Here is a 72,089-nt window from a genome sequence, read left to right on the forward strand (position 1 = left end):
ATTTCACTGCATTCGTCTGCATTGTGCTCCTTGCAAACAACAAGCTGCAGTATGGTTCTCTCCACAGAGGGCTGAAAGGCTGCCGGAGGGATGGCAGACCCAGGCACCGACAGCACCAAGGGACACATGAACATTTGGCACAAGCCCTCACCCAAATGGGCCAGCCTTGGTTAGGGGCTGCTTCCCTCACATCCCCCCGAACTAAGCCAGAGGGCCCATCGGGAAACCCCTCCGCTAACAGCAGACCCCCAAACCTCAGTTGTTTTCACGGGTGCCCAAAAAGTGGCTAAAAAGAGGGGAAAGGAAGCACCCTGCTCAAACACACCAGAAAACCCCCATGCAAAGCACCGCCAAGGGGCGGAGGGACACAGGGCCCTGAGGCAGGCAACACTCACCCCCGCGCCGCCTAACCGCCGCCCGCGCGCCCCTCCCGCCGCCCGCTGAGGCGGGCGCGCGCCCCGCCCCGCGCGGCAGGGGGGGCGGGGTGGCGGCGGGGCGGGGTCCGCGGCCGGATGTTGTTGTTGTTGTTCCTGCCCCGCCCCTCGCCCCCTCCCCCCGCGGAGGGTGACGGGCGCTTCCTCGCCCGGAGCCGCCGCCGCCGCCGCTTCAGCTGCCGCCGCCTCGTCGCGGCTCCGCCGGCGCCTGCTTCGGCACCGGGGCGTCCTCGCCGGTCCCCTCCCGCCGGTCTCCGCGGCCGGCCCCGTCGCGTCGCCCCGTCTCCTCTCTCTCGGCGGACGCCTGGGCCCGGCCATGGCGGACTTTGACGAGATCTATGAGGAGGAGGAAGACGAGGAGCGGGCACTGGAGGAGCAGCTCCTCAAGTATTCCCCCGACCCGGTGGTGGTGCGCGGCTCCGGCCATGTCACCGTGTAAGGGCCGCGCCGGGGCCTGCGCGGCCGGGGCGGGCGGTGGAGGCCCGGGCGGCGGGACAGGGGTGGCTGCGTGCCGGGCCTGGGGGGCGGCCGGGGGCGCCGAGCCGGCGTTACAACTTGGGGCAAGTCGAGGAGGTGGGCGAGGGGAGCGCCGGGCCGGTACTGCGTCCCTCCCTCGCCCCCGACGTCCGTGGGACTGCGAGAGGGCTCTCCTCGGCCCCGCCGCCCAGCTGGGTGCCGCCTGAGACTGGCAAACGGGTGCGAACCTCTAACGAGGCGGTGAGGAAACGAGGCTGACTTGGCAGAGGAATGTAAAGTATTTGTCCAAAGTGATGAGCTGTCAGGAAGTAAGGTGCCCGTGTTCCTGTGTATAACAGGTATGTGCCACTACATGACCGGCTGGGCTGTTGCTTAGGGTTGTTTATGTATCTCATACCCATTCCCATTTAACATGTGGTCGCTAATATACCTCTGAAGACTTTTAAGAAAGAAAAGGCGCCCGTGAGTCAGATAGGTACATGTAAAATCATGTTAAGTTGTGATTGATAGGTGTTGTTTCACTGTGTTTAACATGGGAGTGACTGTGAGTTTTGTTTTGTGAATGTTTGGTATCTCTGACGATCTAGCAGCAAGTGACCATGATTCAGTGTAGTACTTCTCAGTAATGTAACAGAGGAGGGTATTTTTCCTTCAATCAGTTCTGTCAGGCACATTCTACTGAAATGTAGTGGTTGTCAATTATGATGTACAGTTTCAGAGGCTGAAATATCAACCTTGAGACAAAATGCAGCAGTGCAAGCTTTTTTTTTTTTTTTAGTATTCACTGTTCAACAGGACTAGGCTTGCAACAGAAGCTTAAAAGTTGAAGGTATTGTGGTCCGAGTCCTGTGAACTCTACTGATTGTCAGGTATGACCTGTCCAGAAATCCAGGGTTAAATTTAGAGTAGTTTGGTGGCACTGTGATATGTTACTACTTAAATATTTGGTTGACATTAAGTGATACTAGCAGCCAGGCAGTGCAGTTTGCTGTCTGGTTAAACATAGGAAGTAAGATGCGATAGACTGAGAGAGGTTTGGAGAGTTGGAAGGACATGGATGGGCAGGAGGCTGAGGAGGCCTTGTAAAGAAACAGAAGCATCTAGCCAAAACGTTCAGCGTATGACTCTGTTTTTTGTGAACAAAAGTTGCAACCAGCTAATGATTTCTCTGAAAATAAACTGGTAACCTTAGCCTGTTTCTGGTAAGCAGATGAAAAACATAATTAGATAGTTGTCACATTGGCAAATGCAAAAGTATAAAGAACTAAAATGGAGGCAAACACTTGTTTCTTCTCCGATACTGGAAGGCAAGTTGTGCGGGACAAGATCAAGGCCTGTTAGTGGAATTGTGAGGAAGCTTGCGTAGTGGATCTGTGACTAGTAAGGGCATTGTGGTTGAAGAAGGATGGTTGCCCCATTAATTGTTCATTAATGGTCAATAGCTCATTATTACTTTAAGATCTTCCTTAAAGTATTTGTTCTTTAGGTTTTGGATGAGCAGCGAAATACGAACATGTACCTTCAAAACTGGGCAATTGATCTTCATCTACTTTCTTTATGGTGCCATGTGTGAACAGTTTGTTAAACAGCATCGGCCACTTTTACCTTTGTACAGCCTATAACTTTTTCTGTCATTGATCGAGAAGCTTATTATTAAAACTTAGGTCACTGTCAGAACATTCACTTGGTGGATTTAAGGAATAGATCAAGTCATATGTATATAATTAGTTTTGCCTGGGATAAAAGCATGTATGCATTTTGAAGGTCTGACAAAAATTGTCAGTAGGTAAGCAAATACGGGATTGATCTGTCCCTGGTTCTGCAGTTTAAAGAGTTGCTGACTGCTTTTGCTGTGTGTGTATTTAAACAGAAGCTCTCTTTTCATAGCCTATTGTCATACCCTCCCTGATCTTACATACGAATCATAATGTTGAGTTTGAAATATGTAATTTCCTTGACTACAGGTTAATGTCAGAAAGGCGTTTACTATTATTTGATTTCATCCAACAGACAATGGAAGTGTGTGAGAGTCCTTTCTAAGCTGAATAGTTAAAAGCAATTAAACGAAAGCAGGTAAATATCCAAATAAAACGTATGAAGGCCTTGCCTTTCCAGGGTGTGGGGCTTTTGTTTAGCACTGAGTTATCTTCTTAAACTCACTGTTCAGAGCGTGCTACAGACAATTCTAAAACTCCTTTTTCTTTTTTTTTTTTTAACATTGTTTTTAAAATGTTCAGTTAAACTGTTTTCACAGCAGCAGCAGAGTTGGGTAGTCAGGAATAATATTTGACCTGGTCTCTCATTGCTTGAGGTGATCTCTTCTAATGGCAAGAAACTTGAAAGCTGAGAAAATGTAGAACTTTACACAACTGAATTGAAAGTCCAAGGTATTTCATACTAATTTGTAAAATCGTATTAGGGCGGAGAGGTACATGATGAGTTTGAAATCATGAAGAGGATATTTGTGATAGGTTGTCCAATTGTATTTTTTCAGTGACTCTTTTCCTGGGCTTCCCAGTTCCTTGACTAGTTGAGACATATGTGCCCTATATATACACCAGACTGTATTAGATAGTAATACTGGATTTATTAGTCTTTTGCAGTGCCCAAATGGTGGAGAGCTGTTGTGATGTGCTAGTGAATTTGTGTGCTGTTTGTCATCTTAGTGCATCATGTGTTGATGTAAGATAACTGCTTGGAAGGCGAAGGGGGGAAGCTCAAAATGTATTTTCACCCAAGTCAGTTTTTTTAATATTAACTTAAGTTTGCTTATGTGTTTTTGAACCTTCCTCTGTATCACGGACATGTGTGAAAACAGGGCTATGTAAGAATTATGGATGTGGAGTGTTAAAAGTAGTGGAATATATATTTATTTTATAAGGGTTGTGAACATGTGGAACTAAAGAATCTGGTTGAGAGCAATGAAAAAAATGGTTTATCCTTCCCCATAAGAGAGGACAAAGAGGGAGAGGATAGTGTGTGTCAGTTTTATGTTTTAGGAAGATCTGAGCTGCAGACTGAGAAGAGGTTGCAGGTTGGCTGTGTCCTATACTGTAAACTAATATACTTTGAAGTTTCCATCTCTCACCATTTCTTTCTTCACTGTACACAAGAGCAGGAACTCATCTGAACCTTTCAAGCAGAGACATGTTCAAGAAATATTTTTTCAGGTTCCAAGAAGGTTAAATGAAATATTCATGCATAAAGTGAGTGTGGATCTGTTGAAGACATGATGTAGAATGGGAAAGGCATAGAGGAAGCAGAGAAGAGTATGTGTCACTGAAGATGGAGTATTGTACAAAAGAAATCTAGAGCTCTATGAGAACAGCTGTCTGAGGAAATGTATCTCCAAAATATTCGTTTCCAGTGTTTGATCTGAAGATCCTTTTTGCTGCTTTTTTGTCAGAGCTGTTGTGTCTTTACAGTGAACATGTGGTAGTGTTCTGTGGGGTTTCTAATCTTTTAATTTCCAAATTGCAGCATGCAGTCAAGAGTGGTGATACTGAGATCACATAATTACTTACCAAAGCGTTCAAGTATGGACTCGCCCTTTTTTATAACTGCATATGGTGACAAAACTGCAATAAGGAAAGCTCAGAATGATGTCGGTAGCTGGTTGAGTTAGCTTTGATGTTTCAGTTTTGCTACCTCAACGTGTAGTAAACATTGCTACAAGCCTTGAGTACAGAGTTTCAGTCTCATTTGCTTATAACTTCACTGAAGTGTAACTGTTGGTTAGAAGTTTCTGTGCCTCACTCTGCCTTAGCATGTTTGTAAATTCAGATACCCCTAGAGCTTTGCCAGTAGGGTTGTCTTTGTCAGGCATGGCTTTTGTGATGTCCATGACTATTTGCTTGTGTTTGATGAAGCTGTAAACATTTGAATACTTCTAGATCATGCATTTGCAAAAAAAGCCTGATTTCTCTCCTCCTGATTTCCCAGCCAACCTTCAGCATGAGACTGAGCAGGGCTTTTCCTGCAATTACATCTTTTTGTGACTTAACTGAGAGCAGGGAGACCTCCTTCTGCCTTTGCCATTGCCTTGCCTGCTCATGCCTCAGAGTAAAGGACTTAGTATTCTGTGGAGAGGGACAGCTGAAATTCTGTCTCATCTCTTGGTCTGGGGTACAGCTTCATTTTAGTTCTTGCAGCACGAGCTGCTTTGGATGGAATTATCCTTGTAGTTGGCCACTCACGTATTGCTCAAATTTCTATTTAATTCCATTATTCATAGTGAATCTCTTCTGGATGTTGAAGCACCAAGTACATGAAGATCATTCTTTGAAGAGATGTCTCTTTTAGACATCTGTCTCTGGTGCCGATTTGATGAATTAATTATATAGTAAAGTGGTGTTACCTCTTATTTTTGAGACTTCTGGTGGCAGCTGTGTGTCTTGAGCTTGGAGTCTTCTCCAGCCTTGGCTTATGAAAAGTATATGGATCCAAGGGATTTTCTCAGGCTTCAGTTCCCCCTTCGGCCTACTGGCAATTTTAAGTAGCTTAACTGATAGGGCGTGACACTTCTTTCTGACATTTACATAACTTTTGCCTCAGCACATAGTTTCACTCAGGATTTTGGGGAAAGGGCGGATGGTCCTCCTGTCATGGAGTATTCAACAGGATTATCAATGGTGGAAGTATGTTTCCAGTAAGTATGGGTTTTCTTTGTTCTGTGTTGAAGTAGTAAACTTGCCATATAATTTCTCTGCTTAACAATTTTCATTGTTACTTCACCAGTTTTGGGGGATTGATAGGAGCTGCAGAGCTACTAGTCTAATTACAAATGCTCAAATACACTAGGTAACTCATGTGGAAGTAAGGTCTGTTAGGAGACTTTATTGCAGCCTTTCAGTATATAATGGAGGTTTATAAGAAATATGGCAAAAGACTTTACTGGGGCCTGTAGTAACAGGACAAGGGGAAGCGGGTAGATTTAAAGTGGGTATAAGGAACAAATTTTTTATGATGAGGGTGGTGAGACACTGGAACAAGTTGCCCAATAGAAGTTGTGGATGCCCAATTATTAGAAGCATGGTCTGGTTGGAAAGGGCGCTGAGCAACCTGATCTAGTGGAAGATGTCCCTGCCCGTGACAGGGGGCTTGGACTAGACGATCTTTGAAGTCCCTTCCAACCCAAATCATTCAGTGTTTCTGTGATTCTACTGCCTGCAGTCAATGATAAGGAGATGACTTGTCTACTTTTCCTTAAGACCATATGTAAAAATCACGTACAGCATCAAATTCATAAACTATCTAGCCCAGCGTGCTGTTGCAAACGGTGGCAACAGGCATTGCTACTTACGGGTTGCATGCAAGTCTAGCTGTTCCTGGCATCCATTCTTGTACTCTCTGGCATCTGCAGTTGTGTGAGGTGATGGATACTTCAACATCGTCTTTCCTTTAGTGTCTGTTTGTCAGGGAACTTGTGTAATCTCTCTTCAAATTTGTTGGCACAGTCTGTGCCACTAATCTCAAGTGGAAACAAACCCAGAAGTTTGCTACTTGCAGCTTAAAGAAGCACTTTCTTTTATCTATTTTAAACCGGTCTCCTCTTAGTTTCAGTGAGTGCCCTCTGTTGTGGGCTTTGGTGATTAGCAGTTAATCATTCACCTTGTCCACTGCCTTCCTGAATCTTTGCACTTTGATCATATGCCCCCCCTCAGCTGCCTTTTCCAGGTTAGTGTCAGCCTTGTTAATTTCCTAAGCCAGCTGCTTTATTCCGTTAATTATTTTAGTCTTCCTTTGCTCTGCTTTCCCTTAACTCCACCAAGTCCTCCATGAAATGGGGGTGCCAGAACTGCACCCAGTACTGAATATGTGCGTATATGAAGATTTTATGGAGAAAACGATGCCCTCTGTGTTTGTTCTTAATTACCCCCCTAGTGGTGCCCAGCATTTTATTGCTATTTCTGGTGGCTGCTGCTTGCATTGAGCTGATGTTTAGGAGAATCATGAGTGGTGATAAAAGATCTCTCTTGTGAGCTTGTAGCTGCCAAACTTTAGTTGAGTATCACGTAAACATAGTTTAGCTTTCCCAAGATTCAGCACCTTTTATTTATCTATACAGAAGCTCATCTGCCACCTTTTGTCCATTGGGTTTTGTGAGATCTTTCCACAGTAGCTTGCCATTGGTACGGCACTTAACTGCCTATTTGATTACTTGGACAAAGTCCTCCATTGGTGTGCAGATCATTCGGTTCGCTAAGAAAAAATAAACTAACCTGAGAAGTGCTTAGCTGCTCAATAAACATACTGTCAAAGCAAATTATGTCTTTAAATTCTTCAACAGTCAAGGGTCAGGTAAGCTTTTCTGCACACAGCTGAGCTGTGTGTCATAGATCTTGCCACCAATATTGCAGTCTTGAGCTCTTTAATTTCTGATTTGTGTTGTTTGTAGTATCTGATAGTATTTTGGTTTATATTCAGAAGGTTATTAATAAAACAAAAGAAATTTTACACTGACTGCTGTTTACCAAATTAGTAGCCAGTCATACAGTTTTATTAATGGCTTTGTTAGACTGCGTAGTCCCTATTAGAAGTTACTGCCCAGACTGGATGCCAGAAAATATGCAAATTTTCATTGAGGTTCATCCATTGCTGAACCCAACCAGCCATCTGTAAGATAGAAAACAATTTTTTTTTTATAGACAAGGTGAAACTTTTCTAATCTTTAGATCTTCTGAAACCTGAAATTGTCAGTAACTCCAGTGCATCTCAAACTCCTTCATAGCTTTGCATTTGCAATTGGTATGTTTCTTTCAAATTAGTTAGCATTTAAATTGTGTTTTGTTAGGTAACATTTTACGTTCTTAAACTTACTGGTGTACTTTTTTCTGAATAAACAAGCTGGTATTGCTTGAGCTTCAACCGTTATTTAGCATGGCCTGAATGGAATAGCACTGGATGAGCTTTTCTTCAAGATAGATCTGTATGGGTGGAGGAGAGGGGGTGGTGGTAATGCAATCTGTGGCATTAACTTACTTCTTCTCCGTCCTTAAGAACTTCTCTTCACTTTTCACATTTGCCACTATTGCTTATAAAGATTTTTCTGAGTTTGGGGAAGACTCAGTAGTATCAACAGAACTTGAAGAAGAGACTTCAAGCAAGGTGGATTTCAAACTGTGTACAGTGGTGTACTTTTGTCTGTTAGGATCATTTTAGGCATTACTTTTAACAGCAACTATTTTTTCATGAAATTAATGCTTTTCTGACATGAACTCTTAAAGTGTAATGAGGTGCTTGTAAGTTGTGGCATGGATTTGGGTTATGTATAATTTTGGTACGATCTTCGTTTTGTATTTGCAGGTTTGGACTAAGCAACAAATTTGAAGCAGAATTTCCTTCATCTTTAACTGGAAAGGTGAGTATCTGTGTACAGGAATTTGGAATTAGAGTTAAGATTTTATTACAAAAATAAGAGTTCCAGGTGTAGTCCATTGTAAGAGTAATAAATTGCACTGATGTGGTACTAGGTTCTGTGGGGTTTTTTTTCTTGTAGGTTGCACCTGAAGAATTTAAAGCCAGCATCAGTAGAGTTAACAGTTGTCTTAAGAAGAACCTTCCAGTTAATGTACGATGGCTACTTTGTGGATGCCTTTGCTGCTGCTGCACTTTAGGTTGTAGTATGTGGCCAGTTATCTGCCTCAGTAAAAGAGTAAGTTGAACTATTCTTAGATATAAATTTTTGACAGTTATAATTGTACTGTGTTTGTTCTCATTTTGGTTTCATCTCCCCCACCTTTAAAAACTGTGTGCTAGAACTTGTTTAAATCAGTTTGATTTCATATATTTTATATCAGTTGTCTGTCATGCTAGTTAAAGTTACAGCAGACATCAGTCAGAATTTTGAGCTTATAACTCAGTGAGTGGTAGCATAGCTGAATGTCTCTGCTAGAACCATGTGCTACTGTACAGCACTTATTATTACTGAAATGACTTTAAACGTACTTTTCTAATAGCTGCATCTTCTCCGTGATACACTGGTTGGGATTATCAGAATTTGGCAGTGACTGAGTGGCAGTTTGTTTTGAGGAGGTTCTGATTACACTGTGGCCCAAATAGCCACACATTTTTGTTTAAAAAGGCAAATAAAAAAAAAAAAATAATTGATTTTTCTTTTTGGATTTTCCTTCCACGCTGTAGATAAGTAAGTTTTTTTTTTTTACATTAAGAACTGGAAAGTAGTGTTTTGTCTGTGTACACTTGGCACTTAATGTATTGTTCACAACAGAAGCTCATTGTGTGTACCTGTTTTTCGCTTCCCTCCCCTCAGTGCAGTTAATTAGGCTACCCCCTATCTCTTCTGTTTTCGTGTGCGTAAAAATTGTCTTTGACCAGTCCTATTTCACTAGTTTGCAAGAAGTCTCTGTGCCTCCCTATTGTCTCCTCACTATTAGTACTGTTCATCTTTCCATTTGATGGCAAGGCTTGTGAATATTCTCTCTTGTGTAATACCTCTTAATGCTACAAACTGTGTACAATTCAGTACACTGAACATCATCGTCATGATTTTCTTTATGAAAGCCCTCATTTTACAGGGTCAGTAAATCAAGGCATTCTAAAAAAATATTCATAGGATGAACACTGATCGTAACAAAACCTGTATGCATTTTTGTATCATCTGGCTTTCTGTGTTAAGATCTTAATGCTTAGTCCCTTTGAGAGATTACTTAGGGCTAGTTTTAATTGTATACAAAATAAGGTAGAAAAGCCTCCTGGTAATGTTGGAAGTCCATGGAGGGGGGAAAAAAAAATGTGGGCATCAGTGGGAATTATGTCAAACCCTAGGTTGTCTGTCTAAGCTGTCACAAACTAGTAAGTCTACTGTAGGTTGATTGTATATCCATATCTTGAAAGTCTGTTACAGGAAATGAGAATTTGCGGATTGCTTCAACAGATAAGTTGGTGACTTAACTAGCTTTCAGAGAAGATTACCTTCACCATTCTAGGCCTAGCTCTGTTTGTCACAAACACAAGGAAAGCTAGCATTGCTACTATCCATGTTTAACTTTTAAAGGAGAAAGCTTCTGGTGCTCTTTAGTTGGACCCATTTTTCTCACATAATGTGCTGTTGTAGCAGGAAGCGACAGCAGGATGTAACATGGTAGGGGCTGATGCCACAAGCCCTCATCTTCTGAACTCTTAATCTATTACCAGACGTCATAAATCAACTTTTTATATGTTGTTAAGCAAAGTCAGAAAAAAGGTAAGGACTTTTAGCATCTGGGGCCAGAAACCAGAGTTTGAAGCTGAGGAAGGAGGTTGTGTGTGGGACCCTGGTGAAGCAATAGTTAGAGAAGTGCTTCTATTGAAGTTTGCATGGGATAGGAGTTAAGGTAAGCCCTCTTCCGAAAGGATAAATCTGGAAAAAAACCCAAAAACCCAAAAAACCAAACCTCTGTTCAGGGGAGGCTGGAAAGAGGTTAGTGGTATAATTGTTGCTGTAATATACAGACTGCATAAAGACAGGAGAGTCTCAGAATGAGAATGAAGAGCAGGAGCAAGGACAGAAACTTGGGGTTGAAGTTCCAGAAGTCATCCTAGAGGTATGGCCAGGCTGTCAGTGAATGTTGCATTTTTCTTGTTAAAGCTGGTACCAGGAGACATTTAAGGACCTTCACACCTTTTCCTGCATTTAAGATTGGGTGACTCGGGCTCAAGCTTGGATGCCAAGCATTAGTGAAATTGAGGTTAGGCCTCAGCTGCCTAAATGCAGTGTCTTGTGCCACTGTGGATGGCACAGTGGTGCTAGATGCTGATGGCACTGAATGCTTGTGTTTAGGCAGTTTGATTACTCCTCCAGAATGAAAATCATTTAAGTCAATTTGGAGACTTCAGATCTTGTGACAACATCATTTGTCCATGTCAGCAGCTCAGCAAATGGATGTCTGCTTAGAGGGTTGTCTGTCAGAACGAGAACTCAGAACTTTGTATTGGTTGGACATCTGGAGAGTGTAATGTGGAGAATTAGCTTATTCCTAAAGACAAACTGAAGGGGACAAGAATGCTTTCCCAAACTGTAACTCTTAATCCTGGACCTGGCTGGGAAGGACTTTTTTTCTGGTAGAGGAGGTAAGAAGGAGAGCTGTGGAATATTTTCAAGGACATATTTGCAAATTCTAATATAGGACACAAGTAGAAGAATTTGTAATGATTCCAGTCAGGGCTACTACTCACAGAAAAGCAGAATAAAGTTACTGCCACTTAAGTTGACTGAACAGGTATGGGTGGATTCAACTTTATTGCTTGGTAGACCCAGATCAGGAAAGTACAAAGTGATTTAACTCCTTTAAATCCTTCTTATCTGGAATTACAGGTTTTGTATCCTTTAAGATCTCAGTACTGAATTGCATCCACAAGCTTGTAAGATTTTTCTTTTTTGCAGGACTTTCCATCAGTTTATGTGAAAGTGCTATGACAAGTGCAGGAAACCAATCATATGTATTCTCCTAGAAGTGGGGAAAGTGAGAGACAGTGCATGATGTGAATTACCTGGAGCTGCTCAGCAAATTGACAGCAGTTGTAAATATAGCCTGGTTCATCTAGGTTCTGATCTGTAATTTACTCAGTAGATTCCAGCAGAACTGTGGCAAGAGGCAACTTCATTTTCTTCCACAAAAAAAAATTAAATCCATAGACTATTTTGGGTTGCTGCTAGTGCCACAGTTTTGCTGAGACATAGCAGACTAATGTCAGTATGAAGTAATTGCTTACATCTGAACTCTTGTACTGCTCATCTTTGACTTTACCATGTCTTGGAAGAGGATTGCGTTGATTGAATAATCTTCCATGCTTTGATGTCTTCAGCTCTTCTTTCACTGGCCAGACTCCAGCCATAGGTATAGTCACAACAGCCAGGATTCACTTCTTGAGGAAACAGGGATCCAGGATGACATGTGCCTGTTTCTTCCTTTCAACTTTTAGCTACAATGGATTCTCTTCCACTGATGCTCATAATGTAAAACATTATAACAAATAAAAATAAACAAAAGGTTACTTGTTTTACGGTACCTGCGCTTGTGTCAGAAGCATTGCCCAGAGCGCTTTGCTAATTCAGCCCTGTCCTAAGTGATTCCTAGTGAAAGGACAGTTACTCGGAACTGGCCTGCACTACATCCTTTGCTGCAGCAATTGCAAAAGATTCCCAGGACTGTATAATTATGGAGTTTGATTTCTGAAAGCAGGATGGGAATGTTCCCACGTAGAACTGAAATTTGCAGAAAATGTGTTTTAATCACACAATAAAAATATACCAGATTTCATTTTTGCCCTTTTCTACTGAAAAAGAAGACTAAAAAATTTATTTTGTTGAATTGGGTGTACAGTGGGCTCACAAATGGGAGTGTTTCTCAAGTTAAGGATTTGATTAAATGAAACAACAGTTTCAGCTATACTATTGCTTACTTTTAATACAGAAGAGTAATTTTTCTCAGAATGACCAATTAAGAAATGCCTGTTTTAATAAGTCTGAATCAGTCTACTGTGCTCTTCAATTGCTGGTATACTTTGCAGCTCTTTCAGAGAAACATTTTTTAAGGTTCATGTAGATAAAATGAAAGTGGAGCATCAGAGTTTGTGAAGTTACAACAATTCTTTTAATCTTTCTCTGTATTCTGTATTTTTACTGCCTTTCATCGACTTTTTTAATTATAATGTGGGAATGTTATCACAAATGTAAATATGTTTTTTGAAATTACAGACAATTATTGAAAATTTGTGTTTAATGGGAATATATGCTTAATAAGCATAAAAATAAAATAAAAATAATAAAATAAAAACCATGAAAAATAAGTTACAGGTTTGTCCCCTTAAATCAGCAGGTGCTTCAAACTAGGAATTTTTTAAATCAGACATTTGTAAGCTTAATTGTTAATTTATATCACTTCAGTGCATTTCCATGCAATGAAAGCTTTCCCTCACTGTATTTTTCTTTTCAGTGCTTTGTTCAGTGCTAGTTCTGGAAGTCTTCGTACAGTATTGTTTCCTTTCTTCTTTTGCATTGAGATATTTGAGAAAAAGCCTGCTACTCTTCACCAGTAGAATAAATGTTTAATTTGATTCAATAACTTATTGCCTCTCTCCTTTTATGTGGTCTTGATTTGATTTTAATGAATAAAAGCTGCAAGAAAATTACAGGAAATATGGTCCCTCATTTGCAGATCTAGATTGTCAATGATCTTCAGCGGTTTTACTCATAGGTTTTACCATCCAGTCTGGGACAAGTTCCAGATTGTACAAATGAACATTAAGTCTTTAAGTTACTGTTCTTCAAATAAAAAAAAGAATGACATAGTGAATTAGAATTCAAAAAGCACTACTGACTGAGGTGCCCATTTGAAGCCACTTTTTCAAATGAATTGACACTCATTTTCAGTATTAACTAAATGCTGTAGTTCCCAATGTGTAAATAGGATAAATAATTTCAACAGAAATGGTAACAATGAAAGCTGTGATAGAATTACAGTACTGCTAGATTTCTTTAAAAGCTAGTATTGTACATGTAAATTGCATGTTTCAAAAGATTCGTGGGCAATCTCTTAAAATGAATAGAATGAGATATTTAAGAGCAATCTGTACTGATACTTTCAAGAGCTACTTGTTTGTGTGTGAATTCACACAGTTGATGAATGCTGCTTAAGCTTCATCATTAGTTGTCACTTACATAGCAGTTTACATCTCCAGAGTGCTGTATAAACATAAGCTAATTACAACTTCCCAAGTATTGATTAAATTAAATGTGGTGGAGGAGCTGGCATGAATTTTCTTAAATACAGTAGTCTTGCTTGTCAGTGGATGATACTGATATTAAAATATATTAGCTGAGTTTATTGAAGCTATGAATCTGCCTGTCTGCCAGGGACTTGGCACTGGAGGTGCTCTAATACCATAATGCTTTTCCAAGCAGTTCCTCAAGGCAATCGCATAAGACTGAAGGTGCCTTGTTTTCAAAGTCTCTGTTGTGACAATTTAGACTGTAGTTCAGTGTGGAAGAATCTTTAAAACCGTAATGTATTTATGATGTTTATCCTAACCAGAACACATGTGATCTCTATATTGGCTCTAGTCAGCTTAGTAAAACTTTTTAAATGTAGAGCTTTTATGTTTCAAATATGCATTATTGACCATTGTCTTCAAATATATTCACAGGTCTTTAAAGTCACCTCTTTTTTAAATATTGGCTATGAAATGAAACCTTTAAAAGAATCAGAAGATTCAGACCTGGTGTATTTTTATTTAAAAGTTGTTCACTATAGTTTTGGTCAGAAGAGTCACCAGGTCTTCCACATACTGAACTTAGAACAAAGCTTGTAGAACACTATAAATGTGAAATCAACATGTGTATAGCTCTGTGATTATTACTATTTTTTTTCCTATCTTTGAAATAAAATTTATTTCCTTCAGAGCACCATGTAAAGATTTATCAGGTTTTCATGTGTTTTCCTAAAGGGTAGAGTAGGAGTTGGTGCATAACGAGGTATGGGAGCAGATAATTCTGCTGTGTCTTAATCTGCAAACCTGCTGGGGGGGGGGGGGGGGCGGGCGGGCAGGGCAATGCAATTGGCATGAAGAATACCAAGAATAAGTAAATCACAAAATATCAGTTTGTTTATTTATAGGTCAAATGCAAATCCTTTAGTATTTCAAAAATATATAAAGTTAAATTTGTAATTTCATGTATTCTTAATAATAGGTTTTGTATTACTCTTAAATGTAGTTCTATACTGAATATTCTAAATGCTATTTAAAGTTTAATTGCATTTGTAATTAGAATGATATCTCTGAACATTTTAATATTAATCAAAATACATGTAGGATTAATATTTCCATATTACAGCGCCTTTTACATTTTGATGGCTAAGGTATATAGAGGAAACCATAGATCATGCAGTGGTTTGGTTTTAATATTGCTTTTTGTATTGCTTTTCATGTCCAATTTGACATGTTTCTGAAAAAAAGAAATGTGAGCTACTTGAAATTCACATAGAGCTATTTTGAAAGAGCATGCTAAAAATGGTCTAGCTAGTTGTCAGATTTGGAAAGCGGGTTAGGGAGGGTCATTTTTAGCATTCTGTCTTTAGCAACTTGTAGATGATGCCAAATAGGGAGCATATGGTGAGGAAAGAATTAGAATGCAAAATTATCTGAAATTCATATTATAAAATTAATTAAAGTAGGTAGACAGCACTTCACTGAGCTGGAGTGTGTTACTGTAAAACAAAACATAAAACTAGAATGGGCTGCTGGCAACTGTGAGGTGGTGACACTTCTGTGCCTCTTCTCTTGCTTTTTCTCAAAGTAGTCCTGCTGTGGGATGTATTCAGTTTTTCACTTTATTAAACAAACCAGGATAAAAATGTTATATGCATAAGCGGAGCACTCTCAGTAACTCAAGCACTATGTGCAAATAAAGTAACTTCTTATTTAACAACAACAACAACAAAAAAAGTAGTTTGAGAAACATGACTGCTTACAAAACAGTTGGGAGGATGAGTGGGGCAGCTCTTGTACAAAAGAGAAGACTGAAGGAGTTGATGTCTTCTACCATACCAAACATACATGTAAAGTGGAAAGTGACTAGTTACTCTTCATTTTGTTGCCCATAAAAATAATTTTTGCTGACTTTTGGAATAAACTCCTGATGTTGGAACAATAATGAGGATGGAAAATATTTTTTTTAAGTAGCCAGATTTATTTTTTCTAAATTGCTTAACTAGCTACAAGATCAACCTACTTGGGGTTCTGTAATTTTCTGGTTGAATCCTCGATGGGCAAGGTGGTGTAGAAGCTGTCCCTTTCAGAGGGATCATTCTCTTCAGCGTGCACACTAGTGAAGTGTTGGATTTTACAGGGCCTTCTAGAGTTACTTTGTTAAGTTGGGCTGCCTATCAGTCTTTCTGGCCATGTAGCTTCTCTTCTGTTCTTGGCCCCTGCTCTTAGACACTTCAAACAGCAGGAGTCAAAAGCTTCCTACATACTAATAAATTAAACCTGGGAGTGTTCCTAGGAATTGGTGCTGTATAATTTGTACTTTCTTAGAGAGGTCCCTGGCAGGCTCTGGGTCTGTATTGTGTAACAATTCCTAGGCATTATCAGAATGCTTCAGGCACTATGAGTGATTCGGAGGCTATGAAAAGTTACTGGTATAGATGTAAGCTGTTCCCTGCCAGCTGGCTTCAAGTGAATGGGAATGTTTCTGGCTACAGTTTCATTTCCCAATAGAGATGTAACCTGAGATTCTTTAGTTTGTCCACCTGTACTGGCCTTGGACTATGTTCCATGGAATACTACTATATATTTTGGAAATAAAGGATGGAGACACAAATAAACATCTCTGTAACCTTAAAAGAGAAGATGGAGGTGCATGTGTTCAGTTTATAATTTTTCACAGTGGATGATACCAGATGAGTTATTTGGTGGAGCATCAATCCTATTTTCATCTGTGTTACAGTCAATTCCATTTTACATGTTCATTTTTTGTGGCCCTTTCTGCGAGAATGCCCTTTAACAGGAGGTGGATGCTTTAGATTGCCAAGGCCAGATTTGAATAATTTGTTTGCAGGGAATGGAGCTTCATGGGTTCTTGTTTCCTTATAATGACAGAGAATCAGAGCTAGAATTTAATCCTAGAATAAAAGAGTGAAAAATCTGTATTTACAAATTCAAGTAACAGCATTAGTTATGGTCCTGATGCTTTGTGGATCAGTTTGACATCCATCTGCCTGTGAGATGTGTTTTTTTCCCACATCTCAGTTTGGTCTTCTCAACAGATGTGTGTTAATTTTCGTAGAATCATAGAATCTTTAGGTTGCAAGGGACCTTTAAAGGTCATTTTGTCCAACCCCCCTGCAGTGAGCAGCGATGTCTTCAACTAGACCACGTTGCTCAGAGCCCTCTCCAGCCTGACCTTGAATAGGGCATCTACCACCTCTCGGGGCAACCTGGGCCAGTGTTTCACCACCCTCATTGGGAAAAATTTCTTTGTTATATGTAGTCAAATCTGCCCTCTTTTAGTTTAAAACCATTAGCCCTTGTCCTATCTCTACAGGCCCTGCTAAAAAGTCTGTCCCCATCTTTCTTATAAGCCCCCTTTAAGTACCAGAAGGCTGCAATAAGGTCTCCCCAGACCCTTCTCTTCTCCAGGCTGAACAACCCCAACTCTCTCAGCCTTCCTTCTTAGGAGAGGTGTTCCATCCCTCTGATCATTTCTGTGGCCCTCCTCTGGACCCGCTCCAACAGGTCCATGTCTTTCCTGTGCTGAGGGCTCCAGAGCTGGACACAGCACTGCAGGTGGGGTCTCACCAGAGTGGAGCAGAGGGGCAGAATCACCTCCCTCAACCTGCTGGCCACACTGCTGTGGATGCAGCCCAGGATACAGTTGGCCTTCTGGGCTGTGAGAGCACGTTGCCAGCTCATGTCCAGCTTTTCATCCACCAGTACCCCCAAGTCCTTCTCAGCAGGGCTGCTCTCAACCCCTTTATCCCCCAGCCTGTACTGCTACCGGGAATTGCCCTGACCCAGTTGCAGGACCTTGCATTTGGCCTTGTTGAACCTCATTTTGCCAAGGTCAAGACCATTTCTTCTACAAAGCTTCTTCATAGTATGAAGTTTCCACAACAGTTGGCTCTAGCTGCTGTCATCTCATTACAGAAAGTAGCTAGCTACACTTACTTGGTGACTTAGCTTCTATAGGACAGATAGAATATGCAGTGGCCTTAGCATCTTGAGTCTTCTGGATTGTCTGTATTTGAGAGGAAATTTATGTAAGAATTTTGTAATCAACTTTTAGGAACTTCCCTTGATAATTTCTCTCTGCCCCATGTTTCTACTGCAGACCAAAATTATCTTGGAAAGTACTTATCCAATATCTATCAGTTAATACACTGGTAATAATACTACAAGTTGTTCTCCATTGTACTTCTGGATAATGTACATGGGGTGTATGTACACCTTCTCCATTCTCCACATATTTCATGGCTTTAGCACTTTTTTTTTTAAAGAGTCCAGGAGTTTGAGAATCAAGGTAACCAGAGTCTCTGAGGAATCATCTTTGGCTTAGCTACTAAAAACTGTTGCATGCAGTAACGTGAAATAATGCTACTCTCTTTATATCAGCAGACAATGTGGTGGAAGAGACCTTTCCAGAAAGTAGTTGATCTGATTTGATTCGTTAAGCTTTAAATTCATCTCTCTGTGATGTACCGACGCAGGGGTGAGACCCATACAAATTAGGTCAGTTTATGGATCATGTGAGGATACAGGACAATATTCTCAGGGCTATCTTTTAGAATGGGAAGTTTCCTGAGGACAACTTGATGTTGTCAGTTTGTCTGCTCCAGAATTCTGCTGATTATATTTCTCTTTTCCTGATCAGGAGCTTTGGTCTGGGCTCACTTTCTGCCCAGAATCATCTGTAAGGTACGACAAGATGCAGCAATAGTAATTCTGTTGGACAAGGCAGTTATTTCAAGATCATACAAAAAGCACCAGAATGCTACATTTATTTTCAGGTATTCTTCAATCCATGTAATATGGTTTTTGGTCACTTTTTGCATGGATGCTGCAGTGACTTCTGGGGTGAGCACCCTTACAATAGTCTCTAGTAAGAAATACTGTAGCTACTAATAGGAAAGGTGATGCAAGATGCACCTATGTGGTCGAACAGACACCTTTTAAAACTTCTGTATGTGCTGAAGCAGGTATTCCAGGATGTCAAGATCTGAAATCAACTCGGGTTTCACCTTCCTCATCCTTTGCCCTTCACAAAATAGCAAATTCCTCAGAAAGATGGGAATTTTACCAAGTTACAGTTTCCAAAGGGTTTATCTGTGATACAGTGTTCAAGGTGGGGACTTTCTCAGCACAGATCAAGATATATGTAATTCAGGTATGCATGTTCTGAGTACAGCTTTGGCATTTTTGTGGCCCCAATACGGGCCTCAAAATTGACTTGGGGGATGTTCTGTCATGTTAAAAGTGAGCATATGGTTGTGTGACTCAGTTACTTTCTAACTTTATATTTCATTGTTTGTGCTGATAACTATATTACTTGGGTATAAATTTTGTAGTCAGATATATCTTTAGAGAATGAACAGAAATTCCTGCTTCCATCATTTCTTTCTCTGAGTGAGTAGAGATGGTATAGTTCAGAGTTCTGATAGGATCCTTCATCTTTCTTCCGTGGAGTATAATACAAATTCTGGCCATATGAGAATCAACAAAAATCTGCTTAAATTGGTTTCTTTCTATTTTGAAATTTGAGCATAAAGTGTATTTTTTTTTTTTAGGGCAATATTCAAAATTATTAATAGTTGATTGTGGTAAAGTTTTGTATGGAGGAATTTGAAAATCTCCACATAGTATTTATTGGACTAGTATTGCACTACATTTACATACATTTTGAGAAGTCAAGGATCAAATGCATGTAGCTGGAGATTCTTCAGTTTTTCCCAGAAAACTACGCATAAAATTGATAGTGGAAGATGGTGTTGTTACTGTCCATGTTGTTTCCCCACTTAAATAAAGACAAAGGGAGGTACTCAAATTAGCACCGTTTTGGGAGTCATGTAAGATCCTTTTGTTTAATATTGTACCAGTCATTCACTGATTTACAACAGGAGTTGAGGGGGCTTTGGCCCATTCACTAGTATGGTTTAGTGCAGCAGTGCATGTTCCAGGTCACGCACTGCAAGAGGGGGCCCTGTGGCTGCACAGCCTCCCAGTCCAGATCATAACTGCATCTGGAATTGTAAGCTAACTTCACTAGGCATTGCAAGGACATAACAGAAATATCTTGCAGTTGGTAATACAGGTAACACACTTATTTGTATTCAGTACTGCCTTGTTTCAGCATGAAAAGTTCATACTTAGTCTTCCTTTTTTTTTTTCTTCCATGTTCAAGGGCAAAACTTTACTTAATTGGGAGCAATAAGCATTGATGAAAGTGTATTCTGAGTTGGGCTTTTTTGGTAGTGTGTTTTTTCAGAAGCCACTATCAAACATGAATATCTATAAAGAATCTGTTATTTTATAGAAATGTTTCATGAAACATTGCATCTAGATAGTTGATTGAAGAGGTAGGTCTATTTCAGAGAATTCTGTGGGTAACATTAAAGACTATCTGCTTTTTTTCACAGAATATGTTACAAAGTATACTTTCTTATCATTAATATGCTAAGAAGTGTACTTGAATTGCAGTTTTAGCTTTACTCAAATATTAGATTGTTTTGGGTTTTTTTAAAATATTAAAAGCTGGGTAGTATTAAATCTTCCTAATAAGCAAGTCTCTCTTCCACTTAATTTGTGCTTTTGTTGTGGCTAACAAATAATTTGCTGTATGGGTTTGTCTGTACACCATTGATAGAATATATAAGCTTGTCATCCTAGTGTGCTGGAAATGCTACACTCAAATCAAGTGTTTCTTTCTGGTTTTGTATATCCTCACCTGCTCCTCACTGTAAATCATTGAGATGTCAAGAGCAGTGATTAATTAAGCTGCACGTGCAAGTGCTTTTTTTCACCTGTCAAGTAGGAAGAAAACTTACTATAGTGAATTGTGTGATGCTGTTTAATTCATTTCTTTTTATTCCAGGCTCTGAGGTTTGCAGAAATATTTTACAGTCTAATTTTCATTAACATTTCTGTATTGATAATACAGCATGATTTGGGAGCTATGACTATCCCAAATTATATTACCGGAAGGATTGTATTTAAGGCTCTGGGAACATAAATAATCATGGTCCCAAGGCTGCATGTTTTTTTATCTCAGGCTAGTCAAATGACTTTAAACTGGCTTCTTATTTAAATAAATCAATTAATACTACATAACTACCTATCAATTTCTTATTTATGTGTATGTATTGTAATATACATGTAATTTTATGGGAATTTGAAAAGCTTGGGTGTTTTTCACACTCTTTGGGACAAACAATGAAATTAAATTGTATAGTGATCTTAATCTATTATTAAAAGGTCCTGGAAAGGAAGATTACAAGGTAGACTCAGGTTTTGAATCAGTTTTGCCATTGGTTTAGCAGCGGGTGGGCAGGCAGATGCCTGCTCAGAGTAGAACCTATTGCCATTTTTCACCATTGATAGAGTAGCCTTTCAGAGTCAATGAGCTCTGTCAATGTGAGCTTGTCAAGGCTACAACTTCATAGACCTGAGAGGCGGTTTGAGAGGTCAGCCCTTTTCAGGTTTGCTGTGATGCAAATGAACTTTAATGCTTAAACAACTATTGGAATTTTTATGTCTGCTCCTTGTTCTTTTTTCTTCACAAAGTCATTGACGAGACATTCAGTGCTTTTTAAATTGGAAGTTGCATTGTGCTAAAGACCTAGTACAGATTTACGGAGGGCTGAAAGCAGTTAGATCATGTTCTTTTCATGGTGCGATTAGAATCAAATCGATTTCCCTACAGCCTTCAGCATTCAGATGGCAATTTTAACAAAGCTTGGGGGCTAGACAAGGGACAAAACGACTGAACTGAATGTTAATTACACTCTGCAGCCTTATTTTCTTTTGATTTGGAGCTGACTGGCAACTAAATTAACAAAAGTGTGACCATAACTGCTGCCCTATTTTCATTTAAAAGGAGAGCAGACTCTAAAAGGCTATCTTTACAAAGAAACAAGTGAGGTCTACTGATTATTGTTAAAGGGCACTGTCTTTAAAAACATAATAATAACAATAACCCCAAAAATACTCAATTCCCAACTGATGTGATAAATTAGTCACTGGCACATCCACCTTCTGATAATTCCTTGACTTGCGCTTTTTAAAATAAAATGTAACAAATTCAGCATAATGATTACTTATAGATGGCAATGGTCTAATTTTTAATCATGTGACCACAGTACTTGCTTAGTTGTGTTTCCCCACAGCCTCTTTGGTATTAAACTAGAGAGGAATTGATGTTTGAAAACCAAGATGTTAATATTTCATGGGAAATGAATAATTTATTGTCTAATTTTTATTTTGCTTAGGCATTCTTGATTCTCATGAAAGCATTTAGTTTGATAAGGTTCATTTACAGTACTTGTATTTTGTAGTAATAACAGCAAGATGCTTTCTCATCCCTTCCCCTCACCCCTCTCTGCCTTGTAAGGAAGCTGCAGCTGCACTAAGTTGTATTTGATCCTTGTCATTGCTCCATCCTTTTGCACCTGCAGCTCTGTTGGTCTCATCTTAACACCTGGCACCATGAATTATCCTCTTTTTATTCATAGTCAGTTGCAAATCCCATTTAGAGCTAAGCGGTATATATTCTGGCAGTCAAATGACCATAAATGTCAGAATGTATTTCTCAAATGTAAATATAACTGAATAATTATATTCAAAATGCTGTGAAACTTTGTGGCACAGAATGTCTTGTAATATTAGCATGCATAATCTTAAAAAGCTGTGAACAACAGCTTTCAGGATTCTCTATCTGAAGTGTGAATTGTGGACAACATAGGCAGTAAAACTTTGCTTTAGAATCCTAAATATTAGATTTACTCTTTATACAAATCACAGATTTAGTAATATTCATTTGTGCAATTTACTGTAACTTTCTGCATTTGGTTTTCAGTCTCTAATAACTGGATATTAAAAAAAAATTCTCTTTTGTTTAGAGCATTGTATATTTGTACTTGACCTACAGCATTGCGAAATTGTTGACAACATTTGTCAGTTTAGATGCCAGCCTCCTTGGAAGCAGTGCATTTAGACCACTGATACTGGGGGAGCAGTGTTCCTGTTTTTATACTTCAAATTTTCTGTGGTTTTAAAGTTATAACTGCTATAAGAACCAGAAAGCCTATAGGCAACCAGTTTTTGTTCCAAAATTGTTGAAGATGGTTATTTGGGTATCATAAAAGGTTGTTTCTGTTCTAGTTGTTAATTAATACCAGAGAAGTTTTGATAGTACTACAGACCACCCTGTACTCAGTCACTGTCCTGTACCTCTCTCCTTTTCACACAAAAGCAGCTGCAAAACAAAGTTTTTCTAAAACCAGTCAAGAGTAAAATTCTTTCTCATTTGTCTTCCAGACACGAAGATCGATTGAGAAGTTATTAGAATGGGAAAACAATAGGTTATACCACAAGGTGAGTGCCGCAGGGAGCAGCTTCGTACTGTTGGAGTTTGAATTGCACAGTATGGAAACAGATGCTTTTGTTGAACGAAAAATATGAAAGGTGGACAAATGGGCTAGTCTGTGTGCTGCAATAAAATACAGCTCATTTTTCTTCTTTTTCTTTCCTCCTTGTCTAGCTGTGCTTGCATTGGAGACTAAGCAAAAGGAAATGTGAAACGAATAACATGATGGAATATGTAAGTTAAAGGGCTGTTTTGTGAGTTTCTCTATTAAATGATCATTTATTTTGCTTCTGATCTTATTCTTTTCGTGATTATTAATCAGTAAAGGTGTCAGGAGCTTAATCGCCTGAGTGCAAGGATTTTCTACGGTTCACAGATGCATGGTTTCATGTGCAGGACTGATTTATAAAGTTATGAATGACTTGAAAACAAGGCTTCACTGTGTTCTGAAAAATAATAAATTAATTGCCAAGATAAAATAGCTTGAACATGTGCTGATGGAGTGTGAAATTTTAGATGCTGTATAAAGAATAACCACAACTTTGGTTACGCAGCAAGTCAGATATGGCTGTTTTATATAATGCTAATCAAGTCTAAAAGTATGGAAGAAGACCTTTCAACTAAGCTGTTGGAGCTTAAGAAACCTTTAGCCTTTTTAGATTTTAACTGCCCCATACCTCAACTGTCTTGAAAGTATCTTTATCTCCAATTGGTGTCACTAAAATATTTTTAAGTCAGTCTCTGGAGTTTTAACTTCAGTCTTTGGCTGACACTCCATAAGACCTTCTTCGAAATATACAGTGAGAAGTTATGCGTGATTTAAAATGGATGATGTCCAATGTAGGATTTCACTTTGTTTAGCTTGCAAGCTTCTTGCTCTTTTTTGATGCTGTTTTTATTTCCATTTTCACAATATCTTGGAGGTACATAGAATAGGATCAAATTAAGCTGCCAAAATGTAAGAAACGTTAGAGTTTGCTTAACTTCTTGTAATGCTCTAGGAAGTAGGAGATAGGAAGTGTTAACTTCTAAAAATAAAGATTAACCTTTGAGAAATATCTAGTGTATTAGTTCTAACTTATCTGTGATCTTTCAGTACATGGTGCTTTGTCTATTCTTTGAAACAACAATGCTATCATGCATATAAAAATTTTGAAAGTGATTAAATAGTTGAAAATTATATTAATATAATCCTTTTCTTTTAGTCTTCCCATTTTTCCTGTTTCTACATTTGATCTTATTTCTAGCCTGAAACATAAGATCTCTAAAATGCCTTTTTTTTACAGAATGGCCCTATTCAGTTCACTGAATAAGTAGACTTTTTGTAACATCTATTTTACAAAATCTTTTGGTTTAGACATATTAGATGTGACGGAAAATGGAATAAAGAAAATTTCAGAGAGTAGATTTGAGCTTTACCTAAATGAAAGGGGTTTTATTTCACTGAAAATTTTGGTTTTCTACAGGAAAATGTTGTCCAATGTTTTGCAGACTCAACTGAAAGAAACCCACATACAATGCTAGTTTGTAAATAGTATGGCCCAGCAATGTTTACAGATGAACATTCATTCTATTAAATACAATTTAAAATCAGTTGGCCTGTTTACGTTAATAATATGTAAGCATGGGCATATATTTTTACAGGATAAAAGTCAAAGATTTTATTTTCAATTTGTGAAACGTCTAAGTTTATCTTTCATAATTTTTTCCTAATAAAGTAAATGAATTACGTTAAAGAATAATTATGTAGTAGCTTATTTCAGTTTAGGTGTGTTAGGTATTGGTAAGCAAACTTTTCTGGTAGATAATAGCATTGCTGCTGTCTTCCGTTTAATATACATTTGTTTTCTTTTTATACAGGTCATCCTTATAGAATTTTTACCAAAGACACCGATTTTTCGACCGGATTAGCATTTGATTTATTTATAGAGACTTACTCAAGTATGTTGTCTTTCCAATGGTGCCTTGCTTGGTGCTCTCCTGGTGGTGACATAGCATTGGTTCTACAGAATCTTGTGGTGTTTTCATTATTTTTTTTGTTTTGTTTTGTTGTTTGTTTTTTTTTAAATAAGAGCATGTTCTAAGTGCATTTGGTCAAACTCTGCAAAGTCATTTCACGCAAATGTTAACTACTACTTAAGTTATTGTTACTTTTACTACTTCTGTTTATCAATGTATCTTGATTTTCAAAGAGTCTTTTATATGTGTGCGCGCGTGTGTGTACATATATATATATATTACTATAAATACACAGCTGAAAATGGTATACAAGTGAGCAGGTATTTTTTTATCCCAAAATGACACAACTGATTGACTGTACATTGTGTAAGTCGTTTTAATCATTAATTTACATGCTGAAGTACCTTCTAAGATCTTCCTAAACTTTTGTCAGTGACTAGTCAATTGTAAATATTTTTATTTCTTTTTGGGATATTGGCTAGCCTCTTCCAACAAAAGAAGGAGAAAAAGTTCTTTTTGAAACTGTGCTTTTTGGAACCCAAATCTCATTGCATTAGTAGAAACCTCTGTGCTTTTCATGAAGAAATCCTGTCAGCTGGTTCTGAAAAAGTTCTAATTTAGAAGTAAAAAAAAAAGGCGGCAGCAAAATAGAATTATTTTACTCAAACTAAAAGAATCACTGAGAAAATTGCATGCATCTGGTTAGTAGAACTCAAGATCACAAAAATATATTAGTGTTGCAGTTTATAATGTAGCTGTTTTAATTCCGGCTAATGCCATGTATCAGCTTTATTCCTACTGTTTACAGGATCCTATACACAGGGGTGCAGAAGGACTTGTTCTGCTAAAACGTGTTGTCTAAGAGGACCTTTCAGGGTGTTTTTTTGTTTTGTTTTAAAGCCACATAAGCAGAAAAAAGTTACTGAAGAAATCTTGAACTGTACAGCTCCAGATGCAAATGCAGGTGCTGTATATTAAAAATAATCAAAGCAGGGTACACTGGGCAACAGTGTAAGTTTAAATGTGTTAGATAATTATTTATTGCACCCTTGCTTCTGCTCATTTTGGTTTACAGAGCTTATTTTCTGCACAAGTATAAGACTTTTTTTAACTGGATATATAATGTATGCTTGGGTCAGGCCAGTTGTATTTTGTTTCTTCTACTTATATCTTAGTTGTACATATCTTCACACATTATAGTGTTGTTTTTTTTAATTGCAACTCAATCATTTTAAGTTTGCTTTAGGTATCTAAAATTACTGTACGTGAACATTAATGTAAGTTAAGAATATGTTCCTTGTACAGTTGTGGTAGCAAGCAATAATGTGAATATATGAAAAAACAGATATACTCTGCTTAATATTTGTATGAATGAAAAGTTGATACCACTACAAGAATAATCTTTTTAATCTTTTAAATACAAGTTTTATTTCAAGGTAATATATTGCAGGTACCTTGATGCTGTGAACTATTTTTCTATGTCTTCAAAATATTTATTCTCTGTAAAATATTCTCTAGTAAGTATTATATTCCTAAATTGTTGATAGTGGGAGTGGTCTAGAAAGTTTTAAGTTTTCTTAAATCTAAGCCTTCTGTATCTGTCCCCAAAACTCATCCTTTGCTCAGCTTTTGTCTGTGGATTCCTGCTGTTCACTTTGAAAACAGCTCAGCTATGCTTTTTATACAAGCCTACAAGTGTGTTTCTTTGACTTGACGGAATATAATTTTTAATTAACAAATACCAGTTTTGTGCTGCCTTAGCCTTCTGGGTCCCACAACGGTTTCTGTCCAAAGTAACTGATTAAATTATTTAAAAATCAATTTCAGCCTCTTCTTTAGTACAAATCTGGGTCTGCAGCACTCCCTCCTCTCACCCAGAAGTATTAGTTATAATCTTGGACCAGTGTTAGCCTGCGAAGCAGGCAGCTGAGGTTGTGGAGGTTGGAGGTGCAGGGTAGAGGTTGGAATTGAACAGAAATGATAACTGGTGATAAATACCGATGACCAGAAATATATGTTGGTTTCTTCAAGTGTCAGTTTTCAATAAAATGAATATTGAATCATACAAGGCCTAGATTTTATTGTCAAAATTCTCAGTTGACTGTATAGATGGGTTTGTGTCATGGATGCAGTTTTCCACTGGTAGTTCATTAGTGTGGAGGGATAGATTGGATGTGGCTTGTGATACGTTCATAGCAGCACCGCATTCAGCATGAGCTATTCACCTTAGTTTACTACCCAAACTTTCCATACTACATTCTGTGACACAGCTACCTTGCCAGCAGCACCCAAACCTACCTACAGTAAAGCTAATTTGAACATGATGTATGCTGAAACCAGAGCAGCGAATAAAGTGTGGCTTACAGGCTTACAAAGAGTATCTCATTAGTAAAGCTTCCACATAAGTGGTAGTGTGTTTAAGATCTTATCTACCCTTAGGTGCATCTGCAGTCATCTGCTTGGTTAGCAGACATTTCTGTATTTTAACTATGAGCTGCTCTCGTAAGAATTCTAGTATGAGGGTCCAAAGTAGAGCTCTGAGCAAATGAAGAGTTAAATCCCTTAGTAAGAAGGCCAGACTAATTGCCTCTTTAAGCATGTCTGGTATTTTATTAAAATAATGTCTCTGACTTAACATATAACCAGGAAACTTGAGAAACTGTTTATATAGATGAGTTTAGCTCAAAAGTGTTACTCTCCTGATGAGGTAGCACACTCACCTAGTAAAAATGTTCTAAAACATTCTCATACCATCCCTTTCAATTCATTAATTACAGTGATAGAAATTGAACATGGCAGGAACTTTAGTCAACTATTTAATGCCTGCAGCATTCATCAGGATTTTCCTTTGATGTTGTTTCTAAAATACTAAATCTATTTATTCTGTGGGTAGTGAGAAGACATATATTACCTTTTTTTTGTCCAGTTGGCAAAGGGTGAAGTTGCAACAGTTTGAGCAGGCCAGAACCTATAGTAGGACTTCCAGGACAAAGCCAACTGATTGCTAAAATAAATATTACATTGTACTAACTTGTTCAACTTCTTGCAACTCTGCAATTCCTACAAATAATCTTATCTATTTCCAGTTTCCTTGAATATTAAGAGTTAGGTACCCACTTTGATATTCATCATTTAACAAATGATGCTAATTATGTCTGTTTCACCTTTAGCCTGAAAAACTAATGGTAAAGGCATCAGTGACTCCCTGTGAAAGCTAATTATTATTTTTAGATATAGTGGCCTTTCACTAGCCAGTAGAGATTTCTTTCTTTCTGTAATATAATCAAAATAAACTATTTTTACTCTTTTAGTGATAGGGAGAAGTAAATCCTGAGGGAGAAAGGCTTTTTCTCTGACCCTACATGAAGAATTTTGTAGAGCTCATCTGTTGTTAAATAGCTATGATTTGAAATTTATACTGGGATTGGCAAACTTCACCAGAAATTAAAATGTTTATGGAGATAGGTCATTTACACGAAGTCAGTAATTTTTTTGTAATAGCTTAGTAAGAGTCATTTTAATAAACTATGTGTGCAAATCCAATATTTTCCATGATACTTAAAACCGAGTAGACTGTAAAAACTTTTTACAGTACTACAGATGTAATTTATGTTCTTTAAATCGATTTGTTAAATGATACTTTTTTGTAAATCTCAAGACCATGGTGTTTAAATGAAATATTCTGTCTCCGAGATACATGCTTACTTAAAAGTCAGTTTTCATTATTTTTTTGTCTAAAAGTTGTTATTTAGCCCTGAAGGTTGTAGGGAAGAGCTTTAAATGCAATCTGTAGCTCCTCAGAAGCCGGAAGGCAAAGAAAAAGAACTTGTCTTTATTCCCTCCCCTCCACCCCCCACCCCAAAGTCTTAATTTTAAATCTGTCCCCTTGTTTTGGGAGTCCTAGCTTATGGTTTTTGAGCAGCTGGCAATAATGCAAATTATCCATGAAAAAACCCCATTTGAATTCTGAACAATTTAAAGAGATCACTTTAATTGAGGAGGCAAAAGACTTGTTAAGCAAAGAAAATCCCTGGTTCTTTTAAGTTCTCCCAGCACTGCTGTTGAGTAATTAAAAGAAGGATCATGATGACCCTACATTAGGTCAAAATCCAGATGATTTTATGTAAAGGAAATGCTCAATTAGAGAGGTCGCAGAGCCCCAAATGTCTTGGATTCATAGTAGCAACTTATTAAGGGTAAGTGGTGCTGGCTAGCTTTGTATCTGTGACTGAAATCATTCATGTTGCTCTTCAGCAACCTTGCTTATGAAAAGAAAGCATTTTAGAAGTAAGGTCTGTATTCATCACCGCTAATTTGCTGTAATTTCTGTGCTGCTTCTCCCTAAAGCCAGGTTGCATTTCCATCACAAACAGCTAAGGTTATGATCATTATAATGCCTTTAATAGCCATATTGTAGGTAGAAATATTAACTTCTCAGGGACTAATAGGAAATATGAAAATGGAGTTAATGAGCTGAATGCCTATCTGCATGAAGGCTTACTTTGCAAACGGCACCCTAGAAAACTTCTGATTGTAATATGCATGACCATTATGAATGTTACCAGTATACAGCTATGAGAGCTCCCTTTACCTTGTATTATTAGGCTGCTGAATGTCAAAGTGTGTTGGATAAGGATAAATGAAGTTTTTTTGCTGATTTGGATAGAGTGATTATTTTTAATGGTGCTACCTTCTTAATTCCTGTGTTTATTCTTTGTAAAGTTCTCTCTGTAGGCTGGGTGAATCAGGGTCTACTGGTGTAATGAGAAAACAGTATCATTCTTCTTAAGGAAGTGGAAAAATTTCAAGAGGAGAAGTACTCTGGAAGCAAAAAAATTTTGCTGCTGAAAACATCATGCATTTATTCTTCGTTAGTTACAGATATCTATTTGGGTTGTTTTGTTGGTAATACTATTTTGCAGTTCATTAATTTTGGAATGTCATCTTTTTGCGCACTTTCAGCCAGCCTGGGCTGAATTAGAGACTATTTTTGAAAACTAAAAAACAAAAAAAGAAACCTTGCAAGAAACTTCCTATGTTGACACGTGCTGGTATGTGTATTTCCACTACATGACACCGGGGTAACACATCTTTTATAAACTACATTTTATCATTTTCATGGAAGATGTCCTTTTAAAAAGTTCTGCTGCTTTGTTTAGCTCATTAATATTTCATTAAGATTATTTTCTTGAAAAAAGATTCATAAATGCTTGACTTAGAATCCAACAGACCATTAGGAAAGATTTAGTGAGGCAAAAGATGAAACATAGGAATTAGGAGAAGCAACACCCAAAAGACTGAATTTGGGGATTAGGTTTGGAATTCTCTGAGTGCGATGGAAAATAGTTTTGATCTAAATGAAGTGGTATTGAATAATGAAAGTTAAGTAGAAGCTAGCAATCCATTTCAGTAATTATGTGGACTGTCTTAATTTCTATTACATTTTTTATTTTAACAAGTGTGTTACTAATTCATTTTGGTTATGCCCCAATTGATAGACTGTTCTGCTGTTATGCAGATTTTGAGGTAAGCTTCCTTCTAAAATCAACACCTCTTAGTTTAAAATATCCAGACTAAAGAAGAAATCAGAGCTGCGCAACGAGTACAGAACAGTCTTTTCCCAAGCTGGAGCCTGTGAGGCACGGCTAATTATTTCCAAAGAAAATTCTTGACTTGTCCAGACAGCTCCTGTCATGTGACAGTATATCTGAGGCCCAGGAGTAGGATACAGTTAGGATAATTTAAGTTCAGGTAAGTAAGTGAGACCTTTGTAGTTAGTTGTAGCTTTTATTGAGAAGGGAACCATTGACAAATGCTCACTTTTGGAGGGCAGATAGTAGATTTTATAATGTTTATTGAAACATGCTCCCCCCCCCCCATTTATAACTTCATCATTAAAAGTTACTTTGCCTTGTGTTGAAAATTAGACTTAGTATTTAGCTGAAGATTTTTTTTTTCTGTTACAGTTTTTTAGGTTTGTGAATCCATTTTTTAAATCACGTTTAGAAGTTTTTCAAAAAGTCAGGTATCCTGATACAATATAATATATTTTTAGTGACTCAGTGTTTAAACTGATTTCATTGTACCGATATAAATATCTCACTCATCCACTCTAAATGTTTATCTCTGATCCTTCTGTGCTTGCAACAGTCTTTCTAACTTGTTAGGATACGCAGTGTACCTACTTGTTCATGCTGTCGGTGAGCAATTTGGTTCAGTGAGACAACAAGGGATGCAGAGTAGTTCCTGATTTGAAAAGTGTAACTCAGGTTTTTGTTTCCGTAAAAGATTGAGTATGGCAATTAGAATACGAAAATAATTCCAAACATACATTTTAAAGAGAACAGTAAACTACAAAACAGTGTCCAAATGTTGTGTTCTCAGTTAGTCCTGTGTAATTCACGTTGCTTTAAAAGAATTTGCAGAGACTTGCATTGGATTGTATGTGCTTAGGAAAAACCTGTTAAGTGTACAAAGCAGAAATGGTAAATAAGTCACTGAAGGGATGTTCTCTTTCAAGAAGCCAAACTTGAAAAACAGTATTTTGGACTATGTTAAAAAAATCCATTTCAGGCAGAAAATGCATAAGCAATGATTTAACCTAGAACTGGGTATTAAGGAAGCTGCTATTTATAGAGACTTGATGGTAATTTTGACTGTTGAGTATCTCCTCTCATACAGAGTTTAGAAAAATAGGGTTGCTGCCATTGTAACATTCCTCTTCAAATATTTTAAGTCTGGGTGAGAGACTGAAAGCTCAGAGGCCAGTACTGTGTTCACAGGGTGCACGGCTTTGGGAGAAGACAGGAAGAAAAGGAATTTTTTTTAAGGCTGCACAATTGTATATATGCATATTTAAGAGTATTCACCCATGTTTGTTAAATTACTGAAGTTAATCTATTGTTGAATTATAGAATATTATTTAATACATCAGCATTGTTTTTTCCTGACCTGACCCAGAATTGAAATGGACTCCAATATAAATTTTTTTAAAGCATTTCTTAAGTTGTATGTATTATAAACTAATAAAATTATTGTTAACCTATCTGCTAAGTCTTAACCATTTTATATCTATCCAATATGTTGGGGGGGAGTAGGGAGAGGAAGGAAAAAAAAAAAAAAAAAGAGCCCAGAAACTTCTGCGTTACCATACAATGGTCTCGACTAATTTCCAGTTGATACTTTTAGTCTAAATTAGGAGACAGAAAAAAAAAAAAAGAAAAAGAAAATCGTTTTGGGTAATTTAGGTGACTCTAGGACTAGAGTTACCCAGTTTAGAGGCATTGGCCCCCTTTAGTGTTTCAAACTGGCTTTTCATTAAGTCCGCATTTGGAGTTCTTTAAGCTTTTCAAGCCCTGATGGTAGGAGGATTTATTATATGTATTACCCTTAGGGTTGAATAGTCGTGTTGAAGCTGTTCGTACGCTTTTTTTTTTTTTTTAAATACACTAGTGCTCTCAAACAAGATACACTTTCCATCTAGCAAGGGCAGACACCGTTTTTTTCGGAAAGGAATCATTCCCGTCTATAACTCACGTGTTTTTAGGATGGTCAGATATGAAGCGCTGGTTGACCTGAACCTTACCAACAAAAACTAATCCTGCGCTCTCCGGTGCGCCGAGGACCGTCCCGATTCTCTTCCGCCGGCTTTTTCCTTTGCGTGAAACCTTTCACAGCTCTTCGGTTACTCTAGTTACAGACGTCTTAACAGCCTCTTGGTAACGCGCGTGTGTATAACATACAGGGAGGGCACACGCGCGTGGGCGTTCGATACGCGCGCGCAGAGAAAGCGCGTGAGCGTGCGCGGGGAGGGGTGCTCCTGCGAGGCGCCGGGAAGTGTTCCGGGTGTTGTAATTTGGGCTGGCAAAGCGGTATGATACAATGTTGCTGAGCAGAAAAGCTGACGATAGATTTAATGTAGCCAATTGTGTACTTTTGAAAAAAAGAGTAACTGTTCGGTGTGAGTTAATTTTGGATTTTTTCAGCATCTCTCTTTTAGGCTTTGTGCTGCATTCTTCTAGACAAATGCGTATTCCATGTGGGCCACTGTTTTGCTAAATGCTCTCAGTTCTCCTTTTGCAATCAAGATTATGTTGCTAAGGAGATTTTGCTTTTATTGGTGCCATTGATTTGTGTTAATACGTTTTGAATACCTCTCGGTATTCTTCCGTAGACAAGGCCAAAAGAAAAACTTCCCTGAGTTTCCCGATTTACATTACAAATGGAGCGGTGGTGTAATGAAGCCGATATAAAGTGGGCAGTTGAAAGGGAACTAAAGAAGGGCACTCAAGTGAGAAATGAAGAAATGTGCCGAGAGCGGTCTGCGGGCCGCCTTCGGCCCAGCTGCGGGAGCGGGCTTGGGCCGGCGGCCGGGGCAGCGGGAGAGCCCGCACCGCCGTCCCCCGGACCACCCACTCTCTGCGGCCTGGCTCTGCGGATTACCCGGCCGCGGCCGGGGGTACGGCGGGGCCCCTCGGGGCTGCCGCCCTGGCAGCCGGACCCGCTCTCCTCCTCCGCGCCGGGCTGCCCCCTCCAGCCAAAGGCGTGGCAGGCCGAGGGGAAGCGGTGGGAAAGCTCTGTGGAGCTGCAGAAATGTGGCGGCGGCCGCTGCGGCCTCTGGGGTGCCCTGCTTTATCGGCGCGTGGCCGGGCTGTGCCGAGGGCCCGCTCTCGGCACCCTGGCTGCGTGGTGCCCTGGGCGAGGGGGTGGTGGGGCTGCCCGGGCGCTGCCTGACCCCGCCAAATCTGCCCGCACTTCAGAAAGGGGCAAACAAACAACTTCCCCCCAGACCCACCAAACAAAAAAAGAAAAAAACTCAACACTTTAAAATTAAAAAGTTAATTCAAGATCGCCCAAAGCCTTGTGTTCTTAGATGGCTGCATGGGAGGCAAGCCTCAGGAGGACATCAGGCCTCCTGCCCTCATGTACGTGGGCAAGGAGGGCTGCTTTCGCTCTTCCACCTTACATGGACGAGCTCCCGAAGGACTCAAAGAGCTGGTAGTTTTTTTGTATGAAACGATTATTCAGAGAATAGTCACACCAAAAAGCCAGAGAGCGTTCCCACCTTCCAGGATTCGCCGTCACAGAAATCTGCCCGTGGGGACCTAAACCCCCTGTCCCCTGCTTGATGTCGGGATGGCACGGAGAAGGCCTCCATCTACATCTGCAAACAAGGTAACGGCGCCTTTGCTGGGCCATGTCTGTACTTACAAAGCACCTTGGTGGTTGCACTGCAGATAGCCAGAGATGAGGACTTCTGTCTCGCGGCCCCCGGCGTCACAGGGAAGCGGCGCAAGCCCTGTGCCACCGGCCAGTGACCGAGCTGGGAAAGCGATTGGCTTCAGGCACCTCGTTTAGGTTTTGGTTTTCCCCTGACATGGGGAGGAGACCCAAAGTCACGGTATCGCCCGACTTCTGGCCCACAGGAGTGAGCGTGTTTGGAAAGAGAAAGGCTTGCGCTACCTTTTGCAGCGGGACCAGCAGCTGCTTTATGTTGTGTATTGCTTACTGTGAAAATGTCCCCTCTTGTTTACGTAGGCTCGACTTGCTGCGTCACGTTGCCCCACGCTGTTCCAGCCAGAGGTCTTCATTCTTAGGCTGTTGATCACCCTGTGTGCAGCATAAACTTTCCTTCTTGCACTTGCGCTCTGCATTAAGCCCCTGCCAGTAGGATGGGAACTCAGGCTTGCTGAATAGATGGGACGAATAGAAAAGCTCAGCCTCTTTACTCGTTCTCTACGCGACCTTTTGAGGGCTCCAGGTATTACGTGACTTGTTCCTATCTACGTGTCTTTGAAGATCTGGATCTTGAGCAGTTATTGAATAAAATAAGAGAGAAATGCGTAAGGATAGCTATTCTGTCCAAGTTATGCAAAGATCATTTTAGCAGCAGGTCTTACTCAGGACTTTGTGCTATTTGTATTAATTTCACAGTTCTAAGCAAAATCCTTCATCATGTTTCAAGAGCGTGTGCCCAAAAACATTATTCTTAATATGCTTTTTGATACCTTTTCCAACACACTCTACAGAAAGGGCCTGTTTTAATATGAGATAATGAGTTTTGAGGTTAATGACGATAGGGCCCAGAATTCCCACTGTATTGTGTGCCATTGAGTATACAGTAGAAATAAATTGAGAGGCAGACAGTGTTTTAAAATCCTCTTTCATTTAGGCATTTTGTTTAGCATTCAGAACACAGCCACTTTACATGATTAGCTGATTTTAATGAGTGTCCTCTAATCAGTAAATGAAAGTGTGTGGAAAACCTAAAAAGATTGTATTTGCAGAGACAGTCTGTTTACATTGTTATACCTCAGCTAAGAGGATATTTGGCATGTATGATGCATCTAAGAGAAAAATGTGGAAGGCCAAAGAAACCTTGAAGACAATTGGATCCAGCCCATTCTCCCTCTCCCCACAATGCAAGCTCTGATGACTTAGTATTTTAATTAATGTCAACCCTTACCATCAGCGCTCATGGGAACAATCATTAAACCAACACAAAAACATTTTAAATGGCTGGCAACCTACCAGATACTGAGCTAAGCATTCCCATGGTAGAGTGGATGGTTTCATAGACAATTCTGCACTGGGTTAAATACATTCTCTAATAGTACTGGCTTGAAAGGCTGTTATTTTCATACTAAACAATGCAGTATGGTTTCTAAGTTCTTCTATTTTAGACTGTTTTTATATTTACTTCCCAACACTAGTATCAATGTTATTTATATAGATGTGGTTGAATTTTATTCTTTGTTGTTACTAAAACTTGTTTTTCTTTTTCTTCTTTTCCCCCATTTTCTGGTTTCCTTGCTGCTAAACCAAAACCATATTTTTTTTTCTCTCAAATAATTCACATGATCAGTCACAACCTAAACCAACAATCGGTTTCCTATGTAGCTCTAAAAATTGCTGGCTGAGTGAATTTTAAAATTGAACAACTTCTATATTTTTTGGTTTCATATTATGTTACTTTTGCATGGTAGGAGCTGGGTCATGTCTCTAGCTACCTAATAGGTACTCCGCTGTCCTCACCGCTGCAATATTTGCTTGCCAAGTGTACTAAGCAGCCTGATCTTTCAAATTCCTCGAAGGCCCTTTTTTTCCCTCCTCCCATCTTCTGTGTTTGCTGTTTGCTCAAATTGTTTAAACATGGAGCTCAATGACAGGCTATTAGCGCTGACTGGAGCCACACATAATGTGGCCACATGTTGTGTAAGCTTCACAACTTGTCTGCTAATTCGCTTCAGGCCTGACCTGAAATACCCTTGCTATTCTTGCTCCTACCCCTTCCCCAGCGGAGACAGACACTCCTGTGAACTCGCAGGACACACCGGTGAGGTCTTTGATGTGGGACCAGATCCTGCCTCGCTTTCTGCCAGAGGTAACACCATGGCAGTTGGTGACTCTGCCTCGGAAGAAGAGGTCAGAGCCAGACGTGTTGTACGGATGGGGATGGGATGAGGGTGAGAGCTCTTCCCTCGTCTGGTGCGACCCGTCGCGAGTGAAAGCCAGCGGTTGCAGTGCATCTGGCAGGCAGCACGAGAGGCGCGGCTTTCCTCTGCCCGCGGCTGTGTGAATCCCACTGATGGCTCCCTAGGGAAAATGACAATTCCATAGAAAGTCCACGAGCTACGAGGAAGGAAGATGGCAAGGGAAGCCCAGGCTGGCAAGCGGGGAGAGCGTTCTCCATTTCATTGTTGTTATAGAGATCTCTGATGCCACTGTGATGGGTAAGGAAAAGAGGGAGATTTTGGTCACGTGGGCAAAGAAAGGGCAACCCATTTAGGAAGAAGATGAGGATAATGAAATACATAATGAGGAGCTCGGAGAATTTACTCATTAGAAGAGATGCTTATTGGACAAAAAATAAATTAACCCAGAAAGATCCAAGCGGCGGAAAGTCAAAAGATCAGTGCAGATGTGTAGCATTGGTATCCAAAGAAAGAAATTAGTTGGAAAAATGGATTTCAGATGATGAGGTAGATGAGAATTTACTCATTAGAAGAGATGCTTATTGAACAGAAAATAAATTAAGCTGGAAGGATCCAAGCAGCGGGAAGTCAAAAGATCAGTGCAGATGTGTAGCATTGGTATCCAAAAAAGAAATTAGTTGGAGAAAAGGATTTCAGATGACTAGGTAGGTTGATTAGGAAGAAGGGTGCATGGTAGATTAGGCTATAGGATTGATGGGTTGATATGGCTGATCAGAGAATGGAAATAAATAGAGGAAACTTTAAAAAAAGGCATGGAAGCCCAAGCAACAGTGTGTAAACAGTGTTAAAAAAGACTGTAATGCCAAGAACAGGCTAGAAAAGGGCAACAAGAAAGTTTTGGGAGGGTTGAATTTGGGAGAACATGAAAAAGTAAAGTTTAGTGAAAATTGGTGAATTATGAGCAAAGGAAGACAAAATAGCACAGAAAGAAAAAGTAAAAGAGGAAATTCCAAAGATCAGAAGGGAAAAGATGTAAAGGTGAAAAGGCAAGAGTTATGTGAATTAAAACCATGGGGGGAAAAAGCGAGGTGGTCACAGAGAAAAGGGAAAAAAAAAGGTCCTACAATGTGGACAGCTTTGGAAATGGCAAACCCCATGGTCACCAGCTCAGTTTCAGTGTATTCATCCAATAGGACGAAAAATTGGGAAGTTCCTTACCATTCCCATTTAATGAATGCACTTTCACACTCAGGTGGCTTTCAAGTTACAAGAAGAAATCTTGCCCCATTTTATTCTTCTTTCTGCACCCTGTCACCCCAAAACGCTTCCAATGTTCAGTCCCCCATCTATCTCAGAGATCGAGACCCGTAACATGCTTTTCCACTGTGTTTCCAGATCTTTGTTGAGCTTTTCTTCATTTGCAACCCAAATTCCCTGACACAGGAAGATATGAGTAGCAGGGGAGGCTGCATTTTACCCTTAATAAGCTGCTGCAAACATCTTTCCCCATTAAAGTGTGATTTTTTCCTGAAGATGAAGGGTTGTTTTCAAAACCGCTGTAATGATCTAAGGTTTTTTTTCCCCTTCAGTTTATGACCCATATTACAAATGTGGGCTGTAAAACCTTCAGTTGCTACAATGTCCAGAAAATCTCTGGCAAAGTCATCATGTGTTTCATAAAGGTGAAATTTGCTGCAGACAGATGAATAGAGTTTTTCTAGCTGAGGCATATAATTAGACGAACAGAATTTTCATGCAAATTCCTCCCCTAGGAATAATGAACACATATACAGAATTTAGCATGCCATGCCAGAGCATGGGCTAAGGACAGATGTTCAAAGGATCTATAAAAAATTGAAGCCAGGCAGCTAAAAACAATTTAGAGTTGATGTAACCAAGTCTGTGACAAAGTTTCTGTCTTTTCTTGAAATGCATTCATCAAGTGTGTGGTGCTCTAATTTACGTAGCAAATAGGTGTTCTTATTTATATAGTCAAGCTTGAAAGTTCAAATTAGGATAGTAAGCTTGTTTTCCTATGTGCTGTACAAAAATGTGTTAGAGATGGACCTTGTTTCAAAGAACGTGCAAGTAGTTAAACAAGAGAGACAAACAGAAAAGCGGAATACAAGCAAAATATCTTGTTAGTTCCCTTAGAAATAATGGTGGTGCTTCACCATTTCCCCATACGCATTTCAACCTGCCAAAGCTAGCCCTGCCTGTCACTGCTAGCGCATACCAAACATCCTCTCTCAACCCCCCAGCAAGGATTTAGTTGGGGGGGAGGTGTGTGTTAATCGACGGGATTCTTCTGTGGATTTTTTTTTTTCCCCTCTGCGAAGTAGTTGTCTTTCTCAGGTCTGGTATGAATAAAAAGAAAGAGTAAAACCAGCATAGCTGACACAAAAACCTCAAGACAATTTGGTTTTCTTCCCAAAATACAAGGCATCTCACCCTTGAAAAGTTTTGCTTCTGTCTAGCAGCGTATAGATGTCTTGCTTTTCCCCATTCAGGTTAGCTGAATGTTAAAACTGATTTTCAAAGATTCTTTTTCTTTCACCCTCATCAGCAGAGAACTGACTCAGCATCCCAACAACAATGCATTTAGAGCAGGCATTAGTTTTGAAAATGTTGTTTCAACTCTGTGAGAGACCATGGCAACAAAGATAGGATGAAGACCTTTGAAGAAACCTTTGAATACTGTTTAGAAGAAGGAGAATGGATAGGAAAACAGAGGGAAAGAGAGTAGGATTCATTTGTTTCTTAGAGATGCTACCATTTTAAGGGGCAGTACTAATTCCTATAATAGATCTCACTTCTGGGCAAAGAATGCTACCGAAAAGCCCCAAATGAGTGCCACTTCCCATTGAGATAATGTCTAGGGTTGTACTGAGGGTTTTTTTCCCCCGTGTTTGTTTTGACAAGTAGATTCTTTTGCTTTATCTCTCTTAAACAAGAGAAGTTTTAAGGCTTAAAGATTTGAGCCCTCTGAGAAATCAAAACTTCAGTCTTTGAGATTGCACTAAGTATATTTACTCAAGATTTATGACAAATCCCACAGAAGTAAGGAGAATGCTTAATACAATTCAAATAGGCTGGAACTTACCATCTAAATAAGGACTAATCTACTGCCTGCCTGTGCGTCCCTAGGAAGAGACACCACCACTCCCAGTGTAAAACAAAAGAGGACTTTAGGGAAATAGAAAGTCTGAAAATCCTCATAGTCTATTCATGGGTTGTCTCCTTTTAACTGACATTTCAAAAGTTATGCCCGCTCATGACAAATGCACTTTTCAGATTTTGCAAGTTTCATTCCTTTTGCGATTTTCAGTCCATGCTAAGAAAATCCTATAATATTTTATCTTGCTCTAGCTATAAATATGGAAGAATTTTGATCAAAGGAGACTATTTTAGCAGCTGTCTTTCAAGGCAACATGTGCAGCTCTCTTGGCAGCTTCAGCTAGTAATGTGTGAAGAAAAAAGAAGTCTTTGCAAAGTCTTTGCATGTTTGAGGTGTCAAAAATATTGAATATATTGCCTTTGCTTAGTGCTTTCTGGGATCTCAAAGCCGTGGTCAGGCAATATAAATGCTCTGCAGCAGGAACCCTTAATTTAGTTCAAAGAGATCAGAATGATTGCTTTTGTGGTGTTGTTTTTTTGGGTTTTTTTCTAGTATTCATAATCTGCCTTATCCAGCTATTTGTCAGCAGAAATAGAATGTTATTTTCTGGGATAAATATGGCCTGGGATTAGTTACAGGAGAAAAGGAGGGACTGTTGCTCTTTTTGCCAAAACAGAGAAGAGGGACTCCCCTCCCGTTACCTTTTCACAGTCAGGGAAATGAACACTTCAATTATGCTGGACAATGAGGAGCAGAAGTAGCAGGTGGTGACTGCTACTAATCAGAAAGTTAAGTAATAGCCATACTTGAGCACTTTTCTAAAGGATTACTGTTTATGGGAAGGTTTGTCCTCTATCTGGGCACCATTGGAAAGAAAACAGAGCGAGAAAGATGAAAAGGTGCCTATTAGTTACAGATTTTCCATCCCCTGCCCAGCTCCACACACTGCCTGCTGCCCTCCCTTTACTGCCCCAACCTGTTCAAATGACTCCAGCAGACAACTGGTAAACCCATAAGAATAGATCCTTTACTTAATCCTGTCCCTCCTCCCGCTTCCCTGCTTAGAAAAAGGCCAGCCTTTGCCTCAGCACACTGGCTGGTGCCCCTGTGAGCTGTGGCTTAGCTGACCAAAAGGAACACTGATGTTTCTCAGGTAGCTTTATAAATGTGAGTTCCCTACCTGTAACAGCACTTTGTTGCAGGGAAGGGAAAGGAAGCTAGTATTGCCGTTTTTACTCTGGGAATTACTTATATATTATCTGATAGATGCCAATAAAGAGGCCTAGATTTTCTGAAGAGATGTAGCCATATGTCCCAAACCTTTCTTCGTAAGGTACCGCAATGTTAATTCTCCATTATGAAAAGAATCACAGAACTATAGAATGGTTTGGGTTGGAAGGGACCTCCAAAGAGCCTCTAGTCCAATGCCAACCCCACCCCCCACCCCTCCACCATGGGCAGGGACATATTCCACTAGATCAGGTTGCTCAAAGTCCTGTCCAACTTGACCTTGAACATTTCCAGTGACGGGGCATCCACAGCTTCTCTGGGCAACATGTTCCAGTGTCTCACCACCTTCATCGTAAAAAATGTCTTCCTTATATCCAATCTAAATCTACCCTCTCTCAGGCGGGTCCCACTGATTGCCAAATTTTGTTGACTTCATTGTTGAAAGCAGGAGTAGTTTTCCAAAACCTCTGGTAGGTCACAGTTTGAGTGACACTGTTACAAACCTTTAGCTTTTCTCTCTCACACTTTTCTCTGATCTTGAGTCAACAAACAATGACATGTCATCGAGACATACAGATGCAAATGTAGATCGAATTCGATATTCAAATCCAAGTCCCAGAACTGCAGAAGTCATGAGCCTCATCAGGCTCCTAACATCTCACAGGCTGCCCTTGGGACCCCAGGGAGCATCAGGAGCCCAGGTGCTTTGCTGAGCCAGGATCCAGCAGCTGTCCTGTTAATGTTTGCTGCTTTTTGTGCAGGAAGGAGAGTGAGTGACAGACACAAAGTGATACAGCACTGCCCCACATCTTGCCCAGGAGAGGCTTGTATTTTGTACTCCTTCTTGAATTTGTCCACAGGTCAAAGGTAGATCTGCAGTGTTTTGTAGGCTTTTTTTGTTTGGGGGTATCTTTTTAGACTATGCTACATAGGGCAGACATTTTTTAATTCTTGGATCAATACAGGGCATGTCATTCCTTCATGCTATGAACTGCAGTTTTTCAGGTCACCCCTCTGGACTAAAAGCAATTAATACAAATTAGGTATGACCTCCTGGACCTTGCTATACTGTCGGCATGTCCTGGAAGCATAAAAGGATATCCTAAAAATCACCAAGTACAGAGCCCTCTAAATTTGCCACAACTTCTCCAGGACAAAACCTCCTTTTAAATACTGTTTGCTCCAGCCATTTCAGTACCACTGTTTGCTTTCTTATCTGTTGACATGGTGGCTTAGCTTCCTCAGAACATTTTTGTCTGAAAGATCATTATTTTCTTTTCCAAGCGTCCCATGAACAGAGCGATTGTACTTCATCAATTTTAAATTTTGACTGTCTGCCAACTGCTTTCAAATCTAAAGCCAATCAAAATTTAAGGAAATTCAGAAAACAGTGAGAGAGGAGCACATCCACTTCAAAAAGGTTACCCAACTGTTTGTTGTTGTTGTTTCATTTTGTCTCAGGCTTTATAATGATGGCTTTCAGCATCTTGGCTCTGTTTATGAGTCCTTGTTTAAAAGTCAGGGCTGTGCCCGCCCTTCCCCAGGGTACCGGCACACAAGCGGGCTGCTGTGTGGTTCATCATTCGCATTCGATCCTCTGCTGACTTCAGAGTCTGGTCTGATGAAGAACTGCCAAGAGAGATGCCTTCTGTATTTATGCGGAGGGACTTCACTTTCACAGCTGCTGATTATCATAAATAACGTGGCTTGGAAACACCATACAATGTCTGTGGGGTTTTACAGATGTCAAATTTTGCTTGTTTTAACAGACTACAGATAAGCCTGATAGTTCATTACAGATATTTTATGAGTAAGACTCTAAGCTAGCTGCGTGTCAGGGAACTAATAAATGCCGTTAGTACCTAGAATAACTAAGGCACAGTGCTACTTAACTTCTCAGGACTGAAATAATTCATGCTATAACACCTCTGACATCAACATGATCACAGGAGGATGAATTTGCTGAAGTTTTCTTCTAAAAATTGGATACTTCAACAGAAATCATAAGAAATGGTTGGACTTGATGATCTTAAAGGTCTTTTCCAAGCTTAGTTATTCTGTGATTCTGTGAAACAGTGTAAAAACCCACTGCTGCATCTCAGGTTTTCAGGCTATGCTGCTTTACTGACCGCAGGGTCTACCTCTCCTGAGGCCATCGCCTGCATGAGCTCCATGGTCATCAGGAAACCTGTACCAGTAGGAGGTGACTTTATGGTGACACCCTGATTTCTCTGCTCTCCCATGTTAGCATCTTACAGAGAATTTGAAAAATGAGTGTTTCGCTGCAATGACTTGTGGCTGGTTTTCATTATCCAAATTAAGACAAAAACATCTCATATGGACAGCTTTGAGTTTTTTCAAAGCTGCTAGTCTTTGTACTTGTGATTGCTTTATTATATACCGAGCATTGCAGTGCTATTCACTTGAGACAAAAAACCTTAGAAAAATACTGTTTTTTGAAGGTTTCATGTCTTACTTTTCTCCTCCTATCAACAATAGGAATGGTTTGGAAGGTATTTTGGCTGCAGAGTTAAAAACAAACAATAAAAAGAGTTGCTGCTTATGTAAATGTAAGACAGGGTTTTGCCATATTCTTCATGTTGAATAAAAGAGTTTGGCAACAGACAAAAGACATTACTAGCTGTTTACTAATGAACAGTACTGGTAATGAATGCTGCTGCTACTACAGTATTCAAAGGTCAAAACACACACTTACAGGGTTTCTTTTTGGGGCCATAGGAAATAAAAAGTAACTGAGGCAAATGGGTTCACCCTGTGCTCCATGTGCTTGGTTAGTGTCAAGGCAAAAGGAGTGCTAGGAGATAGTCTCAGCTCTAATAAGTCAGGTTTTGTACACAGAAGGCGGGCATGCATGCTGAAACAGTGGAATCAAAGTGGAAAATTACTTTTCAGAAATCAGCTTAAGCCATAAGACTGCATCTGTGTGCTTTGGGGGAGGAAAGATCTGCATCCCACTGCTTTTCGTCTGCCAAACTTGAAATGAGAAATGTTGCCCAGGTGCCAGTGTCTAGAGGAGGATTTCCAGGCTGTGAACTCAGCCTCAGAGAGAGGAGATGAACTCAAGCTGGAAGGAAGAGCCTATGTCTCAGTGAGGGCTGGATTGCAACCATACGTCTCTCCGGTGTTCCCAGGGTGTGGTCTTCAGCTTCTTTCCAAGCCAGTGTGCTGGTGGTTGCAAGTCCCATTCAGGTCCTCCTAACTCTTCCTTTACAATGTGTTACATTATTTTCTGCAGGAACTATGGTGTCTAACTCAGGAATTTAACTCTGGAAAACATAAGCTGAAAGTTATGAGTGGCAATGAAGAATATAACCCTTGTAGTTCAGGCTGTAAGCCAACGTAGATTTGCTGTGACTGTACATGGTTTGTTTTCCTAGGAAATCAGTCTAACTCTCCTTATTTTTTCTTAACGTTGACAAAGTTTAAAAGAGAGTACAAAATACCTAGCAAAGTGAAGGGCATATGATTTTAGTTATATTTTAAATTTTGGTATAATAAATGAAATATGAATGATTGCAAAGTATCTTCTAAGTAAATGTTTCTATATTTAAACGATAGTTTGTGCGATGCTGCTTTGAAGTGCTAAGGTGAAAAGATGACTGAAGCTTTGAAGTGTTTAAGATGATAGTGATTTATATAGGTCTAAGAAACACTCAGAAGGAGACAACATTTTGCATAGAATGCATGGACCTCTACTGGGGGTAAAGAAGGTTTTCTTTATCTTCATGAAGGTTTGTGTGATGTGAACAGATTTTGTATAGGCAAGGCAGACTGCTGGAAGAACAGAAAGGTTGGGTTTGTTTTCTTTGGAAAAGTCAGTTTTAGCCTGCCTCCGACAGAAAACAACCGTATTGTTTGGGCTCTCATTCACTTATTTCACTGCTGGGGTTCTGTGCTCTTGCCCTCCTGGGAGAGCTCTTGCATTCCCTTCCCTATTGCTGTCTCTCAGGCTGTTGATAGCATCATTAAGCACAGTAACACAGTTTAGAAAAAACAACAGTGAAGTACCAACTGCAGTAAAAATCAGATATGAATCTGTAATGTTCCAAGCAGTGCGGGGTTCTTGTCTAACTGCATTGCCAAGCTGACCAATAATAGAGCTTTTAAGTTTTAAATGCAGGGCTATTTTAATCAATAGTCAGTATATCCTTGTTAAATGATGTTTTGCAATAATGTCTGGGAAAGTATTTACCCTCTAAAGTAACTTTATAAACATGTTAATGGTAATAATATGAGAAATCTTAGCCTGCTTTTACTTTTGTGTGAAGTACAAAATATACTTTTAGATGCAGTTTAGGTAGTTACGAGTATGGCATATCTGATGGTGATGTACGATGAGAGAAGATCCCATTAGTATCCACACATTAAGAAAAAAATGTGTGAATCCTACACCTACAACCTTAAGTTAAAGGTTGCTAGCCTGCATGGACCACCAGTATCATCTAAAGAAGAAAAAGAAACAAATGTTTAAGCCATTGAGCATCCCACCCACGCTTCTACTCATTAGTTCCACTCAGCCTGTACTAACACTGCAGTTGTGCATCAGTAGTGCGCTACGACCATCTGGCTAACCCCAGAAAGACATGTGGGCAGCTTATCTTCAAAGATGAATACCGGCTTTTAGCAACAGCACTAACAGCTGTATCAAGCCAAAGAATGGAAAATAGATCTCCTAAGTTCATCTTCTTCCATAAAGGACTGAATGACCTGGGTTTGACAGTGCCATTTTAAATGAAGACACTTGGTCAGATTTGCATGTACTTCCCTGTCTCTTTGTAAAATGTGCGATACAGCTGATTATAGTTAAAGAGCGTCAATTATGGCGTGAATCTATAGGATATATTAGCAGATGGATATTTTTTCCTTGCCTAGTGGAAATGAGGAATGCTCTATGGAGATAAAAGCTGGGAAAGTTACCCATAACAGTTCATATGATCTTTAGATTTCTCTTCATAGTAAGAACTACATGATTACTGTGAGACATTTGAAGCTCTTTTGGAGATGTCTCTTTCAACTCTTGCAAGTGTACATCTACAACATTTTAGAAAACAGTTTTGGACAGAGAACTAGAATATTTTTATTTCAAATCAAGGCCGCGTATCCCATCCAGCAATGAGAAGTGTTGCATTGCTTCCTGGATTACTCAGTGTCTTCACTTCCTGCTTACCTGTTGTGAAACTAATGTGTTCCAGAAAGGATAAAGTTACTTGAGCATCTGAATTCCTACAGGGAGCATGAGGGTGAAGTACTTTTTAATCATTTTGACTCTACAAATGATGCAAAACCAAGTACATGGAGGAAAGACTTACATATCGGGAAGTATGCTGCTTCATTCATCACCCTAAGTATGAATCTGTGAAGCATGCATACACTGAGATTTGATTCTTTCTGCCTCTTGGCCATGATATTATTTTTCCCCATTCATTTTATGTGAAACAGGAAATGACTTGTCTTCTCCCTTAAGAGAGCACCTTCATGTCATCTGCTTTGTTAAATGATTTTGTAAGATTAATCCTCCTTATGAAAGTGTAGCCACAATAAAGAAGCTGAATGCATACTTACCGCTAGCAAAGAATAAGGGAAGAATAAGGGTGCACAATACTCATATTTAAAATAAAAATGAAAGGAAAAATGCTTCTCACTTTTTAAAGGGGAATCCTATTGTTGTCTGCATGTATATGACTGTGGTATCATATGGTCCTGTATGGATTGTAGTGCTGGGAGCTCACAGTGGTTTTACAGTTACCTGGTCAGCCACCCTACAGAAGTGTACATGCAAATATATAAAAGTTCTTTGTACAAATGGTATTTCCAGTGACAAACTTGCAAATAGATAATTATATAGGCAAGGTCACTCCCTACACATAACCAAGAAACAGGAGATGAAAATTCTTAATACTTTGCTAAGTGATCCTTTTCATCTCAAACTATTCCCTTTCTTCTAAGCTCCTGTATTAGCCATATACATGGCAAGTAGAGATATATGACTGTGTGCTGGGAAGATAAAGGGCAGGTAGAAAAAATTCCTCTGATCTTTTCTTATCCCCCCCATCTGCAGGGTGCCCTGGAAGCAGCAAATGGAATAAACAAAATACACAGATCCACCTCCAGACTGGCTTTCTGCAGTTGTGACTAGCAGCAGGCTCTTGCTGGTGTTTCCCCAAAGAAACCATGCCTTACTCACACATCCAAACTCAGTATCTTCTGCTGTGATACATTTTTTTTTTTACATGGAGAATACTTTCCCCCAACCCTTTAGTAACTATCCACAGAGCCTGTCAGACAGACTGTCCAACTGCCACACTGACAGCCTTTTAACTCCACACCTTCCTCCAGCATCACCTGTCCTCCCACCACCCCCAACCTCACCTCATTATACAAAACCTTAAGACCCTCCCTCTCCTTGTTTGCTTTGTAAAGATGACTTGGGAGCTGCACCCAGCTGCTTCTTGTTTCTGAGGTAATTGCAGGCATTTCTACAGCTGCTTCGGGGATGGGCTGAGGTTTTAAATGGCTGGTGGTAGGGGCGGCTTTTCTTTCTCCCTGTGCTCAGTTTCTGAGCTCGCACACCGATACCTCCTGGCAAAGCAGCGAGTGTCTCACTGACGATGTGAAAATACCTTGGTCCTAAGCACCACTTCTGTTTCAGAAAGCAGCAAGGGATTCGCCACATCTGCAGCAGAAAAGGTACAGGTTAAGGGCTGGGTTTTATCGCGAGGTGTGTGTGTGTTAACTTGTAATCAAGCACACGCGGCACATTCATTGAGGAGGTTAACTTGCAAACATTTTTATTACTTCAACTTGCTTTAGCAAGCTTTTAAGTCACAGTTGAACTCTATCTGAATAAAATGGGAAGAACTGCTGTCTGACTATCAATACATTTTATGTGGTTTAAGTTGTGTAAAATGTGAGTTGAAAGAGCTGTGTGAAAAATCCAGAGCCAAGCAGTCAGAAGACTGACTGAAAATTGCCTGTGTGGCCGTAATTTGCTTTCTAAGCACATATGCGCTGTTGTGCTCTGTAGTGATTTTATGATTGCATGATGTCTATTTTCTACTTCATCTTTGTTCAGAACACTTTTAAAAAATATTTTAAGCTATTTAGTGTGAAATCTTGTTTCATGTCAGGGCTTTAGTGTAGAGACAAATCCAGTGTTCTCAGCAGTATTCAGTAGCTTTGGTAATGACTATCTTTGCTCTTGCACTTATTTCATGACAGCAGTTTTTAGCATGCAGTTCTGCTGCACTGCTAGGGAGTGCATCCCATGCATTGGAGGGAGGCCAGGATCCTGTGGATTAATACCAAGACTGTAAATAGAGACCGAATGCAATGGGTGCTTTAAAGCTTCTAAATGATTCTGTATGAGAAATGGCTTTTTCTCTGCTGATTTAGAATATGGATGAATCTATTGTATGGCTTTGTATCCTTGCTCAGTGGAAATCTTGGCCAGGACATGGGATGCTGCAGGGCCAGTTATGTGAAGAAGTTTTGCTTATCCAGAAGTGCACGTACGTCTGCAGCTGCAACTGCTTGTCTTTGTTTAGCTTTGCAAAAATAAAGATAGGTTAACCTTCATCTACAGACAGGCTCCCCAGCTCTCCTTGAGGTCTTAATTCTTGAAGCCTGGGTCCCAGGGACGTCGTTGTGTAAGGGCCACAGGCCGAGGTTTTAGGGGGTCACAAACTGCACTTAGGGTGCTATTACACCTGGATGCCAGCCGAACTGACAAAACTGCAGGCCTGTCCTGTTGTGGGGTCAGGTTAATGTTCCCCTGCCTTGAGGGTTGGAAGGGAACTGGGAGAACTGCAAAGAGCAAAGGTCCTGCGGTTCACTGGTCTGATGCAGGGGAGAATTAGCTGTGCACCTTTCATATTTCACTTCTGGCTTTCTTCTGTCCGTGTTAACTCTTTAAAAGTAGGTCATGTTTGATTGTAGGAGTTAACTGTTCTTAAAGGCATGGTATTTTGGTAAATACAGCAGAGGTAAGCATGCCCTGAGAAATGGCTTTGGTTTGTGGGAGTCACTGAATGCCAAAATAAAGAGCTGCCATAGGTACTTTTGTGGAAGACCCATATGCCATGCTTGATCATGAATACAAAGTATCAGAGAAAGTCAGAAAGGTGCATTAAAGACCTGGTTGCTTTCTTTTGTATGTTAACCGAAAGGTGTTCAATATACTTAGTTTTTATGGCATTGACAGTATGGAGATGGCCATGGGTTCAAATACCACAACAGGGTCAGATGACTGCTAATTCTACCCGTTTGAAAAATTAATCCTAATAGTGAAGTGCAGCAAGTTTATTGAGAAATTCTGATGAGGGAAGAAGGATTTTTTTGTCTCTTGAGGTATCCAAGTCTCTTGTCTTGTGGTCTTTTTTCCCTCCTAATATCTCTGCGTATTGGTGTGTCTACTTTGGAAAATAAAAGGTCAAAACATGTGTTTGTATGGGAAGTCACAAGGTAGCTTATGTACAAGTATTTTATCTTAAATACTGAATAGTAAGAAATACTCCTATTGACTTTAATTACTGCCAGTTTTCTATGCATGGACTTATATGGCTTTAGAAAGGAATATTTTCTGCAGAACCCTTAATTGTCAGTGGCTTATGACTGTATAATTTTGTCCGTTCTTCTTTTCACAATAGAACACAAAATTGGTATTGAACTTCTCACATTTGTTGCACTGACTTACACCTTTTCATATTAGAAGCTTTTCCAGGAGCAGCCCTTGTGTAAGCTGAGACATTTCTGGAAATGACAGCAACTATCTCATTTTGTACGTTGGCCCAGAAATGGTCTGACTGGCGGTGTAGGCAGGTGCCTTACCCTCCTTTATTAGAGGAAAATAAGAAGTGTGTACTGCCTGGTTTTAGGATGGCATCTTTTTAACTTTCATATCTCTGAGAGTATGTTTTATTTTCCTCCAATAATTGTCAACATAATCTGGTGGCACATTTAGTTGCTGTCTGTGAACTCACTGCTTTGTGAAGCTTTAAAAGATAAAGGAAAAAGAGTTCTTCAGTAGGTAAATGGGGGTTTTCTATGAAGTAAATCTGTTAAAGAAACACTTTAACTCTTAGTCATTTAAACATAACTTGGTCATTTATGTATTTAAGTTGGTGCAAACCTATGGAAATTTCACTGCAGTATATGTATGTATCTAGGTTACAACATAATTAGCGCTCAAGTTTCTCTTCTAGTTGATTATTTTTAAAGACTCTAGCTAAAGTCCTAAAAGTTACTTTTCAAAGTATGTTGTAATGGTCTTGTTTTACACTGTTTGAAGCTTTACCTGATGAGTATCAATACTGTGAAAAGTAGTGATTATGTATTAGTCTTACCTATAAGTACAGGGTAAAGTAATCCATAGGGATATCTAGTGCAACTTGTCACCTACTGTCCATGCATTTGTGCGAATCACATTGCTTGAAGTAAAAGGCTCCCTTTCTCCAGATGTATGCCTCTGTATACATTAGGCAAATTCGCCACTGGGGAGAAAAGGGAATTAATCTCCAGTATCAAAACATGAGTGGTTGTGCCCTCAAGCACAGTGTGCATCTGACTGGTGAGTAATTCTTAGGTAAACGCCTACTTGGGAATACTAGGCAGAAAAAGGCCCTTAAAAAAACCCAACAAAACAAACTGTGCAAATGTACTCAGATTCTCCTATTTTTGAAATAAATTACTTCCATGTGTGTTGAGAACCATTTCTAGGTGGACCTCCTGAAGTTATTCCAGTATAATTCACTTCCAACTTATATAATACATTAAAAATATCTCATTTTCTAGTATATGTCCAAACTGACCCAGGGCTGCACATTCAGGACCACTTTATAAGGAAAACTTTGAGCAAAGAGAAACAGATGTTTCCTGCCTAGTAGCATGAAGGAGTTAGTGTTGGAAAACCATCCAAAGTTAGTGGAAGGACATCCAGGATCGCAGTTGCTGTGATATTCTCCCTAAGCATCTTCAGGACTAAAGACTTTGCTTTTTAACAGTTTTAAAAGGGGACCAGCAACCACTGTAGATGCAATTACAATAGCAGAATGAGAGAGGGGGTGCAAGGATTACCAGCTTAGGAATCAGCAACAAGTGACTTTAGTCTCAGTCCTTGGGGATGCCTACAACACCAAGTGGTGGCATGGGCTGCTGGGCAGCGCTATAGGTTCAAGCACAGCGGCTCAGGTACCCAAGCCATCAGGATGCTGCATTGTGGTGGCTTGTCAGCTGCCAGTACCTCAGCTGACTTCAGGCTGCCTTGCATGTCTCTCCCTGACCAGAGACATACTAAGAGTCCTTGAAAATCCAGACTAAGGAGTTTTATGGCCACCGAAACAATGTAAGAAACTAAGGGGTGGTGGTGAAAATAATGCAAAAGGCCACCTGTTTCTCCAAAATGCAAGGCAGCTGTGGCCTCGCCTCTGGCTATGAGTTTTCTTCTGCATCATGTCCCCACTTTGTAGGCTACTCTTTTTCCCAAGGCCACTTCTGCTGCTTCTGGACTGCTGTTAATACTCCACCTGTAGGATGCTCGAAAAGCTTTACCACACCTTTCCAATTTCAGTGTACAAACTAGACTGGAAACAGGTTCAAAGTCATTGAACTTTATGTATAAACCTTATGTATAGCACAGGTTGAAATCTGCGTATCCCACTTACACAGAGTGCCACAGATGCCTGTTTATAAACCACCCCCAAGATATCCACTCTCTAACATCTCAAAATGCACAGAAGAATTTTCAGAGTTTCTCAGACAGTACAGGAAAACTTCATGAGGCAAGAAGGCATGGGGCTGTGCATTTGCCCTGGAATGACAAAAGACTTGTGTTTTGCACCTACTTTTATGACTGTTTCTGTATTTTATTGCATGAATAATTTCAGAAAGATGATCTTTTATTTGCCATAAGTAAATATGTACCAACTTACTGCTTAACTCAAAGAAGCCTATGCAGCCTTTGTGGTTTTTTTTCCGGACAGAGTTTTTACTCCAGATTATTTCTGTGATGGAATAGTGTGGAGGAGTGATGTGTTCAGAAAAGGTAAATCTTGGCTGCATCAGTACTGTATGCAGACAGAGTGACTGGTGGAGTCTGGAGCTCTTTCCTGAAGGCATCATTGCTGGAAATGGAAAAATGAATAGAAAGGTAGTGGGCAGATCAGCACCCTATAATCACTGCTTGAGCTGTTTTCTAATGTGTTTGGGATTTCTGTCAATCTTCTGTTCCCACAAGGCGTCCTGAGAGACTTTACAAAATGAAACCAAAGGAAGGGGTGGTGGGAGAAAAGCTACTGAAAGCCTATGTGTGTGAGTGCTTTTATCTAATGATTGATGGTATAACTTGTGATTATACTTCAAAAATGGTGAAAAGAAAAACTGATACAGTGGTTTTGTTGTACAATCTCCATTCAGGATGAAGAGTAATCTACTTTGACTTTTCTCTGTTTTATTGGGAAAAAACCTCTTTCATGTTTATAAAGCATTCAGGCAACTATTAATTTCATTGATTTGTGGTCATTTCTGGTTTTGAGCTGAGCAATAGGTACATGGGGAAAATTGTATATTGCAACTATATGTTATGTTGAAACTAAGTCTGATTTAGGAATACAAATAAGGGTTTTTTTGTTTGTTTTATCTGTGAACACTGGAATTCATTTGATTTAGTCATGCTACACCACGTAAGGAGGAAGAGGTTACAGTTGGGAAGTTGCTTAGCGGGATTAAGAGACTGGGAAACAGTTATTTTTAGACTCAAGTTTTCTGTTTTTTCAATATTTTGTTTGGGCAAGAAAACAGGAAACAAATTGAACACTAGGGATTCATGAAGAGAGGAGGCTGCTTGTAACATCCTCATGGGACTGATGAAGTTTTGTGAATTGCTACTACTCATCTTACTTGTTCAAGTTTCCAGGGAAGGCCAATAGATGTGAATGCACTTTTAATGGGCTGCAGCTCTCCTCTGCTCTTACCCACTATGTGCGTATGACCTCAAGGTCTCCCACCCCCAGTAGTAGAGAGATAGTTAGGTTATGGAGTAAGAAGGGGATGAGGGAGCAGGTGTCATGATAAAAAAATACACACTCTTATTTCTAACCCTGGCTTCTCAGTAGTGCAGTGAGCAACTAAGTCCAGTAGACAGCAGTTCTTAATTTATGACCAAAGTAGTAAGCTTGAAATGATGCAAATATAATAAAATTTTCTTACAGCTAATTAATACTTAAAAATAGAGCATTGCCATTAACTTCCATTCCCAAACCTTGAGCTATTACAGTGATCGCACAGCCACTTCTTGTTTTCAAAACAATCCTGTGTACTGTTATGGTAGATCCATCACAATCTGTTTTTTACTTCTGATTTTCTTTGAGTAGTGACTGAATGGACATTGGTGGCTTTTGTTGGGAAAAACTTGAAGGTGGAGAAAAGCTTGTATTCAGTTGAAATGCACTGAGCTTTCTCCTACGGGTTTATTCCCAGGGGTTCCTGTGATTTATAAGATCAGGATGGATAATATAGCTGCTACCCTGACAGGTTCGTGGTGGCTACGCTTTGAAAGCCACCCTTTCACCACCCACAGTCAGGGTAACTCTGTTCTCTCCAGCTGTTCTCTGCTCCTGTTTCCTAGGGTGTGACAGCTCTTTTTCAGTAACTTCAGAGCTTACTTCTGTCTTTTGAGTCCTGAAACTTCTTAAAACATTTGTCACTTCTGGCCATAAGCCTGCTGAGAAGGTATTCCTAAAATACAGACAGCATTCGTTTATGGAATTCTTAAATATTCCAGTGACTCTTCTACTAACTTGTTTGCCTTGGCATGATAAGCACATACATAACTAGAAGAAAAAAGTCCCCAGCTGAACTCTCCTGGACTGTCTAACGCCCAGTGCACATGGAGGCTTGTACGTTACTTCTTGGTCAGCTGTGCAGCAGCTTTGCTGGAAGTTCATTGCTGCTGGGTGGGATATGTATAGTCCATCCTGATGACAGAAAGAAACCTAGGCTGTTGATATTGTTGCTGCTGTTTTTATGTGGAAGTAGGGATACAAATGTGATTCCACTTAAAACTGGTGGCAGTGGGCACAGGGGTCTGTGGGAATGGGGTGAGGGAGTTGCCTGGAGCATGGCTTAGCTCTGTGCCATGGCTGCTGTCCACTCCTCCCCATGCAGGGGGGCACAAGGAGGTGCCACCAGGCATCACCCCAGTACATGCTGATCCAGGAGCAGCGAAACTCTTCCAGCAGCTTGACAAAGCATGCTTGTGAAGCACAAATGCAGTGGTGGGAGGAGGAAAGGGCTATCTAGCAGAAACTTTGATTTTAGAAAGGTACCAGCGAAGGAAATGAATATCTTATATTACACAGGGCACATGAAATCATTAAGTCCTGTGCACCACCCCCATTATACATCCCTAGAGCTGTCAGAGTTTTGGTCACTTAACACAGTATTGATCCTGCATTATTTAGGAACAGTTTAAACTTGCAATGGAAAGTATTACATTTATGACAGTTACATAAGCCCTTCAACAAATCACTGCAATTAAGTGAAAACTACTGCCACTTAATCTAGTCACAAAACTGCAAAATTATTCCAATACTTATCATGATTATGATGGTATTAAGTAATTTCTGTTTGTTTTTGTTTCTTTGCAAATGAGATTTATGTATCATATCCTACGAAGATGGCACATCGAGCTGCGTGACTCCCAGGTGCATGAATTTTGTTTGCTAATCCCTTGCTGGCTCTGGGCACTTTGGCAGCTAAGCATTTCCTGGGGTGCACTGTAATAACAGGCAGCTGTCTTTCAGCTCCACTGAAAAAGGAGATAATATGGCAGACAATTCACTTTCTTCTATTTCTTACAGTTATCCAAATTGATTGAAGTAACTGCTTTTAACAGATGATGTTGTTTGTGTAGAACCAGGATGGATTTTTAGGGAACAAACTTACAAATTATCTGCTGCAGAGGAGGCAGTGTGCAGTAGTTTGCAATCAAAATGTTTGTAAGAAGCCAGTGTGCTTGCATGGAAGAATGGCAGTTAAATTGTGGGAGATGGGCCCTTTGTTTTGATACAGTTGAATTTTCCCACTGACTTTTTTCCGTGAGAAGGCTCTGTGCAATGATGAACAGACCCTTCTGGATTCTGGCTTTTCATGTCTGCCCCGGTCATCTTGTCACCCTGGGGACTGAAAATGAAGAAAATACCTAATGAGGTGTTGAGTTTTCTGGATATCATTTGGCTTAGTGTCTTGCTGGAGTCTTTGGGATCTCCTCTGAGAGGCTGAACACCCTCAGCAACCCCTGAGAGAACCCAGAACCCTGAGAGCCTTTTTGTCTGTAATGGAAGTTAACATCAATGCCCATGGTGGCACAGGGCGCTCTGTGCTGGGACATACTTCACCTGCCATCATTCTGCCTTGAACTCCTCTTCTTGAACAACCCATGTGAAATAGGAGCTGCCCAAGGCTAATTAGAGCAGTTTAATGCTTTGATATGTCTAGATGTTAAGTGTTATGAGGAGATATTATTTCAAAAGGCTAAGTACTCTGAAGTTAGCCATCCTGGGTTTGATGTTGCATGGACTCAGCCCTTTGATTTATGGATCTTAAGGAGCTAATCCTGATTACAAAATTTCTTCCCAAGTAAATCTTTTCATTATAAAAGCAGTCTTTGTATCTCTGTTTTCATCCACAGACACAAACAAAAGCCTTAAGTGAAGAAGCTGTGATTTATTTGCAAAACATATGTTTCCACATCCTAGTCCATCTAGCTTTTCTGTATCTCTCTAAATTGGACTATATTCTTTTGCACTGAAGTGAGGTAGTGCTGTGTTATCCCCTGGGCTGTACCTGGTGACTTTTGTGAGGTTACATCCAAGTACAGCTCATCTCCAGGGCTGCAGTGTAACAACAGACTTCTTAGGACTGCCCATGGCTAAACTACTGCTTTAAGTACCCTTGGATCATTGGGATGGAAACCATCTGATGAACTGCTGCTCAGTGTTTATGCTTTTATCAGCTCTTTTAATGCTTACGCTCTTATAAATTTACAACTCTTCTCAAAGTGTAATGTGTAGGATGGTGTTTGGTATTGTTGTAAGCTATAGTTGTGCAATACCTGAAGTCAGTAAAACAATCATGTTAGCCCTGTAGCTACTCAGTAGGGAAACAGTTCTCTCCTTTGGAGATTAAGGCCTCTCTTCATATGGAATTAACTCGTCTTTCCCTAATATAGGCTTGATTTTGTCCTGGAAAGTTAAGAAAAAATTAAGCAACGTGGGATTTCTTCATCTAAATGTTTAAGACTACTTTTCCTTTCTTTACTTTGTTCCTTCCAATAGAAGTTAACTAGCGCTCAAGGTTTAAAAAATAGACACCTTGTAAGCATACCTGTGGGCAGGATACAATTCATAAGGGGGAGAGCGTGGGATGTCAGCCAGATCTGACAAACTGGTGGAGAAGGGAAGCACAGCTGCCTTGCCAGCTACTGAAGTCCTTGAAGTTGATTTAATCCTGATGTCAGGCACTCTTTCCAATATGGGCAAACAGCCCATAATGTAAACTCTGGGGATGAAACTGAAATTGGTGGTCACTTGCATGTCTTGCGGCATGAAAGTAAACTTGTGGTTAAAGCATCTGTCAGGGGATTAGGAAGGGCTAAAGTTGAAAGCAATGATCTTCTCGGAAAAAATAACAAGCATGCTCTTAGTAGAAAACATGTATAGCTGCTCTGCTGCACACTGGCAGTGCATATAATCACCTTATAATGAATGGGTCAGATCCTTGGGTGGTGTAATGTAACTCTCCTGACTTCCATGCAGTGATACTAATTTACACCACCTGAAGGCACAGCCCATTGCATACTGCTAAATGTGGGTCTGGTGTGGGCTGGGGGGTGGGTTTCGTCTTTCTAATAGTGCTGCAGCAGGCTACCCCCTCTAACAATATCCTTGTCTTGTAGTCTCTGGTCAGACAACACAAGTCAGTTTTGGATAAGGAAAGATGTCTGGTGGTAGCTTGGTGGTTCCCACTGAGCACAGTGATGGGGTAGTGAAGTCTTTTTGCCCCTGAAGCCTGGGGCGTATCACCTCCTCCCATCACACAGACAGCCTTTGAACTCTGCTTGTAACTCTGCCCATGGCTCAAATGTGAAGTTGGAACTTGCTGTTTTGAGAGTTTGTTTCCATTCTGTTTTGTAAAGCTCTTGAAAGAGCTGAAAAAAATATATCTGAAGCTGCCTGGACTTCAGTGTTGCTGTGACATGAGGCCAAGGAGATCCTAGGTATCTCAAACTTCCGTGTTATCTTGGGTCAGTATAAAATCTGCTTAATAACATGGGCTGAAATCTCTCTGTGCTTCAGTCTTGCTCCTGTGTGAAATGGAGTGCTCTGGTCTTCAGTTTTGCATTTCAAAGTTCATGGAGACCTTGCACTGAAATATGTGATACTGCTGTTACTGGCTCCAATACTTTGGGGAACAAGTAGGGAGGAGCTCAGATGGACTTCTCGGGCATTTCTCCTCAGCAGAGATGACAGCAGTAGTGACAGTGGGTTTGAGGCTGAGAAACATAGAATAAGGATTTTCTTGCTTTTCAATTTCTTGTGTCTGTCCATGCATAGGTGTTCATCAAAATCCACCCTGGGCTTCTAGTATTCTCTCCAACTACCCAGCAAGACTGCATACATTTGTTAATTTGTTGATACCATGTTTTGTGGCTCTTACGAAATAGTGAACACATTTTAACTTCTAATGGAAAGGTTAGATCCAAAGAAACTCTAATGCACTAAAGTGCATGGATCTTGTTTCAAATATCTCAGTCAAGCTTCATTAGAAGCAATTATCTTTCTTTTAGCCATTGTGTTTTCCAGACTATCCCTTTAACACATGTGTAATGCTGTGTTTCCTCAGTGCATTTTCCCCAAGTGAAACTCAAATATTTTGATATCAGCTGAGTCTCACAGCTGTAAGAGAAGATGGAGATAAAAATAAATGACTGCATCTATTGTGAAGATTTGTTATGGAATAGAGCTTTTTACCATGTATCAGAATATCATGTAAGTGTTGTAAGCAGTTGTGAAACTGCTAACATAAAATTTTCCCTTCCAAAATCATACTATTGAAACTGAGATTCAGCCAGAGCAGAACCTAGCCCAGTGCCCTAATGACCAGCATGTCACAGCCTCCAGCAATCAAAGGGTTAAGCTTCAGTCCAAAGACAGCACCTGCGATGGCAGTGTCATCTGCCATTGCACTGGGTGACTTGGTGCCTGTGTAAAGAGAAGAATGCTTATCTAGGGAAATCGCTGTGTTTAGCAGTGCCCACAAGCCTCCAGGGGTTGTTTTATCCAGAAGCACCGTGTTTAGTTTGCGAGTGCTGAGATCATTACATCAACAACCCTGAAATTCTGGCGGGCAGCGCTTGCTGGTGGTCCCTCTTCAGCTGGCTTGTCTGCGTGTTTCCAGCTGTTGACTGCATTAGAGACAATTGAAAATTTATGGACGCTTTCCAAATATTACTTATCCGTGTAAGACACTGTTCTGGTTGCCAAAAAGATGTACTGGGATCATGAATAAATAGGGATATGGTCTGTGCAAATGGAATGGGAGAATTCCACAAACCAGGTTTTTTTATTAAGATGTCTACACACTATATAATGTTGGTGAATACCCATATTATAACACAAACTGGGCTATTAATGGACTGTATCACAGGGATGCTGGTAGATAATATGTAGAGTTGGTTAGCTGGCCATTGGTGTTTGGTTTTCATTTGTTTTTATGATCCACTCTGTGGACTACCCAGTTTCAAGGATATTCTTCAGACAGAACTGCTCAAAAGCCCTCTCCACCAAAACTGATACTTCTAGCAATGTTTTCCCTAATGCACAAAGCATTTTGCTGCTTAGAATAAACAAAAGAACATTTATATTTTTCTGTTTTCTGGACTTTTGTGAAGCCTGAAGGCTTCAACACACGCTGGAAGTTGCAAAATGATCCTGTGCTTTGATTCAAGACCACTTTAAAAAACAAAACCAAAAACCAAGCACAAAAAAACCCCAAACAAATAAAAAACTGGTCCGTGCAGACCTCCCACTTTCTAACAGGTTCAAGGGTCCCTTATCCCAGGCTTTGGATTTCTGCTTGTTAGGATCTGAGTTTGGGAGAAGAGTTGTAGCCTTTGAATGCTTTTTGACATATTAGTTCTGCTGTGAGCACTCTACAGTTTTTTTGGATGGTGGCCCTGGTTGTTTCAAGTACTCTATCTAAATTGCCACTTGCCAGTTGATGGAAGCCAGAAATAACACTTTACTGAGTGAAGTTGCTGGAGAGATGTTTCACAGAAGTGACTGCCTGATTTAAATTCTCCTGCTAGTCCTCTCCAATTAGCTGGTTTCAGCATCAAAAGCAGCATGAAACTGCTGAGCCAAATTTATCTGCCTGTGTGACTCCAAATACATATAGCAGTCTGGTATCTGGCACTGGGACCTCTAGGCCAGCAGTTTAAAAATGTCAGCAACAAGAAGAGTATGTCATGAGAGAATGGTGGACCTTCTAGCTGATTTCTAGTCCTTCAGCTCTGCACCTTCCAATAAGGATAAGGGACTGAATAATAAGACTGGAGTGAAGATTTGTGTAGGATAGGATGCTTCCCTGGATTACCTGGTAGTTAACTCTCCAAATGCAGAACTACATGGGTTATACTGATTTAACGTGGTTAGAGGTGTTTTCCTCCATCACAGAATAGAGAAATGACAAGCTAGATCCATAATACTAATACTAATACCACCTCTGATACTGGCAAATGTTCAAAACTGCTACAGTAGGTTTTGTGCAAACCCAAGGTACTTTAAAGCAAGCTAACTGCACTAATTCATCTAAACTTCCCTGCAGAGATAAGGCCTATGATCTCTCGCCGCAGCTTCTGAAAGCCAACTGTGTTCAAACACACACACTGCAAACCATTTGGACTCATCTCGGGCTCTGGCTGATGTTGATGGAGCTCTGCATGGAGACCTGATAAGATATGTCAGTCTCTTGTCTCCCTGCTTTATATCTGAAAGCATGTGGTGAAGATTGCTTGTAAGGTAATTTGATTTTCCCAGATGGTTCACAGCAAGGGTAGAAGGGAGTAGAGGTGTATCACACCTCAGCACTGCTGCTGAAGGGCCCCAAGAGTTTATAAGTAGGCTAACTCACCTGAGGCAGGCCTGGATGCAGCCTTGAGGTAGGAGTCTTGTGGACTTCCACCTGGGTAGAAAAAACATCTAGTAAGTTTTTACAGGCTGGGACTAATGCTTGATACCAGTGTTCTACAGAGCTGTAATATTGCTGTGCCCCACAATTACCTGAGATGACCAATGAGTCAACTGAGGAATATAAAAATCACATGTGTCACTTGAGATTACATCACTCCACCGACAGAGCAGAAGCTCAGATCTGGATCTGAATGTAGGAGCTGTCGTCTCTGTTGTTTTCATCACCGAGTTGGCTGAATGGCCACCTTTATTAACTGTAAGCTATATACAGCATGTGTGCATATATATGTCACTGAGGAGAAAATGGAAAGAATGAACTGCATTTCCATCTCAATTTTGTTGGTAGGACTGATATAATCCCCTGAAACTCAGGATCTAAGAAACAGTGAAGACTGTATCAACATCTAGAACAACAGGTAATTTTGCTGCTATAATGAAATCTGACTATTGGAATAAAGTCTCAAAACAGTGCTGAACTCTTTATTAAAGAATATCTGTCCCCTAATGATGAATTAATTTTCAGTTAGTAACAAGTCTTTGTGAAGTATAATGAAAAATACAGTGCCATGCATAGTAAACTGGCCTCTGTTTTCTTTGACAGCAAGCCAGTTCTTCAGCTGCAGCACCACTATACTATTCATCTCCATAAAGGGCTCTTTCGAAAGCATTATTAAACAGCAGGAAGGAATGGTGTATGACAGCTTCATTAGTCACTAGGAGCCAAACCTGGCCACTTCCTGCTGGGAATTATTAGCACATTCCAAAACATGCCTGGGTTGATGGCATCCAAAAATTTTTTCAAATTTTTGGAGTGTAGCCAAATCTCAGTTTGAAAATCCTGGAATGGCAGTTGTACTATCAAGTCCTCTCTGGGAGAGGTTAGGCTCTATTTGCAAGGAAAACAGGGACTTCCCAGTCTTAAGAGTCCAGAAATATTTCCAGTAGACTATTTGGTGTGAAATACACAGACATAGGCAGTTCTTCTCTAAGTGCAGAATGTGATCTTGCTGAAACTGCAAATGCCCCGGCACTTTACTGCAGGCCTATGTACCTGCGTACCAGATTTTTTTTCCACATTTCTGTGCAGTGTTCGCAGAAGGTGCGTCCAGCAGGCTCTGATATGTTAAAGATGCTCATACCCCCATTGAGACTAGTAAATGTGAGGTTCTGATCTAACACAGTGTTTCAGGCTCTAGGTTGTTCGCCTGAGATCAACCCTCATCCTAGTGGATGAGGGAAAGACTGTGGATGTTGTCTACCTGGACTTTAGTAAAGCCTTTGACAGCGTCTCCCACAGCATTCTCCTGGAGAAACTGGCGGCTCATGGCTTAGACGGGTTTACTCTTCGCTGGGTGAGGAACTGGCTGGATGGCCGAGCCCAGAGAGTTGTGGTGAACGGTGTTAAATCCGGCTGGCGGCTGGTCACAAGCGGTGTTCCCCAGGGCTCGGTTCTGGGGCTGATCTTGTTCAATATCTTTATTGATGATCTGGATGAGGGAATTGAGTGCTCCCTCAGTAAGTTTGCAGATGACACCAAGGTGGGTGGGGGTGTTGATCTGCTGGAGGGTAGGAGGGCTCTGCAGAGGGATCTGGACAGGCTGGATCGATGGGCAGAGGCCAACTGTATGAGGTTTAATAAGACCAAGTGCCGGGTCCTGCACTTGGGTCAGCTACAGGCTTGGGGAGGAGTGGTTAGAGAGCAGCCCGGCAGAAAAGGACCTGGGGGTGCTGGTTGACACCCGGCTGAACATGAGCCGGCAGTGTGCCCAGGTGGCCAAGAAGGCCAACAGCGTCCTGGCCTGTATCAGGAATAGTGTGGCCAGCAGGAGTAGGGAAGTGATTGTGCCCCTGTACTCGGCACTGGTGAGGCCGCACCTTGAATACTGTGTTCAGTTTTGGGCCCCTCACCACAAGAAGGATGTTGAGGTGCTGGAGCGTGTCCAGAGAAGGGCAACGAAGCTGGTGAGGGGTCTGAAGCACAAGTCTTCTGAGGAGCGGCTGAGGGAACTGGGGTTGTTTAGCCTGGAGAAGAGGAGGCTGAGAGGAGACCTTATCGCTCTCTACAACTACCTGAAAGGGGGTTGTGGCGACGAGGGTGTTGGTCTCTTCTCCCAAGTAACTAGTGATAGGACAAGAGGAAATGGCCTCAAGTTGCGCCAGGGGAGGTTTAGATTGGATATTAGGAAAAATTTCTTCACTGAGAGGGTGGCCGGGCATTGGAACAGGCTGCCCAGGGAGGTGGTGGAGTCGCCATCTCTGGAAGTGTTCAAAAAACGTGTGGATGTGGCACTTCAGGACATGGTTTAGGGGACATGGTGGCGCTGGATTAATGGTTGGACTTGATGATCTTAAAGGTCCTTTCCAACCTAGTGATTCTGTGATTCTATTGAAAGTGAGGCGCTTCTGAATCTTGCTCAACAAGAGCTGAAGCTACAGGATAAACATGAGGTACAGAATCGAGCTCTTGCATATATCTGTTGCGTGATTTATTGCTCTTTTGAAAATATCACAGGCTGTTTGTAAAGTGAATTAACTGTCTAAAAAAAGTAAAACGAGCAAAACTGAAAACCCTGCTGTTAGCGTGAATGCTTTAGCTAGCTCTGGTTCCAAGAAACCACCACCTAAAACCCAGTTCTTTCGTACTGATGCTTTGCTGAACAGTGAAGTCGAGGGAATTGATGGAACTCATATTAAAAACACTGCATAGAAAGAAGTATTTTACAGGAAATTAAGAACAGCTGGAATGTATATTTGTAAAAATAAAATTATCCCTTAATACGTAGCTATTTATGCTTTTCTACCCACATGGAACCTTCTGTCAATATTTTACAGGTAACGCCATTCATAATTAACAGCAAGCCAACAAATGCCCGGTGCTTGAGTGATGACTTAATGTACACTTGGAGGCTTAGCCAAGACCCTGGTGTGACTAAGCCAAGTGCAGGAGGGGAGATTGTGCAAGAACGTGCCTCCGCGTGCTATTGGAAATCCTGACTGTTGCTATCTCTATCGGTGTGGCCATTCCGCTTGGACTGCTCGGTGGGCTCGAGCCCAAGCAACAGGCTCGCTTCAGAGTCCCTGGAGGCTCCAGCTCTTGCTGAGCTCCCCTTGCAGTGTACACTGGGCCTTTATATTTGCACAAGCATGTAAGCTTCAGCTTTGGTGTCTCCTGCTGCTAGTAACAGCTGAGATCCTTCACCGCAGAGAAGATCACAGGAGGCAAATCTTTTCCAACCTTTTTTTTAATCATGGAGTATTGGTGTGAGAGTCAGTTCTCATGATTCTTGGGGGCTCTTCTTGTTCATGCTATCGCAATGACAGCCTTGAAGTTAATGTGTGTTGGCCCACAAGCCTTGTAAGGGGTTTACTGGTAACAATAGCCACAAAGCCGCAACTGAAAAGCTGTGCGCTTAATCTACAGGATTAACACAAACAAGATGTCCTTGAGCAGGATAGGTTTACAGCGGTCTAGCAGGAGTCATTTTCTCCAAGAACAGAAAACAAAACCTTTACAGTCTGTGCCCAGGGAGACAGGAGCAGAGCAGACCTCCAGGGTGACTGACAGCAATGGACTACTGGCTCTCCCTGCTGCTAACCCAAATGAGCCGCTCTCCGTTTTGGTAGCGCACGTCTCTGTGTGTGATTCTATGATGAGGAATCGTTTCCAGCTCTCTGAAAGCTGGAGCCATTGCTGCAAGTAGTTTTTAGTGCAGTTTGTTCTGGTGCCCTGAGGTGCTGGAGAGTAGATCTCAAGCGTGGACTATGAGATACCCCCCCCACATACGGAATTCACACGTGTCCTTTCTGGCTTCCCTCAGTGTGAAAGCCAATCCCTGTTGAAAGATAGGATTTGCTGCTGTTGGAAATAATATTCTGCTACTGAGCACCAGAGGATTGGAGAAGAGGATGATGCCCACTTGTGAATGGCAGCAGGTTAACTCCCTTCTCCCACTGAGGCTTCCAGTTCCGCTCCAGCAATAACAACATATTTCTTCCCACACCTCATATTAATTTCTCCCTTTATGACTCTGCAGTTCATTTGTTCACTGGACTTTTGTTTGTGATTCTGTTTTCTTTGCCTTTGCCCACTTGTTCTTGCTGTTGGGCCTCACTGAAAGCCCTCTCTAAACATAACGGGGAGCCAACGAAGGGAAAAATGTTTGATATTTTTGTACTGTTTCCAAAGATACCACTTAGAGTGATCTCATCTAAAAACTGGTTTAAAAGTATTAGACCCTTTTCTAGTCGTCTCTGGGAGACATACCATCTCTTGTTGCTATTATTCATTGAATCTCTGCAGACTCAGAAAGTTGTCCTGATTTATACTTTCAAGTCTGTCTATGCATCCAAGCTCTATGAAAAATTAAAAGATTTCTTTTGCGGTTAAAGGGAATCCCTAACACGCATGAACTAAACAAATTCATGCTCTCAAACAATGCTTTTACCAAAATACCATATAAAGTATTAATTATATAATCATCCTTCACCAGTTGGAGGAACTATGCTTATTAGGAAAGGCGGTGTTTACTGGGATAGCATGGGTTTACAGCACCTTCCCGGTAGCTGCTTTCTGCAAGAATACAAAGGGAGAAGTGTGTGTGCGTGAAACGTAATCCTACCCCAGAAGTTATAGTGGACTCTGTGACTGTGTGCTGCAGCTTTGCCGGTGTGATGGCTAAATTAAGTTTCACAGCACTCCCTTGGGATGGTGCCCAGGGGAAAAAAAAACTAGGCCTGGAGATCTGAAGATAAATCCCTCTGAATAATTTTAAAAGCAGATTGGTGGCACTCTGGAGAATAGTGAAATGAAGCAGGGGAAGAAGGGAGGGGGAGTGCTGCTATCCAAGCAGGATTGACTCAGAGGGGTAAGGAGGGCATACCAGTAAAGAGGGCAAAGATACAGGAGTCTGGGTTAACAGGTGACTTGGGTGATGTTAGGGAAAATATTATTTGCTTTTGTAATGCTAGGGAAAAGATTGATCATTTCCTACTGCTGTGTGTAAAGGCAGAGAGAGCAGTGGTGGGTGAAGGCAGCAAGTGTGGAAAGGCAGTGGTTTTCCCCATAAGTGTTTTGCATGTTCCTGTTTCAGAAGCTGTTTGTCAGAGATCAGCAGAATCCATATGCTTTTTGAAAATGCTTCCAGCCTTTGATACTGTAAATGTAACTTTACTGCTTTGTGCAGTAAAATAGTACATTAGAAAACAATTTTGGCTTCCCTCATTGTGCATTGCATTCCCCTTTCATTTACAGCGCTCTGTCCAAAATAGCCATTACTAGCTACCTGTATCTGTTGAGTCTCAAGCAACAGTAGTGTAAAACTGTGCTTGTGAAGAATATGGTGACCCTGGAGAGTCATCAGAATATTTCACTGGCAAGACCTTAATGGGTGTAGGTGCGGTTCTCCTTAACTTGAGTAGAAAGACCAATTTTAAGAAATAATGTTAGAAACACTGGTCAAGAAAGATCCCACTTCATTCCAGATATCTGGCAATAAGACTTCTGAGCTGGGCTTATAGAAGACAGAAGTACTAATACTATGAAGGATTTTTCCCACAGTCTCTGAAAGTACCTAGGTTGAGTTTGGACTCAGAATAATTTCTGATGAAGGTTTTGCCTGATTTTTCTGTCCTGATTTGTTAACATGTAATGCATTACCTGCCACTGACCTGTTAACTAGCCTTCTACTTGAGATGCTATAAACACCTGTACACTATCATATTGCAACAGCTATGAGCAATGTTGGAGCACGCAATTGCTAATATAAGCACGTTGACTCTGCACTTTGAAGATCTGTCATCCCCTCACTTTTTTTAAGAAACAGTCAGCATTGACATGTCTGTGAGCATTTCATCCAGGTTGCAGGTTCACTATGCTGTACGCAGTTTGGACACGGCTGCCTCAGAGCTAGCCCCAGGCGCTATTACAACTCCATCTCGCAGCTGAAAATGCTAGTGAGATGTAGTTGTGCCAAGGGATCAGCCCATGTCCAGCACGACCAGCCATGCTTTTGGGCTCATAAGGCTGGATGGACTAGATAATGCCCTGTGGAGTCACCTGACATTTTAAGCCCCTCTCCAATACCTATATTGCACAGATATTTTCCAGTATGTAGAGCAGAAAAGCTTCTTCTGTGGGTAATGTAGTTGATTATTTCTGAATGATTTCTTCTCCATCAGTTGTAAAGTTAACCAAGTATGCAATGACATCTATTTATTTTGAGAAGGCTCAGGAGGAGACTGAGGCCAGTACAGTAGCATTCAGTTAATAGCGTAGAAAATGAACTCAAGTGCAGTACATCAAAGACTTTGCTTCCATTAAGCTCTGCCAGTGCTTCACATGACCCTTCTGAGTGGAGAATGATGAATACATAATTTGAAGTGTGGGCTTGGTATCTACATACAAGAATAAGCTCTCCAAGACAGAAATGGCTTCTTAAGCCAAAATGACCTCTCAAATGAGACTGCAGGGCTACTGTGCAAATGGGTGCCAGCCATCTGCTCCTCAGCTGGCAAATGTTGACTGTGCTTCAGGAGCTGAATGTTCCTCCCATGTGGTTAATTTCTTCCCTGGCAAAAAAATGCTGATGTACAGTTTGATTTTAAACAATGAGAAGAATAATGGGAACAACAAAACAAACGGTCAGAGGAGATCTGTTTCCATCACTTGGCTCAGTTCCTAGACTCAGACATTGCATTGCAAGAAAAAAAAACATCCTGGTAGAGTTCAGGAGATACCCTGCCTGGCACTTTTTCAAAGGCTGTCTGAGAGGTAGCTTGTGACTGCACAAACCAGTGCTGCAAAGAGAACATATTTCCCTGAAATGGGGGGGGGAAAAGCTGCTCCGCTCCTAAGAGGTATCTTTCCTTTTAGCATTGGAATCACTGATATAAGGTGATGCAGGGATGGGGTGGTGAGGTCTGCATGACCAGCTCTGGGGACTCGGGCCAGTCATGCACAGCTCCAGGATGGCTGAAGATGCTGTGCTTCCCACTGCAACCTCGCTGGTCAGAAGGGCTTCCTGAACTCCACACCACTCGCCCAATGTATAGAGTCACTAAAATGCACGTGATCTGTGTAAGCGCTCTTTAACCTTTCTCAACAAAGATACATACACCTTTCTGTCTATCTCCTATTCTTTTGCTTTATGTTTTGGATATTTATTGTGCAGCTTAGTATTTTCTTTAAAGAAAATGTAATTCAATGTCTCCCCAAAGATTTGCTGTTCCCCATAAACATTGCCTAGGAACATCTGCTTCCCTCATATGGATCTCATAATTTGTGCTTTGGATTTCATCCAGTGCTCTGTGGAAAAGTGATGCCTTCCAGAGACAGAAACCTGATTATGAGAAACCTCATGGACAATAGTGAGTGCTTTTGTTGTAGCTGATTTTGAAGACAGAGAAACAGAGATGGGAGAAATGTTTTTTATGAAATGCTTTTTTCGGAGACATGCCACACACTCCTTTAGTCTCTTCAGGCAGATGCAGGGTAGTCTATGCTTGTCCAAGTCTCTGCGTCTTTGTTTTTTTGACCCTTCAGCCATCTCCAACCACATCTGACAGACAAGGGGGTCTCGAAGATAACCATGTTCTTGAAGTTTCACCAAAGAAGGTGAGTGGAAAAGGAAAAAGGCCATTTTCTCCAAGTGCCCTGTCTGCAGCATTACATTGCTAGGTATCAGAAAATCTATGCAGCAGAGAGAACTTGCAAAGAATGAGAATTAAACAAGCTTTAACCAGTCACAAAATACAAGTCTGCAGGACACAAAACTTGCAGTTCCAGCACTGATGGAAGTAATTGGGAATAAAGCACCTACAGACTCCAAACATCTTGAAGAACAACCTGTGCTATGTCCTGTACCAAGCAGGAGCTGTGAAGCCAGCAAGAGAGAGGACTGAGGCTCTTCCTCTTCAACTCCCTCCACCCATTCCATGGCTATGGAAGACAATCCCTTCTGCAGAGCATCAGTCCAAGAAGGAGGTGGAAGAAGCCCTGATATTTCACCTGCCCTTCCTTGTACTGATGGTACATAGGAAGGATGTGTTCACTACCAGCTTATGTACTTTTGGGGCACAGACTTTTTGACATTACTCAGGCCTTGGCCTTGTGGTGAAGAATAACAGCTCAGGTTAAAATAAAACAAGATGGATAATAGGAAGTGGCAAAAAATGGTCAAGGGAGGGACTTGCCAGAAGAGGCAGGAGTACAAAGTACCTTTTAAGTGTTCACTGTACAGATCCTGTGCACCTAGCCATTTGTCTTTGCAAACACAGTCTGAGGAGGACATGATAGTCATTACATACAGGTCTAATGATTAGAGTGTTTGCCCAGGGATGCGGAATTCAGACACGTCCTCAGCCTGCAGTGCCTTTAGTCCCTCACCTCCTGCTTCCCCCTATCCGCACGACTGTGCCGCAATGTGTTCAGGTCTGAGTGGAACTATTTAGTGCTACTGTGATTAAAATCAGCATAACAAAGTTGCTTGGGCCAAATTTGCTGTTACTCAAGTATTTTATTGGCTTCAGCTCTACATTTAGCTTTGCTCCACGCTCATCATGGAGCTCTGGATAAATAACCAATCTGTATTCTATTGTATTGACCTCCTAAACATGTCGCAAGACTTAATAGTTCAGCCTGTGGGAGCAGGAACTTCAGTTATGTTTCATGCAGTGCCAAATCCTTCGACAAACATTAAGAAATGGTCCAAGATTACCATTGTTTCTGCGCAGGAAAAGCTCTACCTCTGCTTGGAGAAGCGTTGTGGGTCCACCAGGCTGTACGTTCACTTGTGACATCCTACACTTCTTGGCTTTTGGTAGCTACCCACACCCTTCCCTTGTGTTTATTGTAATCGGTTACATATGTCGGTTTGTTTTTGTACGCATCCTGACCTCAAATAGGAACAGGAAAATCTCTCTTTGGGAATAGCCGTGATGAGGTACGTATCCTCTGTATCAGTGCTTGTGATCCTCGCCTGTTTGGTTTGGGCTCACCTCTCCATACACACATTTTGGTTTTGCCAGGCCTCTGGATTTTTCTTCTATCTTGCCCAAACCTAGGGAGAGGCTTGCCTTCTTGAGTAGTGCATTTTGGATGCTCACACGCTGCTATGTCCAAATAGCATTTAATAAATGCAGCTACACGAATTGGCCATTTAAAATTGTGGGGGTTGAGACCTCGGTACTGTGCAACCCTGGACCATGGTGAATGTAGCTGTTGCATCTTGAGTGAGTGAAAGCAACAGCTTCATTCCTCCACCATCTTAAAACATTTATTTTAGCACCTGATGTCTAATCCTTTACTCTCTGGTCTCCTTACATCTGAGGAAACCTCTAACTTCTTGCACCCCACTACTTTCCAAGAACCCTAATGCAAAAGAGTCCGTTGCTCTCAGCACTTAGTTTGGCATTAAACCACTGCTCTCTTGCTCCATCTCTTGGTCCCTCCTGGATGCCCCAGAGGAATGTGCTTGGGCACGGGCCACCGAGCAGCCCCCAACTGAACAGCATAACCCTGCAAACATGAGCAGTAATGCTTTCCTTGGGGATCTCCTGGCTCTGACTTTGCTCCATGAGGAATGGAGCTGCCAAGTTCCAGTCAGAGTGGAGAGAGGTCAGTATTTATGAGGTCTGAGCATTATTTTATGTCACAGGAAGAAAAATAGAGTAGATTATGGTCACCAGTCCACTTCTGCACAGACGCACAAGAAGCATCATTAATGTTTGAGTCCAAAAGATCTGGTTTGTTTACAGCATAGCTTGCCATCTTTTTCATTTCTGGGGAATAGGTGTCTGCTGCTTTTTAATCAAACATTCACCAAATGGTACACTTAGGAAAGAAAGAAAAAAAAAGTGAAAGAAAACAAGAATATGAGTACAGCTTGCAGTCTGCCTCTTCAAAATACAAGTTGTGCTGAGGTAAAGCACTTCCTGGGACAGCAGCCATCTCAGGGTGGGGTTGTTTTAGAGGAGGGAGTTTAAGTAGGCATGCACATGGATGAAGCAACTGCTGCAGTTTTCCTGAAATCTGAACGATGTTTTTAAAATCCACATCCTCCCTCAGAGCTTGGGGTTTGCCGTCTGTCTCTGTTAAGCAAACATGTCTCAGCTTAAAATCTAGCATGAAGTTCATGCCCAGATGGCCTGCTGGGGGTAGTGAATGTCAGCTGAATGCTTACCAATTTCGATGCGTTTTGAGCATGTATCTGTCTCTTCATGAGCCTGATCCTTTCCTCGCTGCAATCCAGCCCGAACTCTGTTGCCAGGAGGGAGTGGGCTCTGGGTTTTCAGTCAGACACTGTGCCAGACAGTGGTGATGTGGCTGGGTTTGGGAAAGCCCAACGTGTGCTCCCTCACACCCTTCCTGGCATGCCTCTGCTTGCTCGTCCTTTGTTTGTTTGTTCTATTCTTTGTAGTTATTATTCTTCCCAGAATTGAGGAGGTGCCAGGTGGGAAACATGGGACATCCCTGCTCCCGGGCTGCCCTCTCTTGGGTAGCAGCGGTGGTGTTGTGTCTTCCCGAAGTCAGGCAGCGGCAGGCACTTGCCAGGAGAAGTTTTCTCACCAAGATCTGGCGCACCAGTGATGCTGAGCATCGCCTGAGCTCGTCCCATCCCCACCGGGATGCTGCTGGAGCCCCGGCCTCAGTCCTGGCTGGGTGTCCAGGAAGGGGACACGCTGATGTGGCTTGCTCATGGGAGCATATAGAGCATCTGAGTCCCAGGCAACTGGACTGTTAAAGCTTTAGTGGGTTGAGCTGCCCGGTTCTTGCAATTTGATCTTTATTGGTGTAACGTACCTGCTGCTCTGAGCCTAGGGAAGGTAAAGCTTGGGGAATGCAGTCAAGCGATAATGTGATGGAGCAGAAACATGTTTACCTTTTAGTTGGGCAATCCAGGAGTGATCAGGGAAAGGCAGAGCCCTGTATGTTTCTTCATTTTTTTTGTAATAAAACCTTATAAAAGACACTTTGTTTGCCAGTCTCCACACTTGAATGGGAGAAAGTCCTGCAGCTCAGTATGAAAAGGTGGCCTTAAAGAGTCACCATTTGTTTGGAAATGAAGGCAAATGGAGTTTGTTTGCTTGCTTTTGTTTTGTTTTTTTGGTAACAGCGTTGCTCAATATCTAATCTTCTGCAGAATGCATAACTTCTGTTTCCTGTGTTATGAAATCCTGGAAACAGCCCTGAATTTTAAGGAAACCAAGTGCACTTCTGCAGAGAAGATGCAGCAAAAGAGCTCCCTCTCTTGTCCATTACACGTTTTGGCCAGTTTGCTGCAATGTAAGAGAATCAGGTCAAAACCAGAGTGAAACTGGCATTAAATTACATTGGCTTGAGGGTTTATCTGGAGTATTCTGCTTTATGTCAGTTTAATTCAAATCTTTGGAAAAAGATGAGTAGCAAGCATTGGCATTCAACACCCAGCTGAAGAAAAAAACACTCAACTGTTTTTGATAAAGTACTAAAATATTACTTCTGAAATAAGTCCTTAAAAACACAGTGGGAGATATATCTTTCATGATATCTATAACATATTCAACAAAACATGGTTTTGATTATATTTTTCTCATCAGCTTTCATTACCAGTAAAACTGCATTACACAGGGTAAAGACAGAAATCTCTTTAACCCTCACTTTCAGAATCAGGTTGGTTGGGCTAAATCTAGTTGTGATATAAGTCCAAGGAAAAGATATTTTAACGGGAGCTATTGAGTTGCATCTATTTCTAATGGTTAATTACTGTGCAAAGCTAGAAACAAATAATTTGTGAAGTATCACTTTTTCAAGGTAGCTCTAACCATCTTGCATATATGAAATATGGCTTTCTAGCTACAACTGTAATGGGAGTTGCATCCTCAGTGTTAAAGGCTCTACTTAATTTGTGCCATACCTTGTAAAGTCAAGTTACTGCATTTGTGTGCTTGGTTTTCCAATCAGAAACTTGCATTTAGTGGGAAAATGGCTATACTAAGAGGGCAGTTAATGATACAATGCTACTTCTAAACTGTAAATGTTCACTGCATTTGGAATATGTTTTCTTTTATGAAACACATTCTCACCATAGATTTAATGTCCTGATTAACTGCATTACC

At 40.6% G+C, this 72,089-nt stretch overlaps 1 protein-coding gene across 1 annotated transcript; it reads left to right on the forward strand.

The window, feature by feature from the left end:
• Positions 1 to 750: 750 nt before the first annotated feature.
• Positions 751 to 25,601, forward strand: CHIC2 (cysteine rich hydrophobic domain 2; the record flags this gene model as incomplete). The annotated part of the gene is made up of 6 exons (XM_081999157.1): positions 751 to 869; positions 8,217 to 8,271; positions 8,410 to 8,565; positions 22,941 to 22,997; positions 23,164 to 23,223; positions 24,850 to 25,601. The coding sequence occupies 6 exons, from the start codon at positions 751 to 753 to the stop codon at positions 24,898 to 24,900; spliced, it is 498 nt and encodes a 165-aa protein (XP_081855283.1). The 3' UTR covers positions 24,901 to 25,601.
• Positions 25,602 to 72,089: the final 46,488 nt, after the last annotated feature.

This window comes from Phaethon aethereus, assembly GCF_964289735.1.
Source record: "Phaethon aethereus genome assembly, chromosome: 4".
NCBI lineage: Eukaryota > Metazoa > Chordata > Aves > Phaethontiformes > Phaethontidae > Phaethon > Phaethon aethereus.